Source organism: Chenopodium quinoa, unplaced genomic scaffold (assembly GCF_001683475.1).
Source record: "Chenopodium quinoa cultivar QQ74 unplaced genomic scaffold, ASM168347v1, whole genome shotgun sequence".
Taxonomy (NCBI): Eukaryota; Viridiplantae; Streptophyta; class Magnoliopsida; order Caryophyllales; family Amaranthaceae; genus Chenopodium; species Chenopodium quinoa.
This window is the reverse complement of record NW_018744311.1, coordinates 1155901-1216848: the sequence shown is the minus strand read 5'-3', so window position 1 is coordinate 1216848 and position 60948 is coordinate 1155901. Positions and strand designations below refer to the sequence as shown.

At 35.2% G+C, this 60948-nt stretch overlaps 5 protein-coding genes across 5 annotated transcripts; 3 read left to right on the top strand and 2 right to left on the bottom strand.

Moving 5' to 3' along the window:
* The first annotated feature begins 1148 nt into the window (after nucleotides 1-1148).
* On the top strand, nucleotides 1149-2799 carry LOC110695995 (serine/threonine-protein kinase UCNL-like). Its single transcript, XM_021873252.1, has one exon. It carries the CDS (start codon nucleotides 1339-1341, stop codon nucleotides 2587-2589), a length of 1251 nt encoding a protein of 416 aa, XP_021728944.1. The 5' UTR covers nucleotides 1149-1338; the 3' UTR covers nucleotides 2590-2799.
* Nucleotides 2800-12511: 9712 nt separating this feature from the next.
* Nucleotides 12512-15457, bottom strand: LOC110695994 (protein NLP2-like). The gene is made up of 2 exons (XM_021873251.1): nucleotides 15307-15457; nucleotides 12512-13989 (listed from the first exon to the last, which is right to left on the bottom strand). Exon 2 carries the CDS (start codon nucleotides 13976-13978, stop codon nucleotides 13013-13015), a length of 966 nt encoding a protein of 321 aa, XP_021728943.1. The 5' UTR covers nucleotides 13979-13989; nucleotides 15307-15457; the 3' UTR covers nucleotides 12512-13012.
* A 974-nt stretch (nucleotides 15458-16431) lies between these two features.
* LOC110695993 (oxygen-evolving enhancer protein 1, chloroplastic-like) lies at nucleotides 16432-18812 on the bottom strand. Its single transcript, XM_021873250.1, has 2 exons — nucleotides 18474-18812; nucleotides 16432-17382 (listed from the first exon to the last, which is right to left on the bottom strand). The coding sequence occupies exons 1-2, from the start codon at nucleotides 18711-18713 to the stop codon at nucleotides 16627-16629; spliced, it is 996 nt and encodes a 331-aa protein (XP_021728942.1). The 5' UTR covers nucleotides 18714-18812; the 3' UTR covers nucleotides 16432-16626.
* A 4198-nt stretch (nucleotides 18813-23010) lies between these two features.
* On the top strand, nucleotides 23011-29112 carry LOC110695992. The gene is made up of 12 exons (XM_021873249.1): nucleotides 23011-23988; nucleotides 25496-25698; nucleotides 25793-25990; nucleotides 26357-26428; nucleotides 26525-26620; nucleotides 26698-26777; nucleotides 26884-26959; nucleotides 27080-27290; nucleotides 27378-27574; nucleotides 27683-27785; nucleotides 27932-28021; nucleotides 28285-29112. Exons 1-12 carry the CDS (start codon nucleotides 23442-23444, stop codon nucleotides 29031-29033), a joined length of 2622 nt encoding a protein of 873 aa, XP_021728941.1. The 5' UTR covers nucleotides 23011-23441; the 3' UTR covers nucleotides 29034-29112.
* A 15310-nt stretch (nucleotides 29113-44422) lies between these two features.
* LOC110696155 (calcium/calmodulin-regulated receptor-like kinase 1) lies at nucleotides 44423-46750 on the top strand. Its single transcript, XM_021873443.1, has 4 exons — nucleotides 44423-45470; nucleotides 46090-46201; nucleotides 46416-46470; nucleotides 46563-46750. The coding sequence occupies exons 1-4, from the start codon at nucleotides 45307-45309 to the stop codon at nucleotides 46748-46750; spliced, it is 519 nt and encodes a 172-aa protein (XP_021729135.1). The 5' UTR covers nucleotides 44423-45306.
* Nucleotides 46751-60948: the final 14198 nt, after the last annotated feature.

Genomic DNA, 60948 nt, shown 5'->3' with positions numbered 1-60948 from the left:
AATTATAATTGATGAGATGATAATTCTCTGTCTTAAGTTTTATGACAGTATATATACCTTTAGATCTTGATAAAAAAAAAAAAAAAATAACATGCCTTTTCACTCCTACTCCCTCGTCCCTAATTATTTGCTCAAATTTTCCTTTTTTAGAGTCAAATTTTGTCATCGTTTGAACACATACCTTTGAAATCTAAACTATAAAATTAATGACATTAATGGTTAAATAAAAGAAATAAGGAGTACTCTATCTTATTTATAAACCGTGAAAAAGCAAACAATATAGACATTATATTATATAACTAATATATAAAGCTAAACTTTTAGCCAAGCGACGAGATAGCGACACTTGGCGCTCCAACTTTTCGCCAAGTGTCGCGCCACGTAGTATAGAGTTATATAGAATTCAATTTGTATGATAAAAAATTTAATTTAGAATTCTATTTTCAATCAAATTTGGATAGTAATTTAGGATAAAATTGTCAATTTAGAGTTTTATTTTCGATAAAGTATCAATATATCATATGTACAAATTAAATTATAATTTTATTAAAAAAAAATTATTACACTCATAAATTATCATATAAATTTATTTTTTATATCATAGTATATTTTGGAGCGAAGGAATTAGCTCAAAATGCACCACATCCATTATTTATAATATATTCTAATCAATTAAAACAATATACTTTACAACCTAGAGTCATTTCGGACAGGGTCATATTTCAGGTTACGGGTCAAGAAATGTTTTTCACCAATGTTATTATTAGTCATTACATGCCTACTATATAGTTTAAATCATCACAAAAACACACCAATTCCTAAGTAATTTTGTATCAATGATATGTTTTAAAATTTGACATATAGATTAAAAATTTATTTTAAAATTCAATAAACAACCCAGACATCGCACGGGTACAAAACTAGTTTAGAGATAAAAGAAGCACGCAAGTAAGGCGTCAAACAAGTGTTATCAAATAATGGGTGCACACGATGCACCCTCAACACCCCTCAAAACCCCCCATTAATAGAAATAAATAAGTTAATTAATTACCCACCAAATCCAAACCCAAATTACAGTAATTACACAACTCTTATTTTTAACACATCACACATTATTATACTACTACAAATCACTAATCAGACTCACATACAACACGACCACACTTAAATTAAGTAAATTAGAATAATTATTTTCTTTTTATTCAAAAAGTCCAACCCATACTATTTATATCTCTTCATCTTCTTCCTCCTCACATCTTTCAACTCATTTATTCTTCTTCTTTCTTCCTCTCTTTCTCTCTCTACTTTCTCTCTCCTCCTCCACCACCAACAATAAAAATGGAGCCCCACCTTATTAACAACAACAACCTTAACATTGACAATATACGTGCAATCAAAGTCCTCGGAAAAGGTGCAATGGGCACCGTTTTCTTAGCCCACGATATCGACTCCGACCCAGATGGAAATTACCCTTTTGCCCTCAAAGTCGTCGAGAAATCTCTCCTTAAAACTAAACACAACGACGCCGAACGTCGCGCAAGGTGGGAAATGACGGTTTTAGCCTCCATTAACCACCACCCTTTCCTCCCTACCTTACTGGGCTCATTCGAGGCCCATGATTTATTGGGCTGGGCCGTCCCTTTTTGCTCCGGTGGTGATTTGAATGTTCTCAGGTACAATCAAAACGATGCCGTTTTCAGCTCCTCCGCGATTAAGTTTTATCTTGCGGAGATTGTCTGTGCGTTGGAACACCTTCATAGCATGGGGATTGCGTACCGTGATTTAAAGCCGGAGAATGTTCTTGTTCAAGGGTCGGGTCACGTGACACTCACGGACTTTGATCTTTCTAGAAAGTTATCAATCCGAAAGAAGAAACAGCTCGTAGTTGGGTTCGGGTCATCCGATTCAAGCTCCACTGCTTTTCGCGTGTTCAAGCCACACCCGCCAACACCGCCACTGCCGCAGAGACGGAATCATCTAACCCGTATTTTGACGTACGGGTCGGGTTTGGATTCGGGTCTACGAAAGGCGAAATCAGCCCGCGTTTCGCCGAGGAGAGCGAGTTTCGCTGGCGGGAAACGCTCAAACTCTTTTGTTGGCACGGAGGAGTACGTTTCGCCGGAGGTGGTGCGAGGGGAGGGACACGAGTTCGGTGTTGATTGGTGGGCCCTTGGAATTTTGGCGTACGAAATGTTATACGGAAGAACACCGTTTAAAGGGAAGAATAGGAAAGAAACGTTTCGAAACGTGCTCATGGTACGTCCCGAGTTCGTGGGACAACGTACGTCGTTAATCGATCTAATTGATAAATTGCTTGAGAAAGACCCGAGTAAGAGGTTGGGACATTTTAGAGGGGCGGAGGAGATTAAACAGCACGATTTTTTTAAAGGGTTGAGGTGGGACCTACTAACGGATGTCGAACGTCCACCGATTGTTCCTGCATCAGTGAACGTCGACTTAACTAATGTTAGTACGTTCGATATCAGGGATTATTTTCTTAAGTCGAGGGTGCCACCGTCATTGCCGCCCTCGCCGGGGCGGTCTTTGTCATCATTGTCGGAAGAAAATATTTCACTAACGGAATTCTGATTAAAATTTGTCAGTTAGTTATTCATTTTTTTTTATTTGGGAATTTTAGTGTACATAAAAGTAAAAAAAATAAATAACAAGAGTAGGAATAGTTTAGGGAATGTACTAAGTAGTTGTTAATAAATTAAGAAATGTATAGTAATTAATGTTTTTAACTGTCACGTGAGGTGCACATAATAAGTTGCTGAATGTTGTTATATTTTTCCTTTTTCTCATGGAATATATGATTATGAAGCAACAAAAATCTGCCACTTTTGTTTGGCAATTTGATGAGAATAAGTGGTAATTTTTTTTGAACAAAATAGAGTAAAATAATTGTTGCTAATTATACTTTACTCTTCTTTTGAGATATTCCTCGTGTTGGTCATCATGAAGGTTTAAGACAAATTATAGCGTCCTTTGATGATAATTATGGGCATTTTTGGTATTTCATATGTATGGGAGTAACACTTTGAGGACATAATTGTTTACATTATCAAAAGAACCTAGCATTATAGTTTATAGACCTATCAAATAGAATTGATTAGACAATAAATTAAACTAATTCCAATTTCCATTTATATATAGGCTATATTTGAAAGGTAAATTTTGAAATACACATCATTAAACTCGAGCATTTCTTGCCATCTTAATGATAATAGAATGATATCTATTGATATTAAAATGACGTAAAAGTCAAATTTAATATTCTTGATAGGATAAAAATCTAATTTAACAATTTGAAGAATTTCTATGCTATATTTAGAGTAATCCAATAATTCCATACTTTTTCTAGTAAACACTTTCTTTGTAATGGTCTTTCATCATCCAAAATCACTATACACTCATATATATTTAACTGAATTTCAACAAGGTTGTGACTCAAAGGTAAATTTTTATTTATTTATTATTATTTTTTTTAAAAAAAGGTTTAATAAGCAACTTTGTAAACCTATTGGTTAATTTTACCTTTCATCAAGTCAATGTACCAACTTTAAGATTGTTCTAGTAAACTACTTAATTTACAAGGGCAATGCAAAGTCACCTTGCTTTGGGGGTCTTGATTCCCCTTTTACAGGAAGGAATAGCAAAGCATAATTATTCAAATTAGAAAAAGATATTCAAAGGTCATCATTTGAAGAAATGTACATGTTTTGTATTGTAGGAGTACTAATTACAAATATATGTTCGAGCTGGAAAAGCATCAATCAGGATATAAGCTTACTCTTGCAAGAAGGGTATCATCATTTTTTTGTTAATTCATTATATTAGTATCATTGCCTTATAAAATAAAATTTTCAAATTATAGACATATTGTTTGAAATCACCCTAAATAAAAAGTGTTTTTAACAAATTGAGAGTAATGAGTTCTATTACTCATCATGACGCTAATACAATACTTTCTCGATCTGTTCTTTTTATTTTATTTTTTTATCTCACAAAAGTTTTAAAATAGAAACAATGAACAAATGAATAGTATTGTTAAAAAAAAATTGAATAATGGAGCATATTATTACAAAATTAGATTCAATGTTTAATAATTAACATTTTTAATTTGTCATTAACAAAATAAATACTTCTTCAAAATTTGACAAAAATAGACTAAGAAAAAATGACAAAAATTGCCAACTTTAGTTACTAATTTTGATAGTTGCCACTTGCCAATTATTGCATCAAAGACTAGATCAAATGATATAAGATTGAAACAAAAAATGAGCCCACAAATCTAGCTTAGCTAGCCTCAACTCAAGAATTGAACGCTCTTGACTCTTCATCACATGCACTTTGGTAATCATTAGATATGTAGCTATTTTAATCCTTTCTTATATAATGTTAAGAACTTAAGATGCATAATCTTGAATTCTAAATAAATTAGTTAACCTATCAATTACCATAATATACTTTCAACTGATTCATAATGAGGGTCTTAATCTATTTATCATGTAGTGTGAATTATCTCTTTATTTGTTTCTTGATATAGAAAGATTATCAAGACCTTTGTTATTTCCATTTATTTGGCCACTATTCGATGAGTAATTATTAAATTTCCAATTTTTAAGGCTATATAACGAACATATTGTTGATGTGGTGTAACCAATCACGATAAAATTTCATGTATTTTCAACCTTCTAAAAACTTATATCAGATCATCCGGTTATAAGACTACTAGACATAATTTTGTCTCATACTTTGCTATATTTTACAAGAAACAATACAAATTCTAAAAGGTATATATATTAGTACGTACTTTATTTTAAAATACAAATGTTACAATTTTTTTCTTAGTATAATCGAGGATAATTTAGAAAGTAGAAACATTATACAAATCTAGTCGCATGTACTCCGTATGCTCTATTGCTACAAGAATGTTGCAAGCTTTTATAAAGTGGATTATAATGTAAAATACTCCTAGAATACGATGAAAGGTATCATGAATATGAGGGGCTGATTGATAATTATAGACTTAATTAATTATAGTCTTATAGAGTTATAGGTTGTTTGATTCTTATAATAGCATAGCCTAAAAATTTTTGTTTGAAGATTGTCAATATCGATACCTCTAGATAATATGACTATTGCAATAATAATGCAATGCAATAGTTTAATATTCCATTTGATTTGATTATTACGTTTTGTACATTACTTTTCTTTCATCACAAATTTTGTCTAGTGATCAATTAAGTTAATATAAGCTCTTTACACTTTGTAATGTATGATAGTTATAGGAGCTAATTGTTAGCCTTTGTATTACCTCGAACTTATTAGTATGATTTTTAGCTTAATTAATAAAGTTAAACTTGGGACTGACATCATAAATTAATTAGGTATGTATTTAGGTCTCAGAGCTCGAGATTGATAGCCATATATGTTTTGAAAGCTAATATGTATGGAAACTTTGATTGGATTGTACGTACATTAGTCCCAACTAGATTGGTATTTGCATCACGTATTTTAAATTGTACATTTTTCAATAATAGCTTTATTCGAGTTAATGTTGATGTATAATTTATTATGTGGAAATAGCCATCTCCACGTATATATTGCATAAAAATCAAATAGTTATTCATCCCACCAAAAAACTATTACTACCAAGAATGTCACATAATACTCTAGATTCTTGGCTACTGATGAAAATATCACTTAGTAATGTTAACATGCCTTTCAGTCTTTCACACTTTCACATATATGCTTGCTCATTAGTGTAAATACTCTAAAGCCCTGTTTTTTTAGCTGTTCTGCTCTGTTCTGTTCTGCTATATGTCTTACTTTGATGACACATGTTATGTTCTACTTTGCTAAAATTTACTATGCCGTACTTATCTAGAAGCTCGAAAACACAGAGCCTAACAATAAGTTGCGTAGAGATTTGGCTCCCAATTGAAGAACAATAAAGGCAACTTAAACGATTGATTGGTACCATGAAACCTATAAAAAAATGGAGGACAAGTACTTGACATAAAATGATAAAAGTATAGTACATACGATTATTGAAAACCTGAAATCGCACCCTATGTCGTGTATGTGTTATAGGTTGGCTGTGATTGTAACGCATTACAACAATTTTTGGTAGGATTTGAAACATTCAATGGCTAGAATTTTATGAGATTTTATCTTTTATCATCCTACAAAAGAATTACAAAAAAATGTTAAAATTAATTATATGCCTCGTGCAAAACAAATTATTCTGTGTTGATAGGTGATGTGTTAGTGTGTGTTACCTAGCTTTTACGGCAAACTAAGTGCAAATATGTCCATTTCTTTTGTTTAAGTAAAAAGTACTACTCCCTATTTTATTTTAATGTATTTGTTTCAAGAAATTTGTCTTACCCTAAAATAAAAACAATTACTTTTGTTTTGTTTGCTGAAAATTGTCTTTAACTAATTTATTTATTTATTTGCTTGTTTTCATGTCCTCTCCTTACTAGTTCTAACAATTCCCACTTTTGTACTTCTAGTTTCATAGAAGCATAGACACCAAATTCGAGGGATTTTTCTTAATAGAAAAAAATATATTTTTTATACTTTAAGGTAGGGGAATGTATATTTATTGGTTTAGGTGTAATGGAGTTATGTGGTTTCCTATGTCATAAAATGATGCAAATGAGCTCACTATATAAATCTCAAGTTTTTCTATGTTTTCAATAATTTAAGTCAAATTTGGTTTTATTATTAGAAGTATTTGTTTTTATTAAGAGGTGGCCAAGAACATGGTTATGTTCCCATTTCCATGGCAACGTTATAGTTACAATTAATTAAGCCGATATATATTTTGTTTTGTGGGACGATGATGTATCGATTCATATATGAAATATGTTAGAATTTAGGCTTGATTAAAATAATGACAAAATAACATGTACAAAATGATTTTAAAATGGACGATAATTTGTTAATTTGTGAGTTGTAAAATTGTGATACTAGGTCACTACTGTTTGAGCTAACTAATCAGTAATCACCTTGCTAGTTGTAGACATTTGTTCCCTTTATTATGAAAGTTGAGCCAACTCTAGTTCACATTCAATTGACTCAACATTATTTTCCACTTTAAAATTGTTGTACTTTTTATTTTTGTACAAATTACTTCATAAAAACAATACGAAGTATTGTTTTGATATCTGATATATATTCATGTGATCGAAATTGCTCACTTACAACCAAGATAGTTGAATTGATTGGGCACATGGATCTACAAGTGGACTCAAGCTCGTGATGCACTATAACAACAAAATTATGTAATTATCGTGATCCTTAAAATTATGCACTATATGGAGTACATTGCTTGCATAACGATGAGCTTGATGATTATCCAACTTTATCATCGGTATATTCTAATTGTTACTTTATGTACGACTCGTTTAAGATTGTGTACATTTAAAACTCGTTACTTTTGTACCCCTCAGCCCCAAGTCCCCAACCTATAGTGCATGCCTCAAAGATATAATTTTCATAAAATAAAAAAAGAAGGGATGGAAAATTAAATTAGGTGCATTGAATAAAAACAACAAAAATCTTTGCATGGAGGATTGTTAGAGTGAGCACGAATGGCTCCGAATTCACCAATAAAGCTAGGGCTAAAATAGAGTCATTTTCAAATCTATGAACCCTATATATCCTACCATCTATAATAAGATCACAACCCCTATAAATTAAAGGGTCCCATCAAATGATAGGGCTTAGTACAGTTGAAACAAGGACCATGGGTTCTAATCTAACTGTCCTGTTTCTCTTTTTGTTTGGGAGCTAGCTAACCATTATTATTTATGACTTAACCCACTATTTCATCAACTCTTTGTCATGCAATGGAGCCCCCCCTTGGCCATCTACTTCCTTAGCTTGTGGTGCCAACCATCACCAAGCCTAATACTATCCCATGTGCAATGTGCATCGCCAAAACTTCCATGCATCCATATCTAGCTTATACATATCCACACATTTCTCGTCTTCTCATCTTTAATCGGTACTTTTACAACTCTTATATAACTGGCAATGTCTGTTAATTTAAAATACATCTAATATGTTTTAATCTAGGTATTTGTGGATTCTGTCACAAAGACTTACCACGAAGTTAATTTACATGTATGCTTCAAATTCTATTAATTGATGGATGGACACTATCTTATAACTTTACTAAGCTAGTTGGCATCTATTATACTAATTAATTAAGGACGAGTACTATATATTATATAATCTGTACATGGTCATCAATGTATGTATATGTATACAAAGAAACAAAGCAACATACACCTTAATGGATGATATACAAACAAATCTCATTACATATATAAAAGTACATAATCCCTTGATTAATGGGTGAAGGAGTATCTATTCCTAGATTACACCACGTATTAGCTTGGCTTATTGTAATTTTATTATTATCTTAATTAAAAGCACTCATTTAATCTCCCCTCATTAACTAAGCTTAATTTTTTGTCACGCCTCCTCTCCTTTGTTGTTTTGTTTAAAGCCTAGTTTATACTAAAAAATTTCATGGACCTAGCTAGTTAAGTACTTCATACTATATATACATATTCCAAACAAAAGAAACGTAAGTTAAATAGTGATTGTTCCATTTGTCGGGCCAAAAATAAGCACCAATTTTGTCCAAATTCACACTATCATTTTTCTACCTCGTGATTCACATAGGTGGAACCCAAAACTTGTTAGCTATATTATCAAGAAAGCCTCTTTTGTCATTCGTTAAATTTTTATGTGAAACATTTTAGGTTCCATAATTATCTCGATCTCCTTATTTAATGGTTTAGTGCATTGTATGTACCTAAGTGAGGAAAGAAAACATGAATATAATAGCTTGTCCTCGTTTTATGGGTGTATCTATCACATTGAAAGTCACTTATAGTGTTATGTGGTATGTCGATTATGAATTAGCTTTTTTATCGGTTCAATTTATATTCTTAGTTGTTCAACAAATACGGCATAAGGATGTCCTTTTAGTTACTCAGCTCGATCTATGAAGATCCTTGTAACGTGCATGCATATGCTGACGTGTCATTGATAACTATTATGACAGGGTGAATTAAGTAATATTTGATCACCAACTTATATACGAACACATATATCACCTATGTATTGAGTGTATACTCATTAGATTATTATGATCTTTGCTGGAGTTTTTTTTTTTACTTCTTGTCAGATGTTCAAATAATTAAGCTTGTCATATTGTATCAATTTTGTTCTTCATGTAAGTCATGTGTTTGTCACTTTGTTGTTGATATTGACTCCTTAATTAAGGAATAGTTGTGATGTTACTTTCTGCTTTTTTTAGCGGAAATTTTAGAAAATAACACCACAAAAAAACACAAATTTTGATAATAACACCTAAAAAAAAACTTTTATTATAACACCACAAAAAAAACCAAAAAATTGATTTCACCACCACTTAACGGATTTTTGGATGGAATCCGTTAGTGGGCCCATAACAGACACGTGTCATTATCCTATTGGTTTAAAAAAAATTAATATAAAAAAAATAAAAAACCCTTAACAACCAAACCCAGCCCAACCCCACCACTGGCACCACCTGTCCACCACCACCGACAGGCTAACCCAAGCCGTCGGTACCCCTGCCCCACCAAAACCGGTGAAACCACGAACCCCTGCCCAGCTCGGCCTTGCCCCACCATCAACCACGTTATTCGCATCGACAAACCCCCGCAACCACCACCTCCGCCACCATACACAACGAATTCCCATCCCTTACACCACTTCCGACACCCCTCCAGCCACCGAAAACCCCCTGCGACACCCCTTGAACCACTTCCGACATCCCTCCAACAACCGAAAACCACGAAATTCGCACTGAACAACCCCCACAACCTCCTTTTCCCACTCAAAACCGACAACCACCACCATTTTTCTTCCATTTCACAACAAAATTAGCAACTAGTGGTCGAGATCGACCAATTTAGGGTCGAATTTGACCACTTAGGCCCTAACTTGGTCGATTTCAACCATTAGTCGCCATTTTTGTGGTGGCTAGGGTTTATGGAGTTGCGAGCTAGGGTCGAAATCGGAGCGTGGGGAAGGGGAGTGACCGGAAAAGGGATCGGGGAAGAGGAAGGGGGCTGGGATCGGGACATAAAAGGGATGGGGAGATGGGCCGAAATTGAGGCTTAGGAAGGAGATGGGGGCCGTAATCGGAACGTAGGAAAAGCGAGGTTGCCGGAAAAAGGGACTGGTAAGGGGAAGGAAGCTGGATCGGGACGGAAATTGGGTTTTCGAGGTGGTGGCTGGAGTCGCGGTGGGGCTGGGGTTGAGGCTGGAGTCGCGCTGGGGTTGGCGTTGGGTTTGGGTTGGGGCTGGACTCACGGTGGATGTAGGGTAGGGGCTAGACCCCGATGCCGGCGCTGGGGTTGGGTTCTGGTGGCCGGAGCTGCGGGGCTGGGGACACAAGCGGTGGCTTGGCCGCTTGGGTAGCTGTGGTGGATTTTCGAGGTTGGTTAAGGAGGGTGGGGGTGGCTGGGTGGACACTGGTGTGGCTTGGCGACAGTGGGGGGTAGTGCTGGTGGTGGGCTGTAGGGCTGCCGGTGGTGAGCTTCGTGGCTGGGCTAAGGGTTTAGGTTTTTTTTTTAAAAAAAAAAATTATAACCAATATATAAGTGACACGTGTATTTAGTAGGGTCCACAAACGGTTTTTTTGACGGCATCCTCTATGCGGTGGTGAAATCAAATTTTTGAGATTTTTGGAGGTGTTATAATCAAAACTTTTTTTTATATGGTGTTATTATCAAAATCGTGGCTTTTTTGTGGTGTTATTTTCTAATTTTTCCTTTTTTAGCACATGTTCGTGTAGGAGTTGTTTTTACCTTGGTGGCTGTTATGTTAGTAAAATTTTACACAATACTTGCACATTAATTTTAGTAATAGGATCGGATGTTACTACTAACCTTATAGCTTTATGATTAAGAATGTTTGATTGATAATAAACTCAAGTTTTAAATTAAGTAGTTCTTGCAAATATTGAGACTAGCCTTAAGCTCGAATGTACAAGTAAATGTAAATGTAATGTGTCACATTTTAACTCGAGCACTTCTTATTGGCTTGTTAACACAAATAAGAACACAGAATTTCATAGATATTTGGGGATTTTGTATTTTAATGTTGCATAAGCTCACATGAATTTCGCACATATCCAATGATAACTTATTTATAATTTCCTCTAAATATAATCTTAATTTCGACCTGATATTATTTACCTTGTAAACAATAACATAGACTAAGGGTCTGTTCTCATACGTTGAAGTTTAGTTCAGTTCAGTTCAGTTCAATTCAGTTCAGTTCAGCTCCTAATTTCCTTTTCTTATAAAATATTCAGTTCAGTTCAGCTTATCTCAGCTCAGTTCAGTTCAGTTCAACTGAGTTCAGTCAATGAGAACATGCCCTAATACAAGTATATTACAATGTTATAGTTATCGTACTTGTAGCGAATACAAAAAATAATCTTTGGTAGGGTAGATTATAATCAACATATGATCGTAAGTTCCTAACTCATTAATATGAATGTGACACAAAGAAATAACAAATCCATCTTGAATAGTACGGACTACAGATAATCAAATATATCAAGGGCCGTTTTGAGGTATGAACAAAAATCTGAGATAAGTCAGTATATAGTTTTACACTTTTACTCTTGTTACACCATGCATGTCATAACTAAACTATAATTTGTGGCCCATTTTTACTGTTTTTTAATTTTGTTTACTTTATATATGTAAGGTCACTTTCGGTCATTTATAACCTTATCATTTTGTACAATTGTCTGTGATAAGTTAGGCAAAAAAAATAGGATTAAGATTAAAATATTAAACTTTAATCTGTTTCAAAGTAAGTAATGTTTGTTTACATGAAATTATGGGAACAATAAGCTTGGTTAAAATAACGAGCAGTACATATGTAGGTCCAATTTTATAAAGCTGGACCTCTTAGTACTATTGTCTAGCTGTTTTATTAATTAGCTTTGCTACTTTTTTTTTTTTTTGGTGAAATTGCTACTTTTTTTTCTTAATTACATTTGGTTTAAACTTTAAACAAGAAACAGTATTAGTGTCAGAATTTGTCATCAACAACTGTATACATTTGTCAATATTATATTATACATACAAATTACAAATCCTTTCATTTTTTTTGGGTTATGGTGGTCCTTTGCTTTGTTGGTTTGCAATAATGTGATTTAATTCTTAATAAGCTCAACTAAATGCTGAATCAATTGGACACTTGTTGAGCCTCTATGTATTTAGCTATTAGGCTTTTTGGGCCAATGTTAGTTTAGGCCCTAATGTAGCTAATTAAAACCTCACTTAACGTTAATAAAACTCAAAGAAAATCAATTCCTAGCATGATATCGAAGCTCTAAACCCTAAAAATTGAAATCCATAATCATAAGTTCATAACCACAAGTTTTTTTTTAAGAGGAAGCCACAATGACAAATGATGAAAACGGAATTCTATACACTTGTTATACAAGTTGTTTTCATGAAACAATTGGAATGTAAACAATGGGTTACTGTAATGGGCCAAGGCCCAACTAATTGACAACCTCACTCTTCATCCTTTTGAACTTCCACACCCAATTTACAACTCTTACAAAAAATTATCATATCAACAATTCAACTTTTGCACTACCACAATTCCCTTCCGTTAACGTGCCTACATTTTTGTTCTCTTCCCATTTTCGTGCAACATAGAAATCGTATTCTACAGGACAAGCACTCTCTTATGAGTTTGCCAGTGAGTTGTACAAGTGGTTCGTAAATTCCGAATCATAATTTCTGAAAGGGCAGCAAAAACTTGACTACAGAATGCTAAATTTTGAAGTTCTAAAACAGGTTACAGCGTGATATGCCATTGACAGACATGGGCATGTTCTAGTACGCTGCTTGGAAGGCAACAAGGGAGCTTTCCTTTTAACTACTTTCCTTAACTAAGGATTTTAACTTGTTTGATATAATCGACGCAGCAATATCTTCTCTTCGTTTCTCAGCTTATCAGCCCCATATTTCTTTAAAACACTAAAGTTTAGCGCCTTCTTTCCTTCCTCCAGAGCTCGTTTCCTCGTAGCTGATAATGAAATTTCATCCTTCTTATCACTCTTGGAATCCTCCTCCATGCTGTCAGTTCTCTCCTCACACATGCTAGCACTATCATCCACTTGAACCTTGGAGGCATCTTTCACTTCAGAGCTGGTTTTTGTATCATCATCCTTTGATACTCCATCCACTTGAACCTTGGATGCATCTTTCACTTCAGAGCTGGTTTTTGTATCATCATCCTTCGATACTCCATCCACTTGAACCTTGGAGGCATCTTTCACTTCAGAGCTGGTTTTTGTATCATCATCCTTCAATACTCCATCATTACTATCATTACTACTTCCCCACCATCTGTTACTGCACTCTGATAAGCCAGCTGATGGGAATCCATATTTGAACTCGTCTGGTGAGGTGCTGGTTTCTATTGCCAAACCAGAAGCAAGCATATGATGGGACCGCCAAGTGGCCACAGTCTTGCTTCCTTGGTTCTGCTGTGCATTGTTGTTACCTTGCGACTTTGAAATCTCAGGAGTAGGTTTAGGACTCTTATTATCCTTGGCAAGAGAGCCTGGAGTAGAAGTTATGGTTGAAGGGGTTGTCACATTGCTCTTTGGTGAAACTCCTCTCAATGCTTTATTTTTCTCTTTAGCGGCTTCCTTCTTTATGTCTTCAATGCTCTTTCCAGCAAGGTACTTGCGGTGTGGCCATCTCTCAAGACCATTCTCATTGCATATTTTCTTTAGAACACCCGAGGAGACACCAAGAATGTCAGCTGCCTCAGAGAGGGGCAAAGAGAATAACTTGGAGACATCTTCAAATGAGAGGGAATGGTCTATACTAGACTTCTGGTTCTGTCCAGAACTCATTATTGCAGTTCCTGCGAAGGTGAATATGTAGTAAATACAATACCCTTTGATGTTATGCAGCAGGCAGCAGTCTCCAACTCAATATTTGGGCTAAAAATGTTAAAAAGCTAGCAGTTCATAGTATATGAATTATCAATTAATCAATTCGATTCTTTAGAGTCCATTAGAAGGATTATGAGGCAACATCATAACTCGTAAGAATGGTCATGAGCCCATAAAAAGGTGAATTACTAGTGTGTGATAAACTGAGAATTTGCACAAGAGTTGTGACAAAAACGCTACTCTCAATCATACTCAAATGTCTCAAACATTGATCAACATTCCGCTAACCATGCTCATTAAGACAGGTGACAAGTCGAACAAAATACATTCAAAGTCTCACATGAATACATGATACATAAGTCTATACCACAAGACGAGGTTCATCTCCTACTTAAGGAACCAAAATAGAGCCTGCAAATGAAAATACTAACAGACAGATACACAGGCACAGATTACATCAACTATCTAATACTCAAAAGCATATCTCAATAGATGTGAACTCTGTGAACGGTTCCATGCCAATCGTGAATGATCTTATGAGGACATCCGCTATCACACGAAAACGAATAATGTCACTATGTTACCATGAGCAAATATACCTTACACATAGAGAGAATCAACCAGACCATAACAATCCAATATTTCAACAGACAATCAATTCGAACATATTCCGATTAGGGGGTAACAAATACCAATTGGTGCATACAGCAATGACCTTTTTCACTTCTTAGCCAGCACAGTAAGCTTTAAGCACAAAATTATCATAACTTAAGTGGAACCCCAATAATTTTGAAATTAAACATACCAAGCTATGATCTTGAACACTCTATTGTAAGCCTAATATAAGCAATTATAATTACGAGTATATGCAATGAAAACCCAAAATTATGAACACCACTGGATTGCAATTATAGCATCATATTACAACAAAACTTAGAAATTAAACCTAAAATTACACCTTTATCAGTAAAATTAAAAGGGGATTGTTTTTCTACTAAATTTAATTCAATTTGGGGGAAAATTAATCATGTAATAGTCTTTGCCAAAACCCTAACTGTCAAAGAACAAAGATTAATACTTTAAATAATAGCAATTGAAAATAACAGCTATAATACAAGGATTAAATCATTCTGCTTAAATTGAATTCATGGCATTTGTCTACCCCTCAAATTTGCAGAACTAAAACAAGATAAATTTCGAAATTGCTGACAAATTTTAAACGACCAGAATTTCACAACACAAATAAAACTGCATAAATCAGAAAATACATAAAATTTTATGTTTACCTTAATTTTTGGAAACGAGTAGCTCAATATCTCCCGGTAATTTTGACTGAACAACATCACTCTATTTGTTTGACTAGCAAAGAGTTTGCCGGTGTTCTATTTGGGCCGACCAAAACGTCCAAAAGTATAACATTACAAGTTTACAATTTTTTTTTTATTTTTTTATTTTTTTTTTGGACTAGTGATTAAACAAATTTAACAAATTTTATCTAAAATTATTTTAACTAAAAACTTATCTAATTTATTTTTATCTCTATTTTTTTTTGTGAACTTAATATAAAAACTATCTTAATCAGTGATTTGTGTTATTATTGTGTGTGATTTTGTTTACGATTGATTGAAAAAACTTTTGAACCTATTTTATTTGAACTAATTTTACAAAAATACAACAACACAAGTGTAAAATACTAAAAATTAAACAAAACTTTGTATAAAGGTATACCAAGATTCACAAAAGATTATATTTAAGATGTTTGTAAAGGTGTCAATTTAGGTGTTCGAGTCGGGTTTGATGAAGTCGGGTTATATTCATTTCAAACTCGAGTCATGCTAAATTATTGTATTTAAAACGTTACTTTTAATTGCCATAAGTATTTAGTATTGTATGTAACCATATATATACACTAGTTTGTCACATAAAGTTCATTGTGCCTTTAAATTAATGAACGGAAGAGTATACATAAATGACTAAAATTGATAGTGTAATTGCAAAGTGGACAATTTCAACTACAAAAATGGCCTCTTGGAGTTTCGAGTGGTCTACGGGAAGCATCCTAATCTATTTTTTATCCGGGTCCAAAAAAGTCGAAAATTGGCCTAAAATCAAAGGTTATAATCCATGCTTTCATGTGAATTTTGAGAAATTTTAAGAATAACAAAAAAAGAGTCCCAAGTGTATGCATGTGCTTGCATGCTTGGCTCCTATAATTAAAGTGCATATTTCTTTTTTAGTGATTCAGGATACCATATACTCTTCCGGATTATTTCTTATACTACCATAACAACGTTAAGGATACCTTCCAAGTATTACTTGGTGTAGTTGGTGAGGCGTTCACCTTATAATCTTGAGGTTATACTACCATAACATAGTAGACCGATTCTTGTATATGCACATTAAAAGTCAAGTAGCACAAACAATTTATTGTTGATATAAATTTCAATATGAGACATGAAAAGTTTGAGACATGAAATCTACAAAGAACTGATAATATACAAGAAGCAGGGTTATAAGTTTCTCCTTAATATAATAGAAGTCATAGAAATCCCTTACAAACTTACAACAAAAAGAGCTCAATAATCATACAGAAATTACCCTGCAATCTATTGCTCAAGTTGTGCATACCAAACTCCCTCAATCTTCACATCTTTGGGAACCTTAGCTCCCAAATCAGTGTCTGATGGCTGCAGACTCTGGAACACTCCGATAACCTCACCGGTCTCGGGCTTGCTTGAAGTCACACTCAAGGTAATTTTCCCTTTTGATGAAGCAGTGTTCTTGATGTTTTCCTTTTGGAGCTCTTCTTCGTCTCCTCTTCCTCCTGCAGGCAATGCCACGGCGTTGTCATATCCTGTGGATCCACCCCTGCCCTTTGGGTCTAGGAAGGATGATCCTCTGTATGATGGGACTAAGAACTCTCCAGTAAAGGCCTCGGGTTTTCCTGAGGCAACAAGCTGCTTGATGGTGAAGAGGAAGGGTACACGCTCACCACCAGGAAGCTGGACTGTGACTGCAGCGTAGTCAATGCCATCTTTCTCCTCAAACTTGACAGTGCCATCAGGTGCAACCTCAAAGGGTCCCTCAATCTCATCAAGGGTGTAGGTTAGACGGGTCATGAGCTTGGTGTTTTGGAAGTCTGGTGGGGCGTTCTTGCTGATGCCTTCGGCCTTGACAGCGAATTTAGTAGGCTCGAGGCAGAATTTCTTGGCAGTGTACTTGCCTGGCTTGAAGGCAAAGGAGTCAACTCCACCTGCAATGGTTGGGCATTGGTTGGCTGTTCCGGTTCCTTTGACTTCGAGGTATGTCTTGCTTTGGATCTCATCATAGGTCAATCTCTTCGCTCCCTCGGCATTTGCCCCCTGAAACATAACACAAACACAGTCACTTCCTTTACATAATCTAAGAAAAATGCTGAGACTTCAAAGCCAATATAGTCTTATAAGTATAAAATAGGATTGCCCTTATATTCAGAACAAATGTGGTGAAGTATTCAATTTCAAGGCTGTGCAATATTATCTTTATTTTCTATCTTACAGTTGTCTGACAATAATCAAACAGACTCGTGATCATACCTGAACTTGACTAATGATCAAACATTATAGATAATGAACTGTAATGTAAATACATTATTCTTCCAATCTTAATTATGTTGTACTAATCAAATAGAAGAGCAAAATTATATAACCTGCACGTCTAAAAGCAAGAAAATGCTATCTTGAGGTGATTTTAAATTCGATTTGATCATTAATATGTTGTTCTACATTAGTGAGGCATAGTACACGACTGCACGGCCTGGCCTTGCAGGTGCAGAACGTTACATTCATGTATGGGATTTATGAAACCGGGGTGAACGCCCCCTCGTATCAGCAGCACAATCTACCAGTGTGCTTGCTTACAGAACAAATGCTTTAACAAGTTGACAATTTTTAACAAGTGATTGGATCAACTAGTTTACATTCTGTAGTACTATACAACATACATCTCTTGTATTCTGTAAATAGAAACTCTTGAGTTTTGACATATTAATCTTTAGACTTATTTGATTGAAATGACAAATTTCAAAAAATTTCTACTTGTACACTTCTAAATTAGTTCACATTTTCTGAGTCAGATCATACTACTACATCCGGTCCAAATTACTCGCAACCTTGGGCTATTATTTGTGAGATATAAAATATTCCAAAGTTGCGAGTAATTTGGACCGGAGGTAGTATAAAGTTTCCTTGCACTTTTTCTCAAGAACTTACTAGCTATATAAGCATAATCACCAAATTAATCACTATTACTATCAATTTGACATAAATCCTTGAGCCTAGCATAACAAACACAATCAACAAAGTGCAAAAACATAACCTTAAACTTATAGGTTCCTGCAAAATCATGAATCTGTAATGCAAACATACTAACAAATCAAATGCGAGTGAAATAAGAATAAGAAAAGGCGGTATACCGAGGCGATAAGAGCCGAGGTGGCGAGAGCGAGGCCAGCAAGCTTGGTAGCATCAACACACTTGTTAGCCAACTCCTTAAGATCAGACTGAAGAGAAAGAGAGACTCTACCAGCACCAGAATCTACACCAAAAGCCTTACAAACATTTTGAGTAGACCTAAGTTGAAGGGTGTTTCTTGAAGAAACTACTTTGTTGGGTTGTTGTAAGAAGGTTGTTGATGCTTGTAATGAAGCTGCCATTTTTGCTCCAAACTCACTTTCTCACTGGTCTGAAATTCAGGGTATCCAAGTTTCTGTAATATGACAGTTCTTTTGGTGGCAGAGAATACAAAATGTGTGTTGGATAAAGAGATAGGATATAAGAGATAAGAGATCATATCTTATTGGTTAGTTTTTAAGCTTGTTGGACCTACATTTTTATTTTGTTAAATCTATGTGTCATTGTTTTTGTTATTGATAAAGATATGTATCCAATTAGAGCTTGTGTACCACACAAATCATATGAATTTGTGGGTGTGAAATTTGAGGGACTACCTCTAATTATATTTTTCATTTGATAAACCATTAAATTATAATTCTTGTGTTTTCTTTAGATGCTAAGGTTTAACTGTTTTGCTTAATATTTTTTATTATAGGTTACAGAAACATAGTTATGTGGAATTGTTAAATTCATTTTAATATATTTAGTATATATTTTCAAAATGTTTATGATTGAATTTATGATCTGACATACGTGCAAAATCAAAACTAACATATATTAAAACAAAGTAAAGTATTTATAATAGCAATCTAGCTATCCAATAAATTGCTGAATTAAAATATTTTCAGTTATGAATATTATAGAGAGTTTCTTATGTTCACTAATCGCTGATTTAGCGTGTTCAATCTTTCCTTTTTTTTTTGGGGGGGGGGGGAGGGTTGGAGAGCTACAAAGGCAAATGATGAGATTCGATTCCAAGATCACTTAAAATCAGAAATAAAGTTTTACGCACTTGAACTATCCCTCACTCTGTTCAATCTAGTATGCAATAAAAAAAAACATAATTAAGGTAAAAAGAAAAGATTAACGTCGGAAATAAATGGCTATGATCCTATTTTATTCACCTTAATAAATTCAAATAAAGGTTCATAAATTATACTTCTTATTATGGATCCGCATAATCCATTCAATGTCTTTAAAATGCTGAGTAGGCTTATGCTAGGCTGTTGCCATGGATCAACCTACAAATATGTTGGGCCAAACCTTTTTTTTTTTCATGAGTCATGACCCAAATCTGTGCTCAACAATTCTTAGTGTATAGCGTATAGAAAAGTTGGTAAAGTGTGGCCCAGCCCAAATTAATGCAGCATTTGGTTAGTTACTTGATTATCTTGATTACGTACCTTTTGTAAGGTAACCATCACAAGTTAAATTTGTTTACAAGTTGGGAGACACAATCATATTTCGTGTACCATATAAGAAATCTATACGGCACAATTCTCCTTTTATTTTCTGAAATTTATTTACATTTTAATAATAAAAAAAAATATTAGTATAAAGTGTACAAAATGGATAAAATCATGGAAATAATAGGAGATAAAAAAAAAGTTGGCAGGAAAAAGGAAAAAGAAAAAACCAACCTTTCACTTTATTACTCATACTATAGATAGATAGGGTTGGCCCCTTGCTTATCACATGTGAAATACTATATTGTCTACGGACTATTTAGAATTTGGGATATAATAGATTCTTGATTGAATTTAAACTCTCTCAAGAAAATATTAGTTATCAAGGGTTGGTGACAATTATATCAAATTAATTTCAACTTTGCTTAAAATTACTCCATCTAAATCTAAATAACTAATAATATTTGATTTTATACACATGCTAGCGCACATATTTGACCATTAATATATGAAAAATTATATTATTAAATTCGTATTATATAAAAGTTTATACAAAAAAAATAGTATCGAGTATAATTTAATACTAACAATAACAACATTTAACATAATAGTATAAAATCAAAAAATTATGTATCAAATAGAACATAGGTTATTCCGTAGTTGAATAAAGTACAAGTTTTAGTTTGGAATAAATTGCAAAGTCCAATTACACACACTCTCTTACAAAAATTGTTGTTGCTCTATTAGATCGATGTATGTTACGTACGGTAATGCACTCCACACACATTAATATGCACAACAAATAGGCCTAGCTGTGAATATTTTGGCACAAGACATCTTAGACAATGGAGCAACAAAGTCCTAGATAGTTGTTTGGTGAGAACATTGCCAAATAGGGCTACTTTTTTTTTTTAGAAAAATTGCCAAATACTTACTTGATTAATGATTATATTGACAATGTCATCAAAATGTGTTTTTTTTTTTTTTTTTTGAAAATATTGTCACATGTTTACATGCAAGCAAGTTCATTTCTTTGTACTTGTAACACTCTTTTCAACCCTATTGTATGTCGTTTAATTAATTTGGGGAAAAGCAACATGCATGTAGTGACAATTTGCTTTTGGTAAACCTTGAAACTATTTTATGATTGTGTCATCATAAGAATCTAATGTATTCTTGCATAAATATGTGTTAGATTGAGCTTTGTTTTCCCCATTACGTAATTTCATAAGGGCTTTAATTATCAAATTCTGTTTAAAACCATGATCAATCAAAGATTATTTGACGTCGAAAGACATTGTTTCTCGACCGTCCTCCAATTTTGTTTAGCTACGTACAAAAGAAATTCAATTAATTTAAAATGTGACGAACTTACATTACTCTAAGACTATTTTTTTTTAATAAAACACTGTTGAGATAATATGACAACTAATTTTTGACAACTATTTTTAAACAAAATGAGTATAAAATTATGTTATTCACGGTCTTTCAACATACTATACTAGTACTATCTTTCTTCCAATAGCATGTGCATGGGTTTGTAAAAGCACTTAGAACTTCCCTAATTATTTAATTAAGCTCATCTTTTTGTCACTTATTGGTGTTTCCATTTTTTCTATTGGGACTGCTATTATATTTAGAAATTGGGATCTTTGTTTTAGGTTCAAACAACAAAAAAGACAATAATAAGTTTTTTTTTAAAAGAAAAACTTTAGTCGTCATTGCTGCTTTTTACTACCTTTTTAAAGATGCATTTCTATTATGCTGCTTAATGATTAAAAAAAAATATTAGTATGTTAAAATTTTATCACTTTTGAAGTAAAGTTTTAACTATTAGAGCTCATTATTTGGTTAAAGCTAAATCATCACACGATTCATACTCCTTGTTTGCGGAATTTTTTTATACGACTAGCTTAACTATTAATTGAGAAAATCATTACCTATTATTTTGATGGTGTATTTGTGCACATTCTAGGAGTTTTTGAGAAAATCAAGCCATATATTCTCTAAAATTATCTATTTAAATATTCCAGAGAATAATTCACATTAAAAGCATCTAGAATACATGGCTCGTGAATAGAATATTATGGATACAATAATGAGTGGGGAATTTCTAGATCTTCGGTCATTTCTTTCAAGCTAATTTTCAACTATATATATATATAGGTAATGGGCATAGACATTCAATAAAACACATTACTTTATTTAGGGTTCGTTTGACATCGCTGTGGTTTTCTGTTTTTTGGTTTTTTGTTTTTTAAAAGTATATTATATATGTCATATAATGAATCAAAAATTATTTAGAATTATTAAAATCATGATAATTTTAAAAACTGACTAAAGAAAAGTAAAAACACCTTATTCTTGTTTCTTGTTTCCTGTTTTTTTGGTTTTTAGTTTAAAAAAAACAGAAAATTGAAAACAAAAAATGATGCCAAACAAGCCCTTATTTTATCAATCTGATCTAGAGGGATACAAAATAAAACTTGCCACTAGATAGGAATGTAAGAAATCATTTCTTTCAAGCAAAGAGAAAAGAAGATTGTGATATTTCTAGGATGTGAACTTCAGTGGTGCATGATTGAGGGAAGAGACACATTGACACAACGATACAATAATAAATTAATAACGCTAGTAAGCTTCAAGTTTGAATTTAGTAATACTATTTAAAAGTACCAAAGTACCCTTGACATTGAACCAAAAGTATACTGGACGGATGTTTATAATCTCTCGTGCTTACTAATAACACTATTTAAGAGTACCAAACTATCCTTGATGTTGAACCAAAAATTTGTTTCATCTCGAGTCTACCTACTCTGTACAGTAAAATTAACACTATCAATTAAAATATTAAGAAAAATATGATTTTCCTAACTAATATACCAATATAAGATATTTTAAATCAATGTAGATAAATAAGAAATGAGATAAAATAGTGTCATCTAAAAAAAAAAAAAATGTATTTATCCATTAAAATGAGTTGTACTTGTATTATCTTCATGATATATATGTTTTTAAAAATAGAATAAACATTTTAAAAATCCATATTATCCACCATAATTTTATTTTATTTTATTTTATTTTTTTATGTAATTTTTTTTATAAATATAGATAGCATTTCCCTATTTTACATGTCATCATGTACTCATTAATTTAGTAGATAAATTAGATAAAGAATAAGATAAATTAACTAATAACACTACTGTAATCAGTTGGTTATATTATAAATACCAAATAATGTGATGTGATGTATTGTAACTTTCTACTAAATAATTACTTTAGTTAATCAAAAAGTAACATTGATCCGTGATTCTTTTTCTCTCTCTTCTCTACATCACTTCCTCTGCTTTTGTTTTTCTTCTCATTTTTATTTTTTCTTATAATTCTTCACAAGAAATCATTCTTAGCTTTCACGGGACTGTAATTGTCCCAATTGGGTGACTGTTCTTTAGATTTTGGCTTGAATTTGTCGTCATATTTTGTTTTTATTCAATTAAAGTTTGAATCTTTTTATATAAATAAACATCTGGGTATCTCATTTTGAAATTCAATATCTTAGTTTTGATTTTGATTTTTTAAAAAATGGATTTTTTGTTAAAAAATCACGTTTTATTAGCTTGTTTTTGTTTCTTGATTTTGTTACCTGGGTTTAGCTTTAGCACCGTAAAGCAGTGTGGTAACACTATCACCAATTTATCAACAAAAACTTTAAGATATGAATTTTTAACATCAAAAAATGAGACTTGGAAACGAGAAATTATGTCTCAGAATCATCATGATCATGATCATTTAACCCCAACTGATGAAGTTGCGTGGTCTAATTTGAATCCTAGGAAATTATTATTGAGGCAAGAAGATGAATTTAATTGGAATGTTTTGTACAAGAAAATTAAGTACTCTAAACATAATTTAAAGGGTAATTTTCTTAACGAAATTCCACTTCATAATGTGAGATTAGACCCTCAATCATTTTATGGGAGAGCACAACAAACAAATTTGGAGTATTTGTTGCTGTTAAATGTCGATAGCTTGGCATGGAGTTTCAGAAAAACTGCTGGTTTGCCAACACCAGGAACTCCTTATGGTGGTTGGGAAGCACCTGATAGCGAGCTTCGAGGCCATTTTGTAGGTCAGTATATGATTTCATATTATCTTCATCTTGTTCATTTGGAATCTGTTATTAATTATATGTTTATTTACCCGTTTTTAATTATACGTATAATTTATGATAACTTGTTTTCACTAAACTAGTAGAGTCATTTATATGTATCATGTATGATAAGTTGTTTTTACTAAACTAGTAGTGTCATTAATGTTAACAATGATTCGATTTACCAATTTCACTACAAGAAAAAGACCGTTTTCCGACGGACTTTTTTCCTTGGAAACAACCTGTTTTCCGTCGGAGTTGGTCCGTCGGAAAAGGCATTGTAGGAAAAATGACATTTTCCGTCGGAAACACCGCAAAACCCAGATCTACCCACCACCACCTCATAAAAAAAAAATCAAAAAAATCTGACCACACATCATCACCAACCCAACCCCCAAAATCGGAACTCCAACAACCACCACCACCATATATTTCAAAAAAAAAAAAAAAAAAAATCCCAAAACAAAATTAACAAGAAAAAAAAATACATACCTTAATTTGATCAAACAAAACCTCGAAATTGGGTTTATAAGGCCCAATTCGACCATGAAAACTCTAGATATAAATTTTTCATGGTCGAATTTGACCCCAAAACCTTCGTTGTTGATGTCGGTGTTGGTGCCATTTTAGTTGATATCGATGTTGTTGCCGCGGAACGGTGGTAGTAAGGTGGGTGAAAGAGATGAACGAAAATGAAGAAGGAGAAAGAAAAAGAAGGAGAAGGGGGGGCAGAAGGTGAAAGGACCGAGAGAATGAAAGAAGATAGAAGGAGAAGGGGGAAAGAGATATTTTAATGAGTGCCTTGTACAATATGAAACGGTTATTTTAATGAGTGCTTCGTCAAATTATTACCCTCGTTAAGTATTACAACATTCTATGTAATCGAGTTGAAATATTATAAATAAGTTCCATACTTAACAGTATCAAACAAAACTTACTTCGAAATAACTTTACTTTCAGGTTCACTTCCCTATCAAAGCTCTTATTATACTGCGTAAAATATTTGCCAAATGAAATAGTCACATACTCCATTTAAAATATGCATAAAGCTTAACCATTTACCTTGAAAACTTGTTAGAAAGACGGTATCTAAAAGTTTTTTTTATTTTTTATTTTTTTATATTAAATAAATAAATAATTTATTAAACAGTGCATTTATTAAAATTTAATGAAGTTTTCGGATGAGTATTAGGGGGTGTTACATACCTTTCAATCATGATTATTTGATTAACAACATAAATTATTTGTCATGTAAGCAGTTTGCCAAATAGCCATTACCCCAAATCAAGTTACGGAGTATTACAAAAAAATATAACATGGGAGCTAAAAAATAAAAAGGCTGAAGTGAATCCCTTTGGAGGTTAAATTTGACATGTGGGCTTGACTAATCCATTTAATCTTTATTACGAAAGACAGTACATTTTAGATTGTTTTTTGAATTTTTAGGCAATTATACGTATCTAAATTTTTGATATTCATGGTGTAGGTCATTACTTGAGTGCAACTGCGCATATGTGGGCAAGCACTCATAATGAGACTATTAGAGCAAATATGGGTGCATTAGTGTCTTCCCTTAAGGAGTGTCAAGATGCAATGAATACAGGATATCTTTCGGCATTTCCAACTGAATTCTTCGACAGATATGAAGCTTTGCAATACGTTTGGGCACCGTACTACACTATTCACAAGGTACGGATTGCATGTTCTTATAGATTTATAACATGATATAAATTCTTTCATTTAATCTCTCTTAACGGTAGATAATGGTTTATATCATTGACAGGTTATGGCAGGGCTCTTGGATCAATACAACTTCGCTAATAACACTCAAGCCCTACAGATGGTCACGTCGATGGCCAATTACTTTTACCTTCGGGCTCAAAATGTAGTAAAACATTACACTATTGAACGGCTTTATGATGCACAAAATGAAGAGACCGGTGGCATGAATGATGTCCTTTACAAGCTATACACCGTCACGGTGTGTTATTTTTGATTTTTTTTTTTTTTTTTGCACAAGTTATAACTAGTGGTCAGACCTAAGTTGCATGATGGGTGTCTTGTTTAAAAAAATTTAAAAGAGAAAACAAATAGCAAAATTAAACTTAACATGGTTTAATAATGTGCCTTATAAATTTGCTTCGACTATAATTTGTTGATTATTTGTTAGTGGCTGACATATACTCCTTGAGAAGGATATAAATGTTAAGCCATGATAATTTAATTATGGAAAGTTGGTTTCGTTTGTATATTACAGATTTAAAGTAGTTTGTGAAGTTCTACCATCCATTTTTTCACTTGTTGCTGCTCGGATCTTAACTCTTTAACTTTTTCGGGTTGTTTACAGGGTGATCAGAAGCACTTATTGCTGGCTCATCTGTTTGATAAACCATGCTTTTTAGGATTACTTGCAATGAAGGTACTAAATAACCTGTTAGAGGTTTTCCCTATCTTGTGTTCATTTATCTATTGAATAGATTGCTCAACACTACTGTCCCTATTTTTTGTTGCGTAGGTTAATGATCTCTCTGGTTTTCATTCAAATACTCATATTCCGATTGTTGTTGGGGCTCAAAATCGGTATGAAATCACTGGTGATGAACTATACAAGGTTAGTGGCAACGTGCATTGCATGATATATTTATTGGCAATGCTTGTTTTTAACATCAATAATTTTTTATTATTCAGGAAATGGGGACATTTTTTTTGGATGTTGTAAACTCTACCCACAGTTATGCAACTGGGGGAACTTCATATAATGAGGCCTGGTACATGTGCTATCCCTTTGTCTTTCTTTAATAATTGCTTATTCATAGTAATTGCTTATTCATAAAATGGTGATTTCTTATTAGTAGTATTTGTCCTTACCACCAGGCAAGACCCAATGAGGTTAGGTGACATCTTAAACGTTGAGAATGAAGAGTCTTGTACAACTTATAATATGCTAAAGGTATCTTTGTGTAATACAATGCTCTTTAGCTTTTTATTTGTGGACATCAATAGAAACTCAATGCTTTAATCAATTCAATGCTAATCTTTCTAAAATTCTCTCTGGGAATTTGAATTTTAGGTTTCGCGTAATCTGTTTAGATGGACAAAACAAGTGATGTATGCAGATTACTATGAACGAGCACTCACAAATGGTGTGTTGGGTATTCAAAAAGGAACCGAGCCTGGTGTCATGATCTATATGCTTCCTCTAGGGCATGGAGTTTCCAAAGGAAAAAGTTTTCACGGTTGGGGTGATCAGTTCAATTCTTTCTGGTGCTGCTATGGAACAGGTACGAACTTTTAAAGTGCTTTCATTGTGAAATTTTTAAAAAAAGGGTTAACTAATGTGATTTTCTTTGTGCCCATCTTTTGCGTAGGAATTGAGTCATTCTCTAAGTTAGGAGATTCCATATACTTTGAGGAGACGACGAATGTACCTGGGCTCTATGTTATTCAGTACATACCTAGCTCACTCGATTGGACTGCTGCACAAATCTCCCTAATCCAAGTTGTTGATGATGTTACTTCCTTGAATCAAAGCCTCAAAGTAAAACTCACAGTTTCTGCAAAAAAGGTATCATCATATTCTGAAAAGAAAAAAAATAATAATAAATTCAAACACTATGTTGTATCAACTTCTTAGCACTATGAAAGACATTCTAATCCTGAATCCATTATTTAGGCTTCAAAGATAGCTACTCTAAATTTGCGGATACCTTCATGGACATCATCGAGTGGTTCAAAAGCCTCACTTAATGGAAACAATTTACCTTTGCCAAGTCCAGGTCTAATTATGTTATACCCTTTATCATTAATGATCATTATATTAGATAATGCAAAATCATGATTTACATCAATAAAATGGGAGATTGACTTTTTAATGGAAACAAACTTTTTATTTCCTGCTCAAATGTTTTTTTCTGTTGGCCAGGTAGTTTTCTAAACATATCTAAGAGTTGGGTCAACGGCGATGAAATTATATTGGAGTTTCCGCTAGTACTTAGAACAGAGTTTCTCAAAGGTAATTCTTTAAGCTTTTAACATGAGAATGTAACATTTTTTTCCGTCCTGCAAAACCATATATTTCGTACTTTTGAATAATAATTAGAGGTGAAAATATGAGAATGTGTTTTAAGCCATATTTATTTATAATACTGTTCAAAACTAGATTTTAAATCTGAAAACTGATCTGTTAAGAAAATTGTTCTTATGCATATTCACATATCAAAGGAAAAAGAAATGGATTAGTATTGTTTTAACTAATACTTTTCAATGACATTTCAGATGATCGTCCTGAGTATGCCTCACTTCAAGCAATTCTATATGGACCTTACTTGTTGGTAGGTCTATCAAATGGTGACTATGACATTCAAACAGGATCAGTGAAATCTATTTCAGACTGGATAACCCCTATTCCAGCTGACTATAATTCATATCTGGTTTCTTTCGCTAAAGAGAATGGAAACACGACATTCTTCGTATCGAAATATAACCAAGCACTGACAATGTTAGGATCTCATCAAGCTATGAATGATTCATATGTCCAGTCTACATTTAGGCTCATTTTGATAGACCCATCTCCGAGTCAAATAAAAAGTGCGGGACCAACAAGTCTTATTGGTAAGGTTGTCATGTTAGAGCCTTTTGATCTTCCAGGCTTGGTGGTCGCTCACCAAGGGGTAGGCAAAATACTCACTATAACAGGGGCAAATCATAATAAGCAATCTGCCGAATTTTTAATAGAAAAGGGGTTGAATGGCAGAGTTGGAACGATATCTTTGAAAACCAAAGAAGGTTGTTTTGTATATGGTGATAGTAGCTCCAAAACAAATCTAAGTTTGAAGCTAAGTTGCGAAAATAAAACTTCAGATCCTTCATTTAGGGATGCAGTGAGCTTTGTGTGGAACGAAGGTTTCAAGAAGTATAGCCCTATCAGCTTTTTGGCTAAAGGATTGAGAAAGAGTTATATTCTTGAACCATTATTGGAAATGAGGGATGAATATTATAACGTTTATTTCAACGTAATTATGTAGAAGTTTGATTTTTATTATAGTTACTAATGTTTTGATTCCAAGAATAAAAAAAAGTAGCAATTAAATAGCAAGTCCCAAATTTAAGGATTTTTTTAATTACATACTTTATTATTGTTTAATAGTTAATTTTTCTTCAATATTTCAAGCTAGTTTAAAAAATTAAAGAAGCACACTTATATACAATCACTCTAACCAGATTTGAAATAATTCCTTTGTCTTTTGCCATTTCGAAACAGAGGGAGTAGAACTTTACTTCACTATATTGTTTTCTAAACTTTTTATGCTTAAATTTTATTATTATTATTGTTAGAACACCAACTCAACCAAATTATTATTATTATTATTATTATTATTACTTTTTTTGGGAAATGCCTAATTCTCTATTATCAAGCTCGTTGTTCTCTCTAATTTCTTGTGCTCAATAACCCCAAGTCATGGCAAGGATCTGCTGCTTGAGGTCTTGACAGTCAGTCTTATATATATCATTTCCACAAGGTTCAATTGTTTCAAGGACCTTTGCCCCTATGTAAGCTCTTCTTTCGTTGGCCAATCATAAACAAACATGCCTGCTAAAACAATACTCTTGATTTTTCTAGAATATAGTCAACTTGCAACATTATTCAAGCTAAATCAAGAAAACTCTCCTAAAATATCATCACTCCACCGTGAGTTCTTTATTTGTGAGTTATATTATAATACGGAGTATTTTTTTTTCTCTAATAAATATGATCTTTGTACTCTCATTTTATTATAGTGGATTTATTTTTCAAGTGCTCATATTTTCTTATTAGCTTTTTATTGTCGTTTTATACGTTATCAATTTCTTGACTAACTAGCGCTCTTACTCTTACAACACCAATGGGTACTCAGGTAGTCATATGCCATATGGGTAGTTCAACAATGAAATTTCTCCAATGTTAAAATTTAATTCAAGAAAAAGGCACAATGCGACAACTTTTCCAGTGCTTGGTTATGTTGTGTGAAACTTATCCAATACAAATGTATTCCACATTACTACGTATCCTCTTAACATAGGAAAACTTAACATCATCACACAAGATCACTGAGAGCTATCTAACTTTAAACAAAATTCATTTCAATTAAGGTAAATAGTTACAATATGAATTTCTTTTTTTTTTTAAATACAATATGGATCAACATAATTCATTTAGAGACTAAAAAAATGTTTAAGTAGGATTTATAGTAGGCTTTTAGCATGGGTCAACCTACATTTATGATGGGCCATAGCCCCATACGGCCATACCCCAAATTGATACTACATCTAATTGTTTTTTTTTTTCTTTTTAATAAACATATAGTCAAATATTTCGTTCTTAGTTACGGAGTACATAGGTTCCCCATCTTCTCTCTTTTGAGGGAGGATTTGCTTTTTTATTTTATGGATGCTATAGAGTTGTTTTATGGATAAAATTTTGTGCGGGATTGAAAAAGAGATTAATATTTCGACAACAATCGAACGAATCAGACGGACATTTTCTGCACGGCTATAACAGATCGATAGACCCCCTCGCCGAAGAAGGCTGTAAATCACAGCGATATGAAAGAGGGTATGAAGAATGTACGATTTGCAACAACGATCGTATCTTTGCTTACATAATATTTTTATTTGATTCAATTATTATGTATTTGTTAGATCTAAATCTCTTTGTAAATGTCGTATGACTTATTTATGAATCAATTTTATTTCAAAAAAAAAAAGAAAGTTACGGAGTACATGATTGATTATCTTTATTCAAAAAAATAAAATAAAAAGTTAATTGTTTTTTTTTAAGCAAATTTACTTGATTATCTTGATTACACAAGTTTTGAAAGGTAATTTCACGAGTTTAAATTTTATAACATATATAATTCCTTTCCTATTAAAGTTTAAAGTGTTAGTCCAAAATTTTGATTAAATTTAAACTCTCTCAAGACAACATTAAGAGATGGTGACGATAATATCAAATTAATTTGAACTATGCTTAAAGTTATTCCATTTAAATCCGAATCGGAGTTCCTGAACAAGTGGGTCGAACCGAGACATCTTTATGATGTCTTATGATATCAAATCTTATCATATGACCCCAAGAGTCACCCCATACATTCAGTTTATTTTTTGAAAAAATATCAAAAATTGATCCAAAATTGTATATTATAACCTTCAATTTTGGACTTTTTTCACTTTTTTGGGGAAAAAAACTGCCGAAATGCTTACCATGGATCTTAATAAACCCCAGGAGTCTATTTGGATGGGTACAACCATCCAATATGCCTTTAAACGGTCAATTTACATGTATACAACTTGCACCGATTTCATAAACTCGAGCATACTACGGACATTTACAACAACATATAATGGTTAATAATGGTTCCAAACGTCATTATATGACCCCGAGATATATCCCCTAGTATCTCAAGACTTTTCGACACCGGGTACCGAAACCTCCAAAATTTCTCAAAAAGCGTGGATAATGCTTCAATTTTGGCAATTTTTGACTTTTTTTTGGCCCGAAAATAAAAATCGACGAGATGTTTACAATGGTCCCTAATACCCTCCGGGAGTCCAATTGGGTGGGTGGAACCATCCAATTTGCCTTTAAACGTTCAATTTATCCGCTTACAACTTGCTTCAATTTAATGAACTCAAATCTATCACGGACATTTATGACAATATATAATGATCATATATGGTTTCAAACGGCATTATATGATCCCGGTATGTATCTCCTACTATCTCAAGACTTTTCGACACCGGATCCTGAAACCTCCAAAATTTCTCAAAAAACGTGGATAATAGCTTACAATTTTGGAAAATTTTAACTTTTTTAAGCCCGGAAATTAAAATTGCTGAGATGTTTACCATGGTCCCTAATACTTTCCGGGAGTTCAATTGGGTGGGTGGAATCATCCAATTTGCCTTTAAACGTTCAATTTACCCGTTTTCGTATACACCTCTTGTACAGACTATAAGCTTCCATGGGGCCTTTATGTAGCCGAATAAAGGTCATATATGGGTCGAAACAATATTATATGACCCCAAGATGCATCTCGTAGTGTTTCGTGAATTTCCGACATCGGGTCCCAACACCTTCTAAATTGCTCCGATTTCGTGTATTATACCCTTCATATTTGGCTGCCATATATTATTTTTTCACCCAACGAGATTACGCATCCAAGTTTTTCCATGGGTTCTGTTTCGGGGTTTTCTGATGTCCTGCGGGAGAGTTACAATTCCGAGACTGGAACCAGACGCCTGTACCTGCAAAATAACGGAGACTCCTGTGAGCTCCGCCTCCAACGGTCAAGTTAGTAACTGATTAAGGAGTAATTAATACGGAAATTAAAGTGATTAGGTCTCTCTAGGTGAGAGTGATTAGCGTAGGTAATCTGCTTTGTTAGCGAGATCAGCCGGTTATTACTGTGTGTAATTAATGTGTTTGTTCCGTAATGTTTTTCGTAAACTTCTTGTCCTCTCCCTTAATGAGGATTAAGGGAGGTATTTATAACCTTGGGAAACGTGCCCATCCTAGGTTTAGGTAAACCTAGGGCCGATTGGGCTTCCCTCGGAAATTGGGCCTGGGTGGCCGGTTTCTCCATTAGGCATGGAGTATGCCACATGTAGTGACATAACAGGTCCAAGGTGGACGAATGAGCGCGTGCCACGTGGCAAGCCCTGACAGTTCCAACTAGGGGACACTTGGCAGGACCTGATTGGTCCACGTGGCGCATTCCGATTGGTGGGAGCAAAATCCCCTAATCATTTGCCCCTCACAGGTGGCACGTGACTGGTCGCGTGTTACCTGTGACAGGTGTCGCACTGTAACGGGCGACGGCCTGCTACAGGTGTCAGTCGGCGAAAGGACGAGAGATTTTCCCGCCCAAATTTTGAATTCTGAAAGTGACCCTTCGCCTTCTCACTTCGCCTATATAAGGGAGAGTTGCCTTGAGTCATTTTCACACTTTGAGAACTATTTGAGAACATTCGGACCCCTGAACTTGCTCTGACATTTTGGACTTTTTCTGCCTACCGCCTGTTCTGACAAGCCGACTGCACAGGATTTTCAAAACTTCATCAACCGTCACTCGTTCAGGTAACTCAGTTCTCTTACTCTTAATTTTCTTTTTATTTTCTGAAATGGCACCACGGAAGCACACGACACGACCTAGGTTAGTGATCACCGGGGACGGCTGAATCTAGGACTAGGAGTGCCGCCTGCCCTTTTCCGGACCCATCTTTGCCCTTTATACAAAGTCCGACTGTATCTGTGTCTATGCAGAGCAGGATGGCCAGAACGAAAAAGACAGCTAGGATCTCAAATTCAGACGGCTCCTCCCACAGGGTGCCGATTAGTGAAACATCTGACCAGGCGCCAGATGTGGAAGTGAGACAAGGCGGCCTGGATGCCGGCAATTCTGTGGGGGGAGTCATAGTGACCCCTTCCAATTTAACAGTTAACAAATCTGCTCCTTTTCAAAAAGAGGAGGCGGGCCCCTCCGGGAGAGGGGAAGAGTCGTCCTCTTCAGACTCGTCGGAGGACGATTCCGAGTCAAGCTCTTCTGGCCCGGCTTCTTTGGGTACAGAAGAGAAAAACAGCCGCCTGCAAGAGGCGAGACTTTCTCACGCAGTTGAGAAGGGGGACAATTGGGCGGAACCATCCGCCTCTTACCGAGAGCTAAACACCCCCTACTACTACACGGTACCTCGGGGCCGAATCACAGCCATGCAAGAGAAGGTGGAGAGCTTTATTGCAAACCACACCATGGGCCCCGACTTTCTAGTGTTTGTGCCGGATCCAGAAGACACAGTCGTCTGGCCGGCTGGTTCAAGTTCTGAAAGCTCCTGCTTTGGCTGCTACGAGGCGGCCATCAAGGCAGGGCTTCGCTTCCCATTACATCCGGCTGTTCAGCGGATTTTGGATGGGTATGAGTTGGGGTTATGGCAGTTAGCCCCAAACTCTTGGGTCAACGTACTCGGCTATGTGGCCGGGTGCGAACTGCACGGGGTGGAGCCGAGCTTCGAGGCTTTTGCCCATATGAACTATCTCAGCCGGACCCCTAAGACAGGCGGTACCGGCTGGTATCAATTGACAAGCCACAGGGGCTACCTCATGACGAGAGGTAAAGCAAACAAGTGGAAGGACTGGCGGAGCACCTTCCTCATCATTGAGAGTTCTAACATTGAGCAAAACAAGCGCTTCAATAGGTGGAACAAGAATCCGCCCCTTCTTGCAGGCGGCCGTAGCATGCCGCCTGTTCCCCCAAGGCTAAGAAAGAGATCCTTGATAAAGGACTCTTTAAAGTAGAGTCGAGGGTCGACTCTACTTCAGGGGTACGAGAGCAGGTACCCCTGCACTGCGTCCCGAGCTTCAAGTGGCTCTATGACGAGTACTTTTTGGCCGCCTGCGGCCTCAGCAGTCGGTGCTCAAGAGGTAGTCGGCCTGTCGAATACTCTGTTGTTTCATACATTTGTTGTTTATCTTTTATTAACTTTGTTGTTTGTTTTTGCAGCTGACGTCATGAGCAAAATCACCGCCTCCAAGACTGCGACGGCCATGTTGCGGGCCTCTATTATGCAACAAGCTTCAACCGACTCCCCCAAGAAGGGGGCACCCTTGGTGAGCTCCGAACCTTTCACCCTATTTTTGGAGTGTATGCATATACTGACTTTTTTCTTCTTCTTTTTTTTTTTTTTTTTTTTTAGACGGGTGCTCCAAGAGCTTCATCTTCCCAACAGCCGGACCCCAAGGCCCGGAAGACGACTGTTGGGAGCTCTCCTGGTTCTACCAGGAAACAGGTGGCGGCTGAGAAACAGCCGGCCACTTCTTCTAAAGCTCCAACTGGGCCGCCTAGAGGTATGAAGTTGTCCTTGTAAATTTTAGACTTGCTCCTTTTTTACCAAGTCTAATCCGTTTGTTTATGCTTGATGCAGCCGGCCCCCAGGAGCCTGACTTGGTAGAGATGGCCAAGTCTATGATCAGGGCAGTTCCTCCAGCTGAAAGGGAGGCGGTCAGGGGTGTCGGCACCCTTGACCTAGACGGGATTGCAGGGGTCCTTGCTGAGGTATACTTAGCATATTTTTGAGTATTTGAATTTCTGGACGCCTGTTTTCTTTTTTGTTTGGAAACTGACGCCTGTTTCTTTGTACTTAGGCCCTGCTCCGAGTGTACGGCCTTCGCAAGCCGCTTGATCAGAAGAACAAAGAGGTAAAGGCTGCAAAAGCTATGGCCGCCTCTGACTGTGATAAGGCAATGTTTCAAATTGCCCAAAATGAAGTACTGACCATTGATATTCTTTATTATCAGGCGCAGGCTACCGCCGCTGTACGGGCTCAGTTAGAGGCGGCCCAGAAGAAGAACGACGAGCTGGAGGCGACCATCACAAATCTCAAGGCCGAGCTGAAACCTCTTCGCCTGAAAATGTACTCTTACGAAGCCATGGAGAAATCCTTGGCCAACGTAAAGGAACGCCTGGTGACCCAGGAGAAGAGTCTTACCCAAGAGCTCTCGGAAAAGGCCGAGCAAGAGAAGAAAGAGCTGGTCCGGGAGATGATGGAAGACTCCGCTCAAATCCAGCGCATGACCTGGGGCCGCCTCTTCCCCAGTGCCGACTTTGCCTCTTGGGAAAGAACGTACCGCCAGTGCTCGGATGCATATAATCAACAGATCCTGGCGGCTGATGAAGAAGAGGCGTTGGGGGAAGAGTTGGAGGAGGAGGAGGAGCCGGTAGTGGCGCTTGTGCCGCTTGGGGGTAAGACATCAAAAAAGGATGCAGATGAAGCCGAGTCCAGCAAGAAGAGTGATGACCAGGCGGCAGCAACTAATACTGAACTGCCCCCTTCTTAAGCTTTATGTATTCTTTCCACGGCCTGCGTGCCGTTTGCTTTGTATTTACCCGGCCAGGGGGCCGGGGCTTTGAATATTTTGCTGGTCTTTAATGACCGGCTTATTTTTAATGAATTTTTGTTTTGCTTCAAATTTGTCTAAGTATTCCATATCTAATATCCAATTGTTTACTAGACCGACTGTTTTACATGGCCGAACGTTGCAGACAGGTACGGATAGTTAGTACGCCGCCTATGCCCCTGGACGGCTGGTTGTCTGTTTCCAGGATAGACGATCAGTCGGCCATTTATCCAATCGGTATTCGAACTATTTTGTCTGGATCCTTTTTAGGCAGGCGGGCCTGTCTTTTGTAAATTTAACCAAGTAGGAAAGTGGTCTGACCAAGTAGATAGAGTATTACCTAGTCGCCAAGGAATTGAGTAGTAGAGAAAACAAGCGGCGGGTACCGGTTGTTTTCCCTTTATTGCCAATGTTGTTGGCTTTTAACTCATAATTTTTTAACCTAGCAAGAGTAGCGATTGAGGGCCCCTGTTTGTTAAAAACAGGCGGACGACTCATACCTTTTAGGCTCCATACTAAGTTTGAGTGACTATTAAGTTAACATAGGAGTTACTTAGTCTTCGTCACAATCTAGATTGAGTAGTAGAGGTACCAGGCGGCGGAGGCCGGCTAATCCCTTGATTTGCCAATGTTTGTTGGCTATTAACTCAATAGGTTACCTAGTAGGAATAGGGGTTTGAGTGCCCCTGTTTGTTAAAACAGGCGGACGACTCAAACCTTTTAGGTTCCATACCAAATTTGAGGGAGTGACTTATGAGTTAACGTTGGAGTTACTCAGTCGCCGTCACTTTTGTTTGAGAAGTAGAGGTACCAGGTGGCGAAGGCCGGCTAGACCCCTTGATTCGCCAATGTTTGTTGGCTATTAACTCAATAGGTACCCCCTGTATTTATCCCAAGTAATACAGGCGGTCATCTGACTCAGATGTCAACTGCTACCACTGGTTTGGTTAGTGATAGAGTTATCCTTGTCTCAAAAACGGCTACGTGGTTGCCCTTGGGGACAGTCGTATAGGTGCCGTGTAATTAGTTTATAGAACAATGTTCCACCCAAAAGGGAGCTGCTCTCTGCGACGAATTTCATCCGGATGGATGCCGTCGGACGCCTGCTATGATGTTGGGATAGGTCGTATTAGTTTTGTAGATTTGATCAGTTGGTTTGGCGCCTGGTCTGATCATTCGGCCTGTGGCCTTGGTAAGTTCTTGGTGAATGTAGGTGCTAAGTAAAAGGAGGGTAGCCGCCTGTTAGGCACAGGGTCGGCAGGCCCTAATCTTTTTAGCTAAGTATTGTGAGTAAAATACTCAATGGAGAGTAGCCGACTGTAAAGGTACAGACGGCATGCCCCTATGAAGATAGAGTGAAAAACTCAATGGAGAGTAGCCGATTGTAAAGGTACAGACGGCATGCCCCTCTGAAGATAGAGTGAAAAACTCAATGGAGAGTAGCCAACTGTTTGTTAGTAAGCGTGCCCCTCTTAGTACAAATTGAATAGCAAGTGCACTTTTTATTAAGTAGCTCTTGACTATTTACATCATTCAAAAGAAATATTTCTTAAGATTATCTACATTCCAAGTTCGAGGCAACGGTTGTCCGTCTGGTGTTTCCAGACGGTAGGTACCGTCCCTGACTTCCTCATAGATTCGGTAGGGTCCTTCCCAGTTGGGAGTTAGTTTGCCAGACTCATTAGCCCTACCAACTGCTTCCATTTTTCTAAGTACAAAGTCCCCTATTTTGAGTGGACGCCTGTGTACTTTTTTGTTGTATGATCTAGTCATTCTCAGGCGATAGATTTCATGGCGCAAGACAACATTGCCCCTCTTTTCAGGAAGTGAGTCTAATGTCAGGCGCATGGCTTCCCAGTTTGCCTCTTTGTCATATAGCATTACTCGAAGAGTCGGCTCATAGTGTTCTATTGGAAGAACAGCTTCCGCACCATAAGTTAGGAGGAATGGAGTTTCTCCAGTCGCCCCTTTTTCAGTCGTCCTAATGGCCCAGAGAACATGTGGTAGTTCATCTGCCCATAGGCCGCCTTGCTCGTTCAATCTTTTTCTTGAGACCGTCTGAGATGATTTTATTAAAGGCTTCTACCTGGCCGTTTGCTTGTGGACGGCCGACAGATGCAAAGTAGTTTGCAATTCCTTGGTCACCCAACCAGCTTTTGAGAACAGGCGTCTCAAATTGGGGACCATTATCAAAAACCATAGACATGGGAACCCCGAACCGAGTGATGACATTTTTCCAAATGAATGAAATTACATCTTTCGTCTTGATTCCCTTTACAGCCTCCGCCTCTACCCATTTAGTGAAGTAGTCGACGGAAACAAGTATGTATCTCCTGCCGCCTGTAGTAGGCGTATATGGACCCAGAATGTCCATGCCCCACTTAGCAAACGGTAGTGGGCTGTGAATGGTAGTGAGGTCAGTAGCCGGACGGTGAATTAGTTTGCCAAACCTTTGGCACTTGTCACATTTTTTCACTATCTCCATTGCATCTGCTTCCAAAGTAGGCCAAAAGTAGCCCTGCTGCCTTGCCCTTTGAGCAAGCATCCTACCACCTATATGAGAAGCACAGTAACCAGAGTGAAGATCATCTAGTATCTCTCGTCCCATTTCTGGAGTAACACACTTTAAGAAGGGTTGAAGGTACCCCCTCTTGTGAAGTTCTCCCTTTATCATTTCAAAACAGGTGGCTCGTTTTTTCAGTGCTGCCGCCTGTTGAGGATCATCCGGCAGTGTACCGTTTGTCAGATATGCCCTGATTGAATCCATCCAGGTTGAGCTTCTGTCTAGGATTCCAATAGGGTTTTCCTCGATGCTTCTCTTCTCCATTACTTCCCAAAAAACAGTTCGAGGAGTATCGGAGGAGGCGGATGATGCTAATTTTGACAGTGCATCCGCCTGGTTGTTTTCTGATCTCGGCACTTGGATCAGATGGAAATCCTCAAGGGAGCCGACTGCTTGTCGGACCGCCTGTAAATACTTGATCATGGCCGGATGGGTTGCTTCGTATTCGCCATTGTACTGACTCACTATCAATTGTGAATCGGAACAGGCGTCTATTTTTCTTGCCCCTGCCGCCTTGCACATGCGGATCCCGGCTAGTAAAGCTTCATATTTTGCCTCATTGTTTGAAGCCTGAAAACTGAAGCGTAGAGCATACTCGTACCTGTCGCCCTCTGGCGACTGACATATGACGCCTGCTCCACAACCATTTGAAGTAGAGCTTCCGTCCACATATACCTTCCATACTTGGTCTGGAACTTGAGAGTCAGGAGGACGAGTCATCTCTACAACAAAGTCAGCAAAGGCTTGCCCCTTCACTGCTTTTCTAGGCTCGAAAGTAACTTCGAGGCTCTGTATTTCTATGGCCCATTTGATCATTCGGCCTGACGACTCCATGATGGTCAGTGGCCAAAAAAGTAGGGCTTCAATTTTTTAACAGCCATGAAGAGTGCAAGACCGAATTTCTCCACTAGGGGATACCTCAACTCGGCATTTTTCAGTACGTGACTGACAAAGTAGACCGGGAGCTGACAGCCGTCCCTTTCAGCAAGGAGAACAGCGCTTAACGCATGATCAGAGACGGCCAGGTACATGTAGAGAACCTCTTTGGGCAAAGGGCTAACCAGCCTCGGCAAGGAATGCAAGTGAGCTTTTAATTTTTGGAAAGCGGCCTCAGCATCCGACCCCCATTCAAACCTTGCCTTTTTCTTAATTGCCTGGAAAAAGTATAGGCATTTGTCGCCTGATCGGCTTAGAAATCTTCCCAAGGCTGCCAGACAACCTGTTAACTTCTGAACCTCTCGGATGGTACAAGGCAACTGCATGTCAATGACCGCCTGCACCTTCTCAGGGTTCGCCTCTATTCCTCTCTTATTGATAAGGAATCCGAGAAATTTCCCAGACTCAACTCCAAATACACATTTCTTGGGATTGAGCATGACATGGTGCCGCCTGAGTGTGGCGAAAGTTTCTCGGAGGTCCGACAGATGATCTTTCTGAAGTTTAGTCTTGACAATCATATCATCAATGTATGCCTCGACGTTTCTCCCAATCTGATCAAAGAACACAGTGTTTATCATTCGTTGGAAGGTAGCCGGGGCATTCTTAAGACCAAACGGCATGACCGTGTAACAGTATAACCCCTGATCAGTGACGAAGCCGTCTTCTCCTGATCTTTCTTCCATAAAGGAATTTGATGGAAACCAGAATAGGCGTCCATAAAACTCATCAAGGCATGGCCGGCTGTTGAGTCGACCAGGTTATCAATTTTAGGCAGAGGGTAACTGTCTTTGGGGCACGCCTTGTTTAAGTCTGTGTAGTCTACACACATTCGCCAGGTGCCATTCGGCTTTTTAACAAGCACCACATTTGCAACCCAGTCTGGGAAGTAACATTCCCGAATGAACCCTGCATCAAGTAATTTTTTAACTTCGGCGGCTGCCGCCTGACTTCTTTCTTCGCCATGGTTCCGCTTCTTTTGCCGTACCGGCTTCTTTTTCGGATCCACGGCGAGTTTATGTACCGCCAGATCAGGACTAATGCCTGGCATTTCATGGACTTCGAATGCAAAGATGTCCTTGTATTCTTTCAATAGGTTGTGAAAGTCGTCACCAAGGTTTCCCAGAGCAGTCGTCCCAACTTTGACTGTTCGGTCAGGACGTGAGTCGTCTAAGACCAGGTCCGTATGCTCACCAGCCGGCTGAGGACGGAACTCATCCGGCCGCTCCTCTGCCAATGATTGCTATTTTCTTGCTTTTCTTGCGGCCCCTGTCTGGGATGCCTTTCTCTTTTTGCCGCCTGCTTCTTGAACAGGCGCACTCTCCTTGACATTGTCAAGGTCTGTTTTTTCACCGCTTGACCCAGTGGCCATAACAGTGGGCTTGACATCCGAGAGATAGCACTCTCGGGCCATCCTCTGATCTCCCCTTAGGGAGCCGACTGTTCTATTATCCCTCTCAAACTTGAGCAACATAAGAGATGGGATTATAACAGCCTTGGAATTATTCAGGGTTGGTCGACCAAGAATCATGTTGTAGGCCGAGAGTTCTTCTACTTCTAGGAACCGGACTACCATGTGTCGTCCTTCCCCTTTTTCGCCCAGGCGAATGGGTAAATCTACTCGTCCCAGTGGGTGGACGACTCCTCCTCCAAACCTTACTAAAGGGTGGGAGGCCGGATGTATGCAGTCAGTCTGATATTTCAGTTTCGACAGACATTTGCTGCTGATGAGATCTGAGGAGCTCCCGGTATCTATGAGGATTCGGCCAACTCTCTGGTTGGCCACTTTACATTCAATAACGAGAGGGTCGTCATGCGGCCCCCTTACCCCTCTTAGATCTTCTTCAGTGATGACAATCTCAGGAAATGTATATTTGGACGGTCGTTCTTGGTGAACGGAATTTACATCTAACCGCCTTATATTATCTTTGGTGCCCCTAATAGTGGGGCCGCCTCCTGAGAAGCCGCCTGCAATGGTGTAGACGACTGCATCATCTGTATCGGAGCTGTCGGCCTGTTGATTCTTTTTGGCCGACTGCTTTTTTGAGGAAGTGTTCCCCGTAGATTTCTTGACATAAGTGTCAAGATCACCTTGCTCAGCCAGGCGGTCTAGGTACCGCATAAGACTGATGCAGTCATTGGTGTGATGACCAACGTCATCATGATAAGCACAGATTTTATCTTGGTTCCGGTTGTTTGCAGAACCCTTCATGGGGACCGGCTTCTCAATTGAGATCCGTCCCTTGATTTCTTTTAGGATAAACTGGTTATCCTTGTTAAACGCATACTTTGGGGAGTATGGTTTGAATTCTTTTTTCTTTTTCTGGGTCGGCTGTTTAGAGGAATCTGCCGCCCAGACCTCTTTTCTTTTCTCATCTTTGTTTGACGACTGTTTCTGTCGTCCTTCTCTTTTGTCGAACCTTTTCCCGTCCGACTGTTTTATCGTACAAAGATCAGTCGCCTGTATATAGGCTTCTGCTTCAATTAAGGCCTCTTGAAGAGTCGCCACCCTTTTTCGAACCAAATCAAATTTGAAGGTAGACCCGTCTTTGAGACCTCTGAAAAAGTCAGTATAAGCTACCTCATCCGGTAACCCTTGAATCTGTATTCTCATCAAGTTAAACCGCCTGATGTAAGAACGAAGCCCCTCCTTCTCGCCCTGCTGAATTGTTCCCAAATCAAGGGTCGTTTTCTTCGCAGGGATGTTCATGGCGAAGTTGGAGGCAAATAAGTAAGCAAGCGTCCTGAAGCTATTTACACAACCAGTCGGCAGGTTGTCGAACCATTGCTGTGCGATTCCTTTGAGAATCGCTGGGAAACACTTGCACCAAGTGGGATCATCCAACCCTTGAAGGTACATCAGGTTGGTGAATGTCATCAGATGGTCTTCTGGGTTAGTAGTGTCGTCATAAGCGCCTACTAGTACATTTTTCACTTTGGCCGGCTGAGCGGCTTCAGTAATTTCCTTGGAGAAGGCCGACGGCTGTTCACCAAGTCTAAGCAACCGTAGTTGCCAGTCCATAGGTTGGACGTTTTTTGCTGCAGGTCCACCAAATGGAGGTGGTTGCATAAAATACTGTTGTTGCGGCACAAATGGTAAGTTTGGTACCGCCTGGGCACTATGAAAGCCGGACTGACGGGAGGTGCCGCCTGACTGACTCTCATGGTACGACTGAGTATGCCTCATCGAGGCATTTCGCAAACTGTCTTGTAAGTTTGAAGTAGAGGCCGACTCTGACAATCGGTCACTCTTCTTCTGCTCTAGCAGTAGCCGAGCATCTGTGAATGTTTGCTTCGACCCGTCCGCCTGAATATGACGAACAGGTTTCCTATTTCCTGTAGGATAACGAAATTTTGTGAAATCAAGGGCAGGTGGCTCCCGCTTCCTAGATTTAGGATGAGGAGTCGCCTCTCGCCCTTGAACTGGCTTCCTCTTCAGTGAAGTGGAGGGTTTCTTGGCCGACTGCTCCTTGACTGGAGTAGTCGACTTCTTGTTGATCAACTCTTGAATCTCTCCCTTGAAGTCCCTCATGAAGGTCATGAGTTCGTTCCTTGTGATGGGAGCAGACCCATCAGTCGGCTGTTGCCGAACAGGCGGTGCGCCTGCTGGCTCGCTTCCTGTTTGAAGATGCTCCCGTTCCCTCCTTTCGGTATGACGGGTAAGTCGGGCCCTTAGGGTCCCGTCTGAAGCTGTATGAGCTTCAACTTCAAATTCACTTTCGGTATCATGGTCCGACTGAACTTGAGGGTCGTCTAGGGGACGCCTCTCTTCAGGAGTCGGTACAGACTTGGATGCCATCTCTGAAGTACTCTCCCCACAGACGGCGCCAAATGTTTCGGGTTTTTCTGATGTCCTGCGGGAGAGTTACAATTCCGAGACTGGAACCGGACGCCTGTACCTGCAAAATAACGGAGACTCCTGTGAGCTCCGCCTCCAACGGTCAAGTTAGTACCTGATTAAGGAGTAATTTATGCGGAAATTAAAGTAATAAGGTCTCTCTAGGTGAGAGTGTTTAATGTAGGTAATCTGCTTTGCTAGCGAGATCAGCCGGTTATTACTGTGTGTAATTAATGTGTTTGTTCCGTAATGTTCTTGTAATCCCCCTTAATGAGGATTAAGGGAGGTATTTATAACCTTGGGAAACGTGCCCATCATAGGTTTAGGTAAACCTAGGGCCGATTGGGCTTCCCTCGGAAATTGGGCCTGGGTGGCCGGTTTCTCCATTAGGCATGGAATATGCCACATGTCGTGACATAACAGGTCCAAGGTGGACGAATAAGCGCGTGCCACGTGGCAAGCCCTGACAGTTCCAACCAGGGGACACTTGGCAGGACCTGATTGGTCCACGTGGCGCATTCCGATTGGTGGGAGCAAAATCCCCTAATCAGGAAAAGTTTTGTTTTATAAAAAAAAAAAAAAAAAAAAAGAGGGAAAATGGATTTGCCACTGGTTCTAACCAAACCGGTGGGAAAAGTATGTTTCTCGCACCGGTTCTAACAAAACCGGTGGGAAAAGTGTTATGAAATTAAAAAAAAAACCGCTTATATTCTTCTTTCTTTCTCCTTCAATTCCTTGATCTTTCCTCCTCTCTCGTCTGCGCTACCTCTCTCTCCTCTCCCTCTCCTCCATTAAAACGAACCTCTCTGTACTCTTTCCTCTCTTTGTACTCCTTCATATCTTTCTCGTCGTACTCCTTCCTCTCTCCCTCGTCCATTTAAGCGTTTCTCGCTGTACTCTTTCCTCTCTCTCTCCTCCATTTAAGCGTACTCGAAATTCTCCATTGAAGGGGCTTATGAGCTTTCTCTCCTCCATTGAAGCAGTCTCTAAGGTTAGATGCTTCTTTTTCTTTAATCATCTAATATTAATTTTGACAATCTAGTGTTAATCATGTATTTAATTGTTAGTATATACTCAATTTAGGGTTATTTGAAGTTGGAAAATTGAACTATTGGTTATACAAAGTCGAAGAATTTTACGTAATTTTTGGAGTCTAGTTTGATAATTGAGTCAATTTTGGTTGCTAATTTGTGAATTTTAGTTTATTTATTTTATTTTATAGGAAAAACACAAATTCACAAATTCTGGGGGTGGGGGAATGGTTTCAGGGGTAGAGTTTCGAGTCTACGGCAGTTTCGGGTCAGGGAAAGGGGTGGGGGTTTCTGGTGGGGAAAGGGATGGGAGTTAGGGTGGTTTCGGGTTAAGGAATTCAAGTTTTGGGCGGTTTCGTTGGTGGGGCTGGGGCGGGGGGTCTATTGCGCTTATGTGGCTCTGGAAGGAGGGTGGTTTTGGTGGTGGTACAGGGGGAGGGGGTGGCTGTCGGGGCTGGGTTGGGGAGTGGTTGTTGGGCTGAAACGCAGTCATGAGATAGACAGGAGAATAGGGTTTTGGGAGGGTTGAAGGTGAAGGATGTTGTTAGTGGGGAGGTTAAGGATGTGCAGGTTTCTTATTTTTCGGTGTTTAGAGAGACATAAAGAGCAATGATATAAATCGAAATGATGACCGGATTACGGAATGCACATTGTGGATTTGTGGTACAATCGTATAAGTGTTGTGATATGTTTTGTTGATGATGTTATCAGGGAGATGATTTGTGTGTTAGCTACTACTACATTGACAGTGAGCTCAATGCTTATGCCATATCTTCTGCTCAGGTCAACTGCTTAGCTTGCTTATCTATTTTTATACAACTATTGTACGAATACACAAAGGAAGTACGGAATTATGTTGAGTACATTTGATAATTCGGCTCCATGGAAAGTCGAAAAACCTTTAAACTGTTGCCATGCTTCGGTGATTGTAAGTTGTAATTGCTCTGTGTAAATGGATCATTTTGTAAAAAAAAAAATAAAAAAATAAAAATAAGTTGTTTGGATGAACTATTTTAATGTTAATTTGTTTTATGGAATGAGCGTTACCCTTGGCCCTAAATCTCCAAGACGATACAGAAAAAGTGTCAGTGGGATGTCTTTGTGGATTGACGGCTTTAAGAGAAGTAATGTTGTTTCTACATCTGGTATACTTGAGTTTGCTTACAGGTTTGCTTTCCGAAATTTACTTAAGTTTTTAGTGACAATGTTAAAATTATTCCGTTGAGACATTAAAAATAAGGAATTGGCAATCCTCTTTATGTGATCATAGGGACAAAACCGAATTGGGTAGTGAAGATGAGAAATCTTATCAGTCCGATCAGTGCCATTTTTATAGATTGATCAATGGATTTTGTAAATGTTGCTAACAAATCAATTATGTTTCATAACTTGATGCTTGAATCTTGGTGTTTATTACATATATGCTGCTGTTTTGATTCTTTGTAATTTACGTGAGAATCGTAAAAGGAGGTATTAATTGCTTTCTTATGGTAATAAATAATTGTCATAGTAGACCTCATTACAGCTTATAATGTCATATTACTGTGTTTGGCTGGTGTCATTGCTTTGCTAAGAATGTATAATTCAAGTATAATTTACATCTTAATATGATTTTTGGTCTCAGTATCTCAAGTGCTCTCTTTCTCCACCCTCTTTGTCAATCTATCCTTGTTGGAGAGTAATTTCTTGTAGATTCAAAGCATGGTGAAACTACTGATATGAACAGAACTCTGATTGCACTTTACTTGATGACTATAAGAGTATAAGCTGGCTACTTCTTTTGTAGGGATTTGCAGAAGGCGACTCAGAATTTCACAACATTGGTTGGCCAGGGTGCATATGGTCCTGTGTACAAAGCTCAGATGTCAACTGGTGAAATAGTTGCTGTGAAGGTGCTGGCAATTGATGTCAAAGCAAGGGGAGCGAGAATTTGACATAGAGGTAATGTCATATTTTAATCAGTGCAGCTTATTAGCGGCAATATAATCTATACCAAGGTTCATCCTTAGATGTCCTGTGTGGTAGACAAGTTGCTGTCTCTTTTTATGCTGTAGTTATTTTGCTGATTGATTCTTGATCTCACCTTCTTTTTTGCATGCTCTTGTTTCTCAGGTTAAGCTGTTAGGAAGGTTGCATCACAGGAACCTCTTGAATTTGCTTGGATATTGTACAAAGAAGGGTAGTATCCGAATTGGGTTGAAATTTGTTGTGAAATAGAACTATAGGACTTGAATTACAATCTTGGGTTGATTATTCCAGTTTTAGGTGAGCTGCCATCGGCAATGAGGACAGCAGCTTGGGTGGGGAAATGGCATTTGATACTACAAAGACAAACACCATTGCCACCAATGTCACTGTGCTCTACTCTGCATCAGTTTTGCATTCTTGCCACCCTTGAAGTCCTGAGTTCTATTAGTTTTTGTATACTGTCAGACAGCATATGTTAATATTTATATGTCCAAAAATATATATGTTAGTGTTTATATGTCCATTTTTTTTTTAGTTTTTTAAAGTGTAATATTACAAGTTATTGAGGCAAATATATGTGTTTTATGTATATTATGATTATATATACGTATTTGGTACAATTTAAGTGAAAAAAATGCAAAAAAAAAAAAAATTAATTTTTTGGGGCATTTTTGCCACCGGGTCAGTGTGAAAATCAGTGGGAAATGTTATAGTTTTGCCACCGGTTCACTTGAAAACCGGTGGGAAAAGTCCTCCAGCTATAAGATAAGTCACATGTTTTTGCCACCGGTTCACTTCAAAACCGGTGGGAAAAGTGGTTTTTGCCACCGGTTTTGAACCCGTGGGAAATCAAGAACGGTTCAAAACCGGTGGGGAATGAGTGGTTTGAACCGGTGGGGATTGGGGTTTTTTGCCTAGTGTTTGCTTGAATGTGTTTGACTTTCATTTGATTCAATTAGCTTTGTAGAATGCATTTGACTTTCATTTGATTTGAAAAGCTTTGTTTGAATGTGTTTGACTTTCATTTGATTCAATTAGCTTTGTTGAATGCATTTGACTTTCATTTAATTCAAAAATCTTTGTTTGAAAATGTTTGACTTTCATCTGATTTAAATAGCTTTGTTTAATTGTGTTTGATTTTCATTAGATTCTTTTTTTTTTTTTTTTTGAAAAGGTAAGAAAATTATTAATACCAAAAGACGAGGGACAAGCCCTCAAGTACAACCCCAGACCTAGGAGAGACCACCTTCTAGGAAGGGTGCCTCAAAGCTAGGATGGGCTAGGCACAAAGTTGGAAGGCACAACAGCCCATAAGTTCTAGCACAAAGCAAACAAACCAAGACAAACTAAAAAAAAAAAAAAAAACAAAGCTAAAAGGCCCAAAACAAAAGGGCCTATCGAGGAATACAACTTCTAAGCATAAACAGCCATTTACAATGCTGTTTTTTCCACTTACTACCAATATTTTGCTGAATTCTGTCAACAATCTCTGTGCACATTTTAGTGCATAATCTTCTCGGAGGAGGAACAGCAGCATTCCAGAAGGTGTGATTCCGTGCATACCAGAGGTAGTACACCAAACCAGTAAGGACAGCAAAGCCCACCTTTCTCTTAATAGGGTCTTTAAACAATTTTTTCCAACATTTCCAGGTGCTGTTAATATCAACATGATTATCTGAAATCTGCAAGAAATGACAGATAATATTCATACATCTTCTGCTGTAAGGGCAGTTGAAAAATAGGTGACTATGATCTTCCCTCTGATCTCCACAAAGATAGCAAGTAGCAGAGTCACTAACACCTATTCTCAGTAATTTATCTCTTGTTCTCAGTCTGTCCAAAATAGCCATCCAAGCTATAATAGAATGTCTAGGAACATTGTAATGATTCCAGATCCAGCTATCCCAATCTATAGTCTGTGAACCTCTCTGTAACCAGGCATATCCATCTGAGATAGAGTACTTCCCCTCTTTCCAGTGTTCAGAGTCAAAACCATCCTTTAACTCATCCTTAACACAGCAGATCCTCTTCCAAGCCTAGCCATCAGCTTTCTTGGGGACATAGGACCACCAATTAGTCTCTTTCAAGTAGACATTGTGGATCCATTTAACCCATAATGAGTCTTGTTTCTGAGCCACCTTCCAAACAAACTTGCCTAGGGTAGCCTTATTCCACAGCTCACAATCTCTGATCCCCATACCACCAGTCTTCTTAGCTTGACAAATCCAACTCCAAGCAACAGGAGGGCATTTAGACAATGAAGCTGACCCACACCATAAGAATGCCCTGCATAGCTGATTTATCTTGTTAATGACTATCTTGGGAAACAGAATACATTGTGCCCAGTAGGTGTGTAGGCTCATAAGAACAGAATTTATGAGCACACTCTTGCAGCATAAGAAAGGTTCCTACTGGACCACCTAGTCATCCTAGCCAGCATACTGTCAATTAACCCATCAAAATCACTAACCTTCATGTATCTGCTATTCAAAGGTATACCCAAGTATTTAAAAGGCATACAGCCTTCCACAAACCCCGAGTGATGTAAAATCTCCTTCTTAATATCAGGATGAACATTACCAAAATAGATGGCAGTCTTATCAGAGTTAGCTAGCAACCCCGAGACCTTTTCAAACATTTTCAGAGCTCTTGTAAGATAGCTCACTGATTTTTTATCCCCATAAGCAAAGAGCATTAAATCATCAGCAAACACCAGATGATTAAGTTTCAACTGTTTGCACCTATAGTGAAACTTGAAACCCTTCTTGTGCCATACCTTCCTTAGCAGCCTGGTTAAATACTCCATTACAATCACAAAGAGAAGAGGAGACATGGGATCTCCCTGTCTCACACCTCTCTTACCCGGAAAGAAACCATGCATACCCCCATTTAGAAAGATGGAATAAGAGGGAGAGGTCACACATTCCATAATCCAGTGAACAAGCTGAGTAGGGAAACCAAAACAGCCTAGCATATCCTCAATAAAGCTCCAGTAAACTGAATCATAGGCTTTTCGAAGATCAACCTTCACAATACACCTAGGATACTTCCTTTTATTATTATAATCTTTAAGAATGTCTTGACAAATAAGCACATTGTCTAAAATTGACCTACCAACAATAAAAGCACCTTGGGACTCATCAATTAGCACAGGTAACACCTCTTTCATCCGAGAGCACAACATTTTCGAGATAATTTTGTAGAGAACATTACAGCATGCTATTGGTCGAAACTTTCATTAGATTCAATTATCTTTGTAGAATGCAATTGACTTTTATTTGATTAAATTAGCTTTGTTGAATTTATTAGACTTTAATTTGAATCAAAAAGCTTTGGTTGACCGTGTTTGACTTTCATTTGATTCAATTAGCTTTATTGAATGCATTTGACTTTTATTTGATTCAAAAAGATTTGTTTGAATGTGTTTGACTTTCATTTAATTCAATTAGCTTTGCTTGAATGTGTTTAACTTTCATTTGATTCAATTAGCTTTGTAGAATGCATATGACTTTCATTTGATTAAATTAGCTTTGTTGAATGCATTTGACTTTCATTTGATTTAAAACGCTTTGTTTGAAAATATTTGACTTTCATTTGATTTAATAAGCTTTGTTTGAATGTGTTTGACTTTAATTTGATTCAAAAAGCTTTGTTTGAATTTGTTTGACTTTCATTTGATTCAATTAGCTTTGTTTGAATGTGTTTGACTTCCATTTGATTCGTTTAGCTTTGTAGAATGCATTTAACATTCATTTGATTCAATTAGCTTTGTTGAATGCATTTGACTTTCATTTAATTCAGAAAGCTTTGATTGAGAATGTGTTTGACTTCCATTTGACTCAATTAGTTTTATAGAATGCATTTGACTTTCATTTGATTCGAAAAGCTTTATTTGAATGTGTTTGACTTTCATTTGATTTAAATAGCTTTGTTTAATTGTGTTTGACTTTCGTTTGATTCATTTAGCTTTGTAGAATGCATTAAACTTTAATTGGATTCAATAAGGATTTATTTGAATGTGTTTGACTTTCATGTGATTCAATTAGCTTGAATGAATTCATTTGACTTTCATTTGATTCAAAAAGCTTTGTTTGAATGTGTTTGACTTTCATTTGATTCAATTAGGTTTGTTTGAATGTTTTTGACTTTCATTCGATTCAATTAGCTTTGATGAATGCATTTGAGTTTCATTTGATTCAAAAAGCTCTATTTGAATGTGTTTGACTTTCATTTGACAAAATTAGGTTTGTTTGAATGTGTTTACCTTTCATTTGATTCAATTAGGTTTGTTAGAATGTGTTTGACTTTCATTTGATTCAATTAGCTTTGTTTAATGCATTAGAATTTCATTTGATTCAAAAAGCTTTGTTTGAATGTGTTTGACTTTCATTTGATTCAAATGTGTTTGACTTTCATTTGATTAAATTATCTTTGTTGAATGCATTAGACTTTAATTTGAATCAAAAAGCTTTGGTTGACTGTGTTTGACTTTCATTTGATTCAATTAGCTTTATTGAATGCATTTGACTATCATTTGATTCAAATAGATTTGTTTGAATGTGTTTGACTATCATTTGATTCAATGACCTTTGCTTGAATGTGTTTGACTTTCATTTAATTCAATTAGCTTTGTAGAACGCATTTTACTTTTATTTCATTAAATTAGCTTTGCTGAATCTATTAAACTTTCATTTGATTCAGAAAGCTTTGCTTGAATGTGTTTGACTTTTATTTGATTCAATTAGCTTTATAGAATGCATTTAGCTATCATTTGATTCAAAAAGCTTTGTTTGAATTTGTTTGACTTTCATTTGATTCAATTAACTTTGTTTGAATATGTTTAACTTTCATTTGATTTAATTAGCTTTGTTGAATGTTTTGACTTTCATTTGATTCAAAAAGCTTTGTTTGAGTGTGTTAGACTTTCATTTTATTTATATAGCTTTGTTTAATTGTGCTTGACTTTCAATTAATTCAATTAGCTTTGTAGAATGCATTAGTCTTTAATTTGATTCAAACAGCTTTGTTTGAATTTGTTTGTCTTTCATTTAATTCAATTAGCTTTGTTTCAATGTGTTTGACTTTCATTTAATTCAATTAGCTTTGCTTGAATGTTTTTTACTTTCATTTGATTCCTTTAGCTTTGTAGAATGCATTTGACTTTCATTTTATTCAATTAGCTTTGTTGAATGCATTTGACTTTCATTTGATTCAATTAGTTTTATAGAATGCATTTGACTTTCATTTGATTCGAAAAGCATTGTTTGAATTTGTTTGACTTTCATTTGATTCAATTAACTTTGTTTGAATGTGTTTGACTTTCGTTTGATTCAATTAGCTTTGTTGAATGCATTTGACTTTCATTTGATTCAAAAAGCTTTGTTTGAATGTGTTTGACTTTCATTTGATTTAAATAGCTTTGTTTAATTGTGTTTGACTTTCATTTGATTCAATTAGCTTTGTAGAATGCATTAGACTTTAATTTGATTCAAAAAGCTTTATTTGAATTTTAATGTTATTGACTTTCATTTGATTCAATTAGCTTGAATGAATTAATTTGACTTTCATTTGATTTAAAAAGCTTTGTTTGAATGTGTTTGAATTTCATTTGATTCAATTAGGTTTGTTTGAATGTGTTTGACTTTCATTCGATTCAATTAGCTTTGATGAATGCATTTGAGTTTCATTTGATTCAAAAAGCTCTATTTGAATGTGTTTGACTTTCATTTGACTCAATTAGGTTTGTTTGAATGTGTTTAACTTTCATTTGATTCAATTAGCTTTGTTAGAATGTGTTTGACTTTCATTTGATTCAATTAGCTTTGTTTAATGCATTAGACTTTAATTTGATTCAAAAAGCTTTGTTTGAATGTGTTTGTCTTTCATTTGATTCAATCAACTTTTTTTAAATGTGTTTGACTTTTATTTGATTAAATTAGCTTTGTTGAATGCATTTGACTTTCATTTTATTAAATTAGCTTTGTTGAATGCATTAGACTTTAATTTGAATCAAAAAGCTTTGGTTGACTGTGTTTGACTTTCATTTGATTCAATTTGCTTTATTGAATGCATTTGACTACTATTTGATTCAAATAGGTTTGTTTGAATGTGTTTCACTTTCATTTGATTCAATTACCTTTGCTTGAATGTGTTTGACTTTCATTTAATTAAATTAGCTTTGTAGAACGCATTTTACTTTTATTTCATTAAATTATCTTTGTTGAATGCATTAAACTTTCATTTGATTCAGAAAGCTTTGCTTGAATGTGTTTGACTTTCATTCGATTCAATTAGCTTTATAGAATGCATTTGACTTTCATTTGATTCAAAAAGCTTTGTTTGAATGTGTGTGTTTGACTTTCATTTGATTCAATTAACGTTGTTTGAATGTGTTTGACTTTCATTTGATTCAATTAGCTTTGTTGAAAGCATTTGACTTTCATTTGATTCAAAAAGCTTTGTTTAAATGTGTTTGACTTTCATTTGATTCAATTAGGTTTGTTTGAATGTGTTTGACTTTCATTTTGATTCAATTAGCTTTGTAGAATGCATTAGACTTTAATTTGATTCAAAAAGCTTTATTTGAATGTGTTTGACTTTCATTTGATTTAATTAGCTTGAATGAATTCATTTGACTTTCATTTAATTCAAAAAGCTTTGTTTGAAAATGTTTGACTTTCATTTGATTTAAATAGCTTTGTTTAATTGTGTTTGACTTTCCTCAGATTCAATTAGCTTTGTAGAATGCAATTGACTTTTATTTGATTAAATTATCTTTGTTGAATGTATTTGATTTTAATTTGAATCAAAAAGCTTTGGTTGACTGTATTTGACTTTCATTTGATTCAATTAGCTTTATTGAATGCATTTAACTTTTATTTGATTCAAAAAGATTTGTTTGAATGTGTTTGACTTTCAATTAATTCAATTAGCTTTGCTTGAATGTGTTTAACTTTCATTTGATTCAATTAGCTTTGTAGAATGAATATGACTTTCATTTGATTAAATTACCTTTGCTGAATGCATTTGACTTTCATTTGATTTAAAACGCTTTGTTTGAAAGTGATTGACTTTCATTTGATTTAATAAGCTTTGTTTGAATGTGTTTGACTTTAACTTGATTCAAAAAGATTTGTTTGAATGTGTTTGACTTTCATTTGATTCAATTAGCTTTGTTTGAATGAGTTGAACTTCCATTTGATTCGTTTAGCTTGGTAGAATACATTTAACATTCATTTGATTCAATTAGCTTTGTAGAATGCATTAGACTTTAATTTGATTCAAAAAGCTTTATTTGAATGTGTTTGACTTTCATTTGATTCAATGAGCTTGAATGAATTCATTTGACTTTCATTTGATTTAAAAAGCTCTGTTTGAATGTGTTTGAATTTCATTTGACTCAATTAGGTTTGTTTGAATGTGTTTGACTTTCACTTGATTCAATTACCTTTGTTGAATGCATTTGACTTTCATTTGATTCAAAAAGCTTTGTTTGAATGTGTTTGACTTTCATTTGATTTAAATAGCTTTGTATAATGTGTTTGACTTTCGTTTGATTCAATTAGCTTTATAGAATGCATTAAACTTTAATTTGATTCAAAAAGCTTTTTTTTGAATGTGTTTGACTTTCATTTGATTCAATTAGCTTGAATGAATTCATTTAACTTTCATTTGATTCAAAAAGCTTTGTTCAAATGTGTTTGACTTTCATTTGATTCAATTAGGTTTGTTTGAATGTGTTTGACTTTCATTAGATTCAATTAGCTTTGATGAATGCATTTGACTTTCATTTGATTCAAAAAGCTCTATTTGAATGTGTTTGACTTTCATTTGACTCAATTAGGTTTGTTTGAATGTGTTTAACTTTCATTTGATTCAATTAGCTTTGTTTAATGCATTAGACTTTAATTTGATTCAAAAAGCTTTGTTTGAATGTGTTTGACTTTCATTTGATTCAAAAAGCTTTGTTTGAATGTGTTTGACTTTCATTTGATTTTATTAGCTTTGTTTGAATGAGTTGAACTTCCATTTGATTCGTTTAGCTTGGTAGAATACATTTAACATTCATTTGATTCAATTAGCTTTGTAGAATTCATTAGACTTTAACTTGATTCAAAAAGCTTTATTTGAATGTGTTTGACTTTCATTTGATTCAATTAGCTTGAATGAATTAATTTGACTTTCATTTGATTCAAAAAGCTCTGTTTAAATGTGTTTGACTTTCATTTGACTCAATTAGGTTTGTTTGAATGTGTTTGACTTTCATTTGATTCAATTACCTTTGTTGAATGCATTTGACTTTCATTTGATTCAAAAAGCTTTGTTTGAATGTGTTTGACTTTCATTTGATTTAAATAGCTTTGTATAATTGTGTTTGACTTTCGTTTGATTCAATTAGCTTTGTAGAATGCATTAAACTTTAATTTGATTTAAAAAGCTTTTTTTGAATGTGTTTGACTTTCATTTGATTCAATTAGCTTGAATGAATTCATTTAACTTTCATTTGATTCAAAAAGCTTTGTTTAAATGTGTTTGACTTTCATTTGATTCAATTAGGTTTGTTTGAATGTGTTTGACTTTCATTAGATTCAATTAGCTTTGATGAATGCATTTGACTTTCATTTGATTCAAAAAGCTCTCTTTGAATGAGTTTGACTTTCATTTGACTCAATTAGGTTTGTTTGAATGTGTTTAACTTTCATTTGATTCAATTAGCTTTGTTTAATGCATTAGACTTTAATTTGATTCAAAAAGCTTTGTTTGAATGTGTTTGACTTTCATTTGATTCAAAAAGCTTTGTTTGAATGTGTTTGACTTTCATTTGACTCAATTAGGTTTGTTTGAATGTGTTTGACTTTCATTTGATTCAATTACCTTTGTTGAATGCATTTGACTTTCATTTGATTCAAAAAGCTTTGTTTGAATGTGTTTGACTTTCATTTGATTTAAATAGCTTTGTATAATTGTGTTTGACTTTCGTTTGATTCAATTAGCTTTGTAGAATGCATTAAACTTTAATTTGATTTAAAAAGCTTTTTTTGAATGTGTTTGACTTTCATTTGATTCAATTAGCTTGAATGAATTCATTTAACTTTCATTTGATTCAAAAAGCTTTGTTTAAATGTGTTTGACTTTCATTTGATTCAATTAGGTTTGTTTGAATGTGTTTGACTTTCATTAGATTCAATTAGCTTTGATGAATGCATTTGACTTTCATTTGATTCAAAAAGCTCTCTTTGAATGAGTTTGACTTTCATTTGACTCAATTAGGTTTGTTTGAATGTGTTTAACTTTCATTTGATTCAATTAGCTTTGTTTAATGGATTAGACTTTAATTTGATTCAAAAAGCTTTGTTTGAATGTGTTTGACTTTCATTTGATTCAAAAAGCTTTGTTTGAATGTGTTTGACTTTCATTTGATTCAATCAGCTTTTTTTGAATGTGTTTGACTTTTATTTGAATAAATTAGCTTTGTAGAATGCATTTGACTTTCATTTTATTAAATTAGCTTTGTAGAATGCATTAGACTTTAATTTGAATCAAAAAGCTTTGGTTGAATGTGTTTGACTTTCATTTGATTCAATTAGCTTGAATGAATTCATTTGACTTTCATTTAATTCAAAAAGCTTTGTTTGAAAATGTTTGACTTTCATTTGATTTAAATACATTTGTTTAATTGTGTTTGACTTTCCTCAGATTCAATTAGCTTTGTAGAATGCAATTGACTTTTATTTGATTAAATTAGCTTTGTTGAATGTATTTGACTTTAATTTGAGTCAAAAAGCTTTGGTTGACTGTGTTTGACTTTCATTTGATTCAATTAGCTTTATTGAATGCATTTAACTTTTATTTGATTCAAAAAGATTTGTTTGAATGTGTTTGACTTTCAATTAATTCAATTAGCTTTGCTTGAATGTGTTTAACTTTCATTTGATTCAATTAGCTTTGTAGAATGAATATGACTTTCATTTGATTAAATTAGCTTTGCTGAATGCATTTGACTTTCATTTGATTTAAAACGCTTTGTTTGAAAGTGATTGACTTTCATTTGATTTAATAAGCTTTGTTTGAATGTGTTTGACTTTAACTTGATTCAAAAAGATTTGTTTGAATGTGTTTGACTTTCATTTGATTCAATTAGCTTTGTTTGAATGAGTTGAACTTCCATTTGATTCGTTTAGCTTGGTAGAATACATTTAACATTCATTTGATTCAATTAGCTTTGTAGAATGCATTAGACTTTAATTTGATTCAAAAAGCTTTATTTGAATGTGTTTGACTTTCATTTGATTCAATGAGCTTGAATGAATTCATTTGACTTTCATTTGATTTAAAAAGCTCTGTTTGAATGTGTTTGAATTTCATTTGACTCAATTAGGTTTGTTTGAATGTGTTTGACTTTCACTTGATTCAATTACCTTTGTTGAATGCATTTGACTTTCATTTGATTCAAAAAGCTTTGTTTGAATGTGTTTGACTTTCATTTGATTTAAATAGCTTTGTATAATGTGTTTGACTTTCGTTTGATTCAATTAGCTTTGTAGAATGCATTAAACTTTAATTTGATTTAAAAAGCTTTTTTTGAATGTGTTTGACTTTCATTTGATTCAATTAGCTTGAATGAATTCATTTAACTTTCATTTGATTCAAAAAGCTTTGTTTAAATGTGTTTGACTTTCATTTGATTCAATTAGGTTTGTTTGAATGTGTTTGACTTTCATTAGATTCAATTAGCTTTGATGAATGCATTTGACTTTCATTTGATTCAAAAAGCTCTATTTGAATGTGTTTGACTTTCATTTGACTCAATTAGGTTTGTTTGAATGTGTTTAACTTTCATTTGATTCAATTAGCTTTGTTTAATGCATTAGACTTTAATTTGATTCAAAAAGCTTTGTTTGAATGTGTTTGACTTTCATTTGATTCAAAAAGCTTTGTTTGAATGTGTTTGACTTTCATTTGATTCAATTAGCTTCGTTTGAATGAGTTGAACTTCCATTTGATTCGTTTAGCTTGGTAGAATACATTTAACATTCATTTGATTCAATTAGCTTTGTAGAATTCATTAGACTTTAACTTGATTCAAAAAGCTTTATTTGAATGTGTTTGACTTTCATTTGATTCAATTAGCTTGAATGAATTAATTTGACTTTCATTTGATTCAAAAAGCTCTGTTTGAATGTGTTTGACTTTCATTTGACTCAATTAGGTTTGTTTGAATGTGTTTGACTTTCATTTGATTCAATTACCTTTGTTGAATGCATTTGACTTTCATTTGATTCAAAAAGCTTTGTTTGAATGTGTTTGACTTTCATTTGATTTAAATAGCTTTGTATAATTGTGTTTGACTTTCGTTTGATTCAATTAGCTTTGTAGAATGCATTAAACTTTAATTTGATTTAAAAAGCTTTTTTTGAATGTGTTTGACTTTCATTTGATTCAATTAGCTTGAATGAATTCATTTAACTTTCATTTGATTCAAAAAGCTTTGTTTAAATGTGTTTGACTTTCATTTGATTCAATTAGGTTTGTTTGAATGTGTTTGACTTTCATTAGATTCAATTAGCTTTGATGAATGCATTTGACTTTCTTTTGATTCAAAAAGCTCTCTTTGAATGAGTTTGACTTTCATTTGACTCAATTAGGTTTGTTTGAATGTGTTTAACTTTCATTTGATTCAATTAGCTTTGTTTAATGCATTAGACTTTAATTTGATTCAAAAAGCTTTGTTTGAATGTGTTTGACTTTCATTTGATTCAAAAAGCTTTGTTTGAATGTGTTTGACTTTCATTTGATTCAATCAGCTTTTTTTGAATGTGTTTGACTTTTATTTGAATAAATTAGCTTTGTAGAATGCATTTGACTTTCATTTTATTAAATTAGCTTTGTAGAATGCATTAGACTTTAATTTTGAATCAAAAAGCTTTGGTTGAATGTGTTTGACTTTCATTTGATTCAATTAGCTTGAATGAATTCATTTGACTTTCATTTAATTCAAAAAGCTTTGTTTGAAAATGTTTGACTTTCATTTGATTTAAATACATTTGTTTAATTGTGTTTGACTTTCCTCAGATTCAATTAGCTTTGTAGAATGCAATTGACTTTTATTTGATTAAATTAGCTTTGTTGAATGTATTTGACTTTAATTTGAGTCAAAAAGCTTTGGTTGACTGTGTTTGACTTTCATTTGATTCAATTAGCTTTATTGAATGCATTTAACTTTTATTTGATTCAAAAAGATTTGTTTGAATGTGTTTGACTTTCAATTAATTCAATTAGCTTTGCTTGAATGTGTTTAACTTTCATTTGATTCAATTAGCTTTGTAGAATGCATATGACTTTCATTTGATTAAATTAGCTTTGTTGAATGCATTTGACTTTCATTTGATTTAAAACGCTTTGTTTGAAAGTGATTGACTTTCATTTGATTTAATAAGCTTTGTTTGAATGTGTTTGACTTTAATTTGATTCAAAAAGATTTGTTTGAATGTGTTTGACTTTCATTTGATTCAATTAGCTTTGTTTGAATGAGTTGACCTTCCATTTGATTCGTTTAGCTTGGTAGAATACATTTAACATTCATTTGATTCAATTAGCTTTGTAGAATGCATTAGACTTTAATTTGATTCAAAAAGCTTTATTTGAATGTGTTTGACTTTCATTTGATTCAATTAGCTTGAATGAATTCATTTGACTTTCATTTGATTCAAAAAGCTCTGTTTAAATGTGTTTGACTTTCATTTGACTCAATTAGGTTTGTTTGAATGTGTTTAACTTTCATTAGATTCAATTACCTTTGTTGAATGCATTTGACTTTCATTTGATTCAAAAAGCTTTGTTTGAATGTGTTTGACTTTCATTTGATTTAAATAGCTTTGTTTGATTGTGTTTGACTTTAATTTGATTCAATTAGCTTTGTAGAATAAATTTGACTTTTATTTGATTCAAAAAGATTTGTTTGAATGTGTTTGAATTTCAATTGATTCAATTAGCTTTGGATGAATGTGTTTGTCTTTCATTTGATTCAATTAGCTTTGTAGAATGCATTTGACTTTAATTTGATTCAAAAAGATTTGTTTGAATGTGTTTGACTTTAATTTGATTCAATTAGCTTTGTTTGAATGAGTTGACCTTCCATTTGATTCATTTATCTTGGTAGAATACATTTAACATTCATTTGATTCAATTAGCTTTGTAGAATGCATTAGACTTTAATTTGATTCAAAAAGCTTTATTTGAATGTGTTTGACTTTCATTTGATTCAATTAGCTTGAATGAATTCATTTGACTTTCATTTGATTCAAAAAGCTCTGTTTAAATGTGTTTGACTTTCATTTGACTCAATTAGGTTTGTTTGAATGTGTTTAACTTTCATTAGATTCAATTACCTTTGTTGAATGCATTTGACTTTCATTTGATTCAAAAAGCTTTGTTTGAATGTGTTTGACTTTCATTTGATTTAAATAGCTTTGTATAATTGTGTTTGACTTTCGTTTGATTCAATTAGCTTTGTAGAATGCATTAAACTTTAATTTGATTCAAAAAGCTTTTTATGAATGTGTTTGACTTTCATTTGATTCAATTAGCTTGAATGAATTCATTTAACTTTCATTTGATTCAAAAAGCTTTGTATAAATGTGTTTGACTTTCATTTGATTCAATTAGGTTTGTTTGAATGTGTTTGACTTTCATTAGATTCAATTAGCTTTGATGAATGCATTTGACTTTCATTTGATTCAAAAAGCTCTATTTGAATGTGTTTGACTTTCATTTGACTCAATTAGGTTTGTTTGAATGTGTTTAACTTTCATTTGATTCAACTAGCTTTGTTTAATGCATTAGACTTTAATTTGATTCAAAAAGCTTTGTTTGAATGTGTTTGACTTTCATTTGATTAAAAAAGCTTTGTTTGAATGTGTTTGACTTTCATTTGATTCAATTAGCTTTGTTTGAATGAGTTGAACTTCCATTTGATTTGTTTAGCTTGGTAGAATACATTTAACATTCATTTGATTCAATTAGCTTTGTAGAATGCATTAGACTTTAATTTGATTCAAAAAGCTTTATTTGAATGTGTTTGACTTTCATTTGATTCAATTAGCTTGAATGAATTCATTTGACTTTCATTTGATTCAAAAAGCTTTATTTGAATGTGTTTGACTTTCATTTGACTCAATTAGGTTTGTTTAAATGTGTTTGACTTTCATTAGATTCAATTAGCTTTGATGAATGCATTTGACTTTCATTTGATTCAAAAAGCTCTATTTGAATGTGTTTGACTTTCATTTGACTCAATTAGGTTTGTTTGAATGTGTTTAACTTTCATTTGATTCAATTAGCTTTGTTTAATGAATTAGACTTTAATTTGATTCAAAAAGCTTTGTTTGAATGTGTTTGACTTTCATTTGATTCAAAAAGCTTTGTTTGAATGTGTTTGACTTTCATTTGATTCACTTAGCTTTGTTTGAATGAGTTGAACTTCCATTTGATTCGTTTAGCTTGGTAGAATACATTTAACATTCATTTGATTCAATTAGCTTTGTAGAATGCATTAGACTTTAATTTGATTCAAAAAGCTTTATTTGAATGTGTTTGACTTTCATTTGATTCAATTAGCTTGAATGAATTCATTTGACTTTCATTTGATTCAAAAAGCTCTGTTTGAATGTGTTTGACT

What these genes read in the sequence shown, in the direction of transcription:
- LOC110695995 (XM_021873252.1), top strand. Translation starts at nt 1,339, where the DNA reads ATGGAGCCCCACCTTATTAACAACAACAACCTTAACATTGACAATATA.
- LOC110695994 (XM_021873251.1), bottom strand. Translation starts at nt 13,978, where the DNA reads ATGAGTTCTGGACAGAACCAGAAGTCTAGTATAGACCATTCCCTCTCA.
- LOC110695993 (XM_021873250.1), bottom strand. Translation starts at nt 18,713, where the DNA reads ATGGCAGCTTCATTACAAGCATCAACAACCTTCTTACAACAACCCAAC. An exon ending in CCTCGGCTCTTATCGCCTCG is followed by an intron (nt 17,383 to 18,473) that starts GTATACCGCCTT and finishes GTTATGTTTCAG; the next exon opens with GGGGCAAATGCCGAGGGAGC.
- LOC110695992 (XM_021873249.1), top strand. Translation starts at nt 23,442, where the DNA reads ATGGATTTTTTGTTAAAAAATCACGTTTTATTAGCTTGTTTTTGTTTC. An exon ending in TAGGATTACTTGCAATGAAG is followed by an intron (nt 26,429 to 26,524) that starts GTACTAAATAAC and finishes TTTGTTGCGTAG; the next exon opens with GTTAATGATCTCTCTGGTTT. An exon ending in ACTTCATATAATGAGGCCTG is followed by an intron (nt 26,778 to 26,883) that starts GTACATGTGCTA and finishes CCTTACCACCAG; the next exon opens with GCAAGACCCAATGAGGTTAG.
- LOC110696155 (XM_021873443.1), top strand. Translation starts at nt 45,307, where the DNA reads ATGAACTATTTTAATGTTAATTTGTTTTATGGAATGAGCGTTACCCTT. An exon ending in TAGTTGCTGTGAAGGTGCTG is followed by an intron (nt 46,202 to 46,415) that starts GCAATTGATGTC and finishes CTTGTTTCTCAG; the next exon opens with GTTAAGCTGTTAGGAAGGTT. An exon ending in CTTGAATTTGCTTGGATATT is followed by an intron (nt 46,471 to 46,562) that starts GTACAAAGAAGG and finishes TGATTATTCCAG; the next exon opens with TTTTAGGTGAGCTGCCATCG.